Here is a 72,089-nt window from a genome sequence, read left to right on the forward strand (position 1 = left end):
ACTCCATCCCCACCTTCCATTCCTCCCACCCACCCATTTCCTACCATCTTGAATAACTTAGTGTCTTTCATTTGCTAGCAGATTAAAACTGCTTTCTCTTGGCTTATTTACCTTGCTCATCGAACAAAGAGAAAATATGCTAGTTAAAAAGCAGCAACAAGAAAAACGATAAATTGTTAAAGAGGTACTAATCATATTTCATAGTTCTCCTTTTACAAAATAATGCTCATGGAGATCAGAATCTAAATATAAAAAGTCTGCATGCAAGAAAAAATATTCAGAAGCTAGTGAACTCCAGTGTGCTTTAGAGATATAGAATGTAAAAACTGGAAGGGATATTGGAATACAAATTAGTTCAACCACCTCTCATCCATGTATTCATTCACTCGTACGTTCATCCACTGTTTACTGAGTACCTACTATGTGCCAGACACATACCAAGCTCTGGGATGGTGAAACTGAGCACATCACAAACTGAATCTCGAGGAATGCGCTCCCTAGAGCAGGCTTCTTCCACAAAGGACCCAAGAGGAGATGTGTTGCACTTCACAGCCCTCATGGTCTCTCTCACAGCTACTCAACTCTGTCACTGTGCACAGGTCGCCATAGCTTGGGCTTCCCGGATGGCTCAGCGATAAAGGATCAGCCTCCCAAGCAGGAGATGTGGGTTTGATCCCTGGATCAGGAAGATCCTCTGGAGGAGGAAATGGCAACCTACTCCAGTATTCTTGGCTGGACAGTCCCATGGGAATCCAGCGGGCTACAGTCCATGGGGTCGCAAGAGTCGGACACGGCTGAGCGACTAAACAAGAAGCCATTGCCTATGTGCAGACGGGTGTGACTGTGTTCTGAAACTTTGCAGACACTAAAAATTGTGAATTTCCTATATGTTACACATGTCAGAAATATTCTGCTTTTGATGATTTTCCATTACTTAAAAATGTGAAAATTGCAACTTCCCTGGCAGTCCAACTATGAAGACTCTTCCTTCTTAGTGCCGGGGTTGTGGGTTTGATCTCTGGTCAGCCTTGCAGCCAAAAAACCAAACCATAAAGCAGAAGCAATATTGCAACAAATTCAATAAAGACTTTAAAAATGGTCTACATGAAAAAAAGTAAAAATCAACACTACTCACATGTTGTTCAAAAACAGGCATCAGAAATGGTTGGCCCGCAGGTTCTACCCCTGGTTGAGAAGGGGAAAACAGAAGTGTGACCTTGCACGTTGGTGACCCAGTAAGGTAAAAAGACTGATTAGATGTCACTGCATGCCTGGAGCTTCTATTGGAAGTGAAGGAATAAAGGAAGCCAAAGGGGTAAAGGGAGCATGGGATGAATTAGGACATTGGGATTGACATATATACCCTATTAATACTATGTATAAAATAGACAACTAACGAGAGCCTACTGTATAGCACAGGGGACTCTACTCAATGCTCTGTGGTGACCTAAACAGGAAGGAAATCCAAAACGGGGAATGTGTGTATACAGAGAACCGATTCATGGGCTGCCAGGTGGCGCAGTGATAAGGAATCCACCTGCAATGAAGGAGACATGAGTTCAGTCCCTGGGTTGGGAAGATCCCTTGGAGAAGGAAATGGCAAACCACTCCAGTATTCTTGCCAGGGAAATCCCATGGACATAGAAGCCTGGCAGGCTGCAATCCATGGGGTTGCAAAGAGTCAGTCGTGACTTAGCAACTGAGCGTGCATGTGGTACTTCATTTCCAGCAGTGATAACAGCCCAGGGATTGGGAGCCACCTCAGATTGTTCAACCTTCCTGGAGTGAAGCACGGGTGGCCAGAAGATCCAGGAAAAACATGAAGGGACACGGAGAACAGGACAAGACAGCTGGACCAGAGGAGAGACCAAGACGGCCTCAAGCAAGAGACTGGCATGGTCAGCTCGGGTCTGCGTTAAACGGGTCAGCACTGGTCACAAGCGGGAGAGCGGGGTCAAACGAGAATCGCAGACATGACAACCTGCCTGTAACTCTTCAGATGCCACCACCAGGCTTTTACCTAGAAGCCAGGAGGAGATGATGCCCAAGAAGACTTCATCCCATGAATCAGGAGAGAAGGGGTTCTAGAAATTCAGCATGCCCTGAGCACTGGAGCTCAACAGATGCCCTCTGCAGGGATGTGGGGCACAGATGAGCTGCCTGGGCTTGAAAAGCCAGGGACACCAGAGGAGGAGGCACTTTCATCACCATTTTACAAAATGCGCCAGGTCACATGACTGTAACCACAGAGCACCCTTCCAGGGGACAGACCCCTCCCCACGTCCTCTGCTGTAGCTCCTCTCTGAAGCACCTAGATGTCAGTATCTGATGCAGCTTCCTGAGCTGCTTTAAGATGCGAAAACCCCCTCCAAATGGAAGGCTTTCACTACTTGAGGACCATAAGCGCAGTAGCCCCCAGGCCTCCGGGACCCTAAGGATTGATCATGCTGGCCCGTTAGACACAGCCCTCTCGCCTCGCCATCAGCCAGTCAGAGAACTGGCCACACACTCTGCTCTGCGCTTGCCTTGTGCGCACGTGCTCCGTCGCTCAGTCGTGTCTGACTCTGTGCGACCCCATTGTCTGCAGCTTGCCAGGCCCCTCTGTCCATGGGGTTCCCCAGGCAAGAATATCAGACTGGGTTGCCAAGCTCCCTGCTTCAGAGGATCTTCCTGACTCAGGGATTGAACCTATGTCTCCTGTGTCTCCTGCACTGGTAGGCGGATTCTTTACCACTAGTGCCATCACCTGGCCTTTAAAAAAATGCTTTCCTGCTACCCACTGGGAGTTGGAGGGCCCTGCGCACTGGGGGCCGCCCGGATGCCTGCTCAGCACCTGCAGGGACCACTGCGCTCCCCTGCACCACGATTTGGCCTCGGTTGATGGGCTTTGCTGGCAACAGGCAAGCAGACTGGAGTCTGGCTCAGCAACAGGCTCCTGGGTGACAGAAGGACGTTCCGCCCGGGGCTGCGTGGCTCCCAACTCCATACTGTCTTCAGTGGGTCACACTGAGCTTAGCTCAGCCAAGAGTGGCCACTAATTGTATAAGGAGCAAAATTGTGAATCACAAAGTATGCAGACTCTCAGAGTTAGTAGTATTTTTTTTTTAATTTTTGATGTGGACATTTAAAAAGTCTTTATTGAATTTGTTGCAATATTGCCCCCGTTTTATGATTGGGTTTTTGCCTCCTAGGCATGTGGGGTCTTAACTCCCCGACGAGGGATCGAATCACTGGACTGCCAGGGAAGTCCCTCTCTCATTTTGATTATTGCAGGTAATGGGCCTTAAAAGAATACCTGATCAGTTGGCCCAAGAAGCCGCAGGGACACGTCCACAACTTCCCACACTCTTCTCCATCTCAGTGCAGAGCAATAAAGGAATCCGCGAGAGGCGCCATCTGGTTGGCCCCCACAACACCCCGCAGAGAGGAGCCAGGCTTGAACTTGGCTTCCATTTGCTCCACAAATACCCAGTCCTTTCCTCAGACCCACTGGAGCCCGAGGGTTTCAAATGAGCCACAGGAAGAAGGCGCATTATTAAGAAAATGGGAAACAGTAAAAGTGGATTCTGACCAAAAGGCAACTCCTCCAAACGCACTGTGTTCCAAGACAGGACCAATCTGGAGTCAGAACCAGGGCGGGCAGACCCAGAGCTCATGGAAGAAGTCTCAACTTAAGAGAAGCTCCAGGCTATCAAGAATGTGGTCCCTGCCCGCGTGGGACTTACCCAGAGGTGCAGATAGGGGTGAGAGTCTAAGACTATTCTGCCTCCCGTCCAAACCTTTGTTCCTGCTAGAGTTTACCATGTCCTGGAGACTTGGGGGCGTGAACTAATCGACAAGGAATTACTCACGGTAATAGTTTCCAGAGCGATTACATTACTTTTGGATTCTAAACACAGGTTTTGTTTCTAAAAGAAAACTATATTGTTTGTTTCTAATACTTGCTTTTTTTTTTTTTCTTTTTTTAATGCTCGTCTGGAGTTTTCTTCATGGAAGGCGGCAGTAGCAATATTATTTTTCCCAAATAAAACGCATCCAAAAGGCCATTTAGCATCTTATTATGCATAAATGTAGCCACATTAAAGACTGAATAAATGCAGCCGGATGCATGAAAGCCAGAGTACGTTAGCTTATGTACGGTAGTGTAGTTTTCTTCAATTACCTTTCACACTAGCTATCTTCTAACATTAAAATAATATTCTGTGTGCAAGGCATTTAAAAGATGAAATATAATTACTCGAGTCATATATTAGCATATACATACATAATTGATTTCTATTTCTCCTTCCTGTTTCTTTCTCTAAATGATAGAGATTTATTGATATTGTCAACTTAAATAGTCACCACCTAAACATTGATAGTTATGTTTTCTTTGGTGGAAACTTTTCGGACTTCAAGCCTGGTAGACAGCATCTCAAGTGATCCTGAGAAAACTGCTCTGAGGTGGTGAGGGGAGGAGCCAGGATATATAGAAGTTTGCATAAGGGCTGGTAGTCTGAACATCAAAACATTATTGTTAATTAAAGGAAACCAGACAGCCCCTTAAGGAGTTCAGCACTTTTCTGTCAACAGGAAGATGCAAGTGTCTGGGTCACTGGACTCAGTCCTCTCACATGCATCTCAGCTCTCCTGGGCAGGTGCCCGGTGCTTCTCCACATCCTGAGCTCCTTGGGGCTCACTGGGGGGAGTGGCTGGTAGACGGTGGGGATTCTCCTGCCCGAGTGCCCTTCAGGCTCAGGACCTCACATGGAAGAGCTGGAATCACCGATGACTGTGACACTCTTGTTTACTGGCATGGCAGGAAATATTCCATTTCTCAATATGAAAATTGCTATGCCTATATTGACATTGATATATATAGATACATATACATACACACATACATATAGATCTTGTGTACCATTTTCACTTAAAATGTCATAGGCTTTATTGCTATTTCCATGACTAAAATCCATTGCGTAATCTCACGTAAATAAGCTATTTGAACATACATTGCTGTCCGCGTCTTTTATCCATTCTTTATTATAGGTTCTTAGATTGCGACTGTGGATGGGCTTGTAGTTGTATAACAGTTAAGGAAACAGTGCCTATTGTCAGAGAGCATGAATTCACACCCTCAAATCATGTTTGAAACAACAGTTCCTACAGCAGCCCTGTCAGCATGCCTGTCAGTCTGCCATGCGCTCAGTTCTGTCTGACCCTCTGCAACCCCGTGGACCATAGCCAGTCAGGCTCCTCTGTCCCTGGGATTCTCCAGGCAAGAGTACTGGAGTGGGTTGCCATTTCCTCCTCTAGGGGATCTTCTGAACACAGGGATCAAACCCGAGGCTCCTGCATTGGCAGGCAGATCCTTTACCATTGAGCCACCAAGGAAGCGTGGATCCCACATGCTGCAAATAAAAGAAGGAAAAAAATCCCACCTGTCACAAAGAAGATCCAAGATCCTTTGTGCCAGGATCTTGGCAGAAAGACCTGGCACAGCCAAATAAATAAATGGATTTTAAACAAAGATCTAGTTTGGACTGCCATATATAAATTTAAAGACTCTTCCCATGCCTGCCTAGTGTTTATTTGTTTCTAATAATTTATCAATATAATTAAGCTGCTGGAATGGAGAGTCTCTCCATCTTGGTTCACTAATAAAAATTCAAATTTTTATCTACTTCTCTGTGTGACTCCATTACATATTTTTCTGGTTTTATGCTTATATTACTGTGAGGTTAAAAAAAAAGTATCGTCATACAAATTTTACAGGTAAAACAAACAAAACAAACAAAAATCAAGACAAGCGACAGAGACAGGGGATTTTTCTGGACTTGAGCAGTGAATCAGACACCCTGCCTGCAAGCTCAACCTGACCTCACCACCAGACCATGAAATCTAGATCCTGACCCAGAATTATTTAATCCAGCTGTGAGACTTAGGAAGCCATTTCACATGCTGGCTTTCTAGTTAAAAATAACAGTTCGTTTCCTATTGCGTTTCAAACACTGCTGGTTTCACCAAGATTCCTCATTGTCCCCGCAAAGCGTAAGGAAACCATCAGCCCCCAAAGAGTGTCATAACCTGCAGAAGGCCGGCCACTGTCTACTTCCTCTCCCATGGGATCCCAGCCCACAGAAGAGGGATAAGAAAGCACACGTGCTAAGCATCCAGGCGCTAATTTCTTAAAAATACCCATTTAATCTTCACGCCGTCTTAGTTCTTGAAAATTTCCCTGTTTTTCTAGATGAAGCATTAAGGTTCAGGGCTTTAAATACTTTTCCTAAAATAACTAAGAGAATTATTAATAGAATCAAATTTGGAGGCTGGGATTGTTGAGGTCAAAACGGAGGCTTTTTTTTTTTTCTAATCTTCCCCTAGTAACAGATATGCTTACCCACCAGACAACCACGGGGGTTAGAGTCTAACAAAGTGGCCTCAGAGTCAGGGGGAGAGATAGTTAGGGAGTGTGGGATGGACGTGTACACACTACCTATTTAAAATGGACAACGAAGGTCCTGCCGTGCAGCCCGGGCAACTCTGCCCAGTGTTCTGTGCCAGCCTGGATGGCAGGGGAGTTTGGGGAGAATGGACACACGTGTATGTGTGGCTGAGTCCCTTTGCTGTCCACCCGAAACTATCACAGGCTTGTTAATCAGCTATGCTCCAATATAAAATTCAAAGATTTAAAGAAAAGTGAATAACCAACAAAGACCTACTGTATAACAAAGGGAATTCTGCTCAATTTATGTAACGATCTAAATGGGAAAAGAATTTGAAAAAGAACAGATTCATGTATATGTATAACTGAACCACTTTGCTGTATACTTGAAACTATTACAACATAGGCTTCCCTGCTGGCTCAGACAGTAAAGATTCTGCCAATCTGCCTGAAATGTGGGAGACCCAGGTTCAATCCCTGGGTTGGGAAGATCCCCTGAAGAAGGGAATGGCAACTCCAGGATTCTTGCCTGGGGAATTCCATGGACAGAAGAGCCTGGCGGGCTATAGTATACTGGGTCGCAAAGAGTCGGACACAACTGAGCGACAAACATTTTCACTTTTCATTACAGCATTGTTAATCAACTACACTCCAATATAAAATAAAGTGTTAATAAAGAGAAAAGAAAAGAAAAGCAAGTAGACACAAAGGCTACCTCTACCAGTGATTAAAAATGAGTTAAAGCAGGATAAGCATAATAGATGTTAATTTGAAAACTGCTCACAGATTGCTTCATTTTTGAGTCATCAAAGTATACTGCAAATTAAAACGAGATTTTCTGATTGATGGTTTGGTTCTGTAAGGAGACAGCCCTGCAGGATCTGTCGCCTACAGGATTGCACCGAGGCATCTGTGCTCATTTCACGTGGTGCTGGAGCATGACTGTGACTATGAGGGCCAGATTATTTCCATTTTGCCTCCTGACTTGCTCTTCATCCAGCCCTTTCCTAACATAGCGTGAACACAAAGGTCAATTTCCTGCAGTCAATTTGAAAAAGGCCAACTCTCAATTAACTTTGCAAAAGAGGTCAGAGGTGATGTGGCGAAATAAAATCCAGCAAGTAATGCAAAACACCCATTTCAGCTCCGAGCTGCAAGGGCCACTGCTTCCCCAGCGCTGCCTGGAGTGCTGGCCAGGAGTAACTCGGACACATTTGCAATCTGTTGCTCAAATCGCATTATTTCTGTGACCCTCTTCAGTGGGCAGATCAATAAGGGATAGTGTGGAAGACTAGTAACTGGAGAGAGTAGGAAAAAGCAGAAATAAAGGAACATAGGGGTAATAGGCAAGCTAAACATTATTTGTAGGGTTATCATTATTCAGAATTTGCTAGAGTCTTTCCTCCGACCTCAAATGAATGTGCACACTTCCCACTCATCTGTAACTGCCCTGCCACTCCTGCATATGAACTACCATTTCAAGGGCCAAGCGGAGGCCTCTGCGAACTGTTGGAAGCCCACCCTACACTCCCACGCTGCCAGGGACCCCCTACATCCAAATCCGTCAGGGCCCTCAGTGGAGAGGTTCACTGTGGTCCACCAAAATTAAAACCCCCAAATGCTCGCTGAGCCCCTAACTGTTGACATGGGGCAAACCCAGGGGCTTCTCAGTACGTCATGCCATCTTAAAAAATGGCTGGGTCAACCTTCTCGAGTAAAGACCATGGAGGAGGGGCGAGGAGTGGGCAAAGAGCCCCATCCCACCTTTGATACAAACCCCCATAATCAAAACCATCTTCAGCCGGCTCGGGCTTACCTCCAAACTCCCTGAGACGCTATAAACATTGGCAGACAATGCATGTAATTAAGGTGGAGTATGTTCTCATAAATGTTTGTCTCCATCTGCTAGTTGCTTTAGCAAAGGTGGGGACGTTTCTTGTGGTCAGTCTGGAGAATTAGAAGAGGGATTCCCAAATCTGCCCTGAGAAGCATCTCGGGAGAATGGCACAGCCACGGTGCCAGAGTGTGCAGACTTGGGAAGCCAAGAAAGATGGAGCTGAGTGTATTTTCCAGCCCTAATTGTCCAAGAGCCGGCTGGGTGCAAGAGCGACCTCACCAACTCCCCGCTCCCTTTTTTTTTTTTTTTGCTGTAAAGAAACATGGAGAGACTGGAGCATTGTTGTCTTTCAATACCAAGGTGGGGGAAGTGGGCAAAAGAAAGTCGGAGTGTTCTGGCACCAGAATAATTTCTCCATTACCTCAATTAGTTCCAATGATGTGGAAAAGTTCTGTCTGGAGAAATCAAACTAAACGTAAAATCGCCAAAGCTCTGGTGGTGGCGGCGTAGGTGTTGATACAGGCATTAGTCAGCAATACTGATTGCAGTGAAGTCACTTGAGAGCCCTGTCGCTGGACCCCGGGCAGAGAAATAAACTCATGAGATCAGCCCCCTTTATAGAAACACGTGGTTTCCATGGTGGCACCAATGCCACCTGGCCTCCACCACAAGATTTAGCTGTCTGCCCTTGGAAGGCACAATTTACTAAGGCGTCTGGGAAAGAACTCTGTCTCGGCACCATTATTATTTTCTACAGAAACATAAATAAGTCCTCTTTCTCAAGAGCCACATTTGCCATTTGTTACGGGATGTTGGATTTTCTTTAAGGAATTACTGGTTCTTTGTGGCAATGGAGCACAGAATTGAGGCTGGAAGGATGAAGCTGTGAGAGGGATGGTCTTCACACACAGGGCCTCTGTGATGCTTGACACTGACCACAAGCCTCCCATGGACCATGGGTATGAAGCTCCCCGTGGGGTGTTCAGTGATGGCTGCGTCACGCTTGCCCGGCGTAGAACAGGGAGGCCCCTGCATTCCATTCTTGCACTGAGTGATCTAAACATCAACTTAAGATTTCATTAGCAGAAGGAATTGAGACCAAGTATATGGTTTTCCTTTTCCACCATGTTGCCGCACGCATACTCCTTGGCTCTCTTCCGTATAGAGCCACAAAGTAAATTTCTAGACTCTGCAAAGATCTTCTCTCATGTATAGAGTTACTTGCTCAGTCGTGGGACTCTTTGCAACCCTTTAGACTGTAGCCCGCCAGGCTCCTCTGTCCATGGGATTTTTCTAGGCAAGAATAGTGGAGTGGGTTGCATCTCCTACTCCAGAGGATCTTTCCCACCCAGGGATCAAGGCGCATCTCGTGTCTCCTACATTAGCAGGCAGATTCTTTACCACTTGCACCACCTAAGAAGCCCATAAATAGAGCTGTGTTAACATGATACATATCCCTTAATGTTTGGAAGAATTGATAAAACTTGATCTGCTCTGCTCTGTGATGGGCTGAACAATTCTCTCGGTGGTATATTTATCTCCCAGTCTAAGCATAACCTTCTTTAGGCAGTTATTTTGATAAAAGGTTAATGATGAACACAACAGGCAGAAAGATGGATGGATAGACAGATGGATGGGTGGATGGATAGATAGACAGAATATATTGTCTACTTCCTTGGTGGTCATTGATTTATTATATCCCTAAAACACACTTAAGTATTATACCCAGGTTGTATAACTGAAGAAACTGTCCCAGAGAAGTTGAGTAACTTTTCCAAAATTACACAAGCTAGCAAGTGGCAGGGACAGAATTAAGCTTGGGAAGAAAGAGACCCCCAGCTTCACCCACCCTCTTATATGGCCTCTGCAAGCCCACATCAGGCCACGGTTTCACCGGCTCTAAATAACTTGGATGTTAAGCCCAATGTCAAGGCGGGATCGAGGCCCCTATTACTTTATACTCCACAGTGTAGAGATGGTAACTAATAAGTGGCTGATTGACAGGAGAGCTTCATATGTCTCCTCAAAACGATTTTTCCATTGTTTAAGGAGACGTGGTGCATACCAATCGAATGCACTGACCAAGTTGGAATTTCACACCCCCTAGGAAGCCCGAGCCAGTTGGCCTCAGCCCAGTCCCTGAAAACTAGAAGAGTAGTTAACAGTGTCATGAGCCCCCAGGGCACATGGTTAAGGAAGCCAAGTTCAGAATTATTCAAATTATTCCCTAGTATGTTGGAAGCTCCAGGTCTAGAAGCAACCTTTTCTCCCTTCAAGCCTAAAATTTTACTGGATAGATGAGAGTGATGAAAATATTACTCCTCCGCTTGGAGATTTCAATAACGTGGAGATGTTTTTGAAAACGCCATCGGAATTTTCCAGTTCCTAAAAAGAGACTTTTACAGCTTGATATAGACTAGGGCTTCTCTGGTAGTTCAGACCATAAAGAACCTGCCTGCCATGCAGGAGAACGGGGTTCAGTCCCTGAATCGGAAAGCTCCCCAGGAGAAGGGAATGGCTACCTACCCCAGTATTCTTGCCTGGGTAATCCCATGGACAGAGGAGCCTGGCAGGCTACAGGAAATAGGGTTACAGAGTCGGACATGATTCAGCAACTCACACACACACACAGACTAGGACTTCCTGCAGGAATCCAAATTAGAAAGAGTCCCTCATCTGTTTTTCTTCTTTTGATTCCAAACTTTATGTTAGTATTTGATGTTGCTGTTTAGTTGCTAAGTCATGTCTGAGTCTTTTGCAACCCCAAGAATTGTAACCTGCCAGGCTCCTCTGTCCATGAGATTTCCCAAGCAAGAATATTGGAGTGGGTTGCCATTTCCTTCCCCAGGGCATCTTCCCAACCCAGGGATCAAACTGGAGTCTCCCGTGCTGCCTGCATTGACAGGCGGATTCTTTACTGCTTGGCCACCCGGGAAGCCCTTAAGTTAGTATATAGGTTTGTTCATTCAACTAGCCTTAAGAACACTAACCACCTTTCACATTATAAACAAGTCCTTATGAGTGAGAACAATAATTAAGTAATCATGCTATTGTACATTACCACGTAAAAAATTCCATTGAGTCTATCAAGAAATGGCTATTTTAGTTGTGTTTAGACTAAAACCTTGATTCTCTACATCAGTGTTGGAAAGGAGATTGCAAAAGTAAACAACAGCTGCAGCTTAACTGGAAATGTCGCACAAGGCTTTAATTTCCATACACCCTCACAACATTCTCTCCCTGCAGTCATGTGGAGGACATCACAGTGATTTTCATTGTAGATGCTGAATATCTAATTTATGTCGGTCTCATCATCCCCAAACGTCATAAGCAAGACCACATCACTGTGAAGAACCACATGATGGTAAAGAGCCTGGATTTACTTTATGAAAGAAGAACCTAGGTTTGGACATTGAGTCTACTCTCTTCTGTGTGATCTTGGGCAAGCCACTTAGCCTCTCTGAGCATCTGCTGCTGCTGCTGCTAAGTCGCTTCAGTCGTGTCCGACTCTGTGAGACCCCATAGACAGCAGCCCACCAGGCTCCCTTGTCCCTGGATTCTCCAGGCAAGAACACTGGAGTAGGTTGCCACTTCCTTCTCCAATGCATAAAAGTGAGAAGTAAAAGTGAAGTTGCTCAGTTGTGTCCGACTCAACGATCCCATGGACTGAAGCCCACCAGGCTCCTCCATCTATGGGATTTTCCAGGCAAGAGTGCTGGAGTGGGGTTCCATTGCCTTCTCCACTCTGAGCATCTAAAAGAAGGATAAAAATATTGCATATCTCATCAGATTGGTGAGAGAAATAGATGAGTACTTATCAGAAAGTCCCCAAGGACTTCCCTGTTGGCCCAGTGGTTAAGAATCTGCCCACCAAAGCAGGGGCCATGGGTTTGATCCCTGGTCCAGGAAGATCCCACACGCCCCTGGGCAACAAACACAAGCACACCTTAACCAGTGAGCCTGTGCTCCTGAGCCTGGGAGCCACAAACATGGAGCCCATGGGTCACAAGTGCTGAAGCCCACGTGCCCTAGAGCCTGTGCTCCACAGCAGAGAAGCCACCACCACGAGAAGAACAGCCCCCGCTTTCAGAGAAAGCCCATGCAGCAACAAAGACGGGGTGTAGCCAAAATAAATAAATACATAAATAACTGGAAAAAAAAAAGCGCTCAGCACAGTGCCCGGCACAGAGTGAAGGTTTATAAGTGTGAGCTGTTTCTACGAGCATATCCTCTTCCACAAATAATTTTGTGCTGAACACTCAGGAGAAGCTCAATATAAATGTGATAATTTGTTACATGAGGGAGACGATAATCACAAATTGGACTACAATGCAGAGTAATTCTGGGAATTTAAAATGATTTTCTTTTTTAAAAAGTGCCTCCCTTGTTACCCGATTCTTCCCCAGTCTTTCTCGTTCCCCTATTTTATACTTTACTCAAGGCATCATTTCACGTTCCAAAATATTAGACTCTTATAGGTATTCAGAAGCCCCAGGAGAAATGGAATACATTTACAGACCCATAAACATCTAAATTAGTGCTATAAATGGGAAATAAAGTCTATAGTTGGAGGGTGCCCAATACATAATATGTTGTGGCAAAGAAGAGACTTCCTTTCTGGTGGCTGGAAAATCTATTTGCTCTAAGTATTCAATTTTCAAATGGATAATAAAAATAAATAATAGGCATGCTTCTGCTTAAATTGCACCTTTCATGGGAGATCTCAAAGAGTCTTTCAACTGTTAATTTATGACCTCTGGGGAAAAGTAGGTGGCAAGTAATACCTTTCTTCCTCAAATGGAGAAACAGACATAGAGAGGCCCGAGTGACTTGTCCAAGGGCACAAGGCAGTCCCCAGCTTCAAGCAAACCAGACCAGCTCATAAGAAGAAAATGCAGAGACATTCTCTGCAAGTGATTAAGGCCCACACTTGTTGTTGTTGTTCAATCACTAAGTCATGCCCTACTCTTCTTTTTCCACCCCATGGACTGTAGCCCACCAGGCTCCTCTCTCCATGCAATTTCCCAAGCAAGAATACTGCAGTGGTTGCCATTTCCTTCTCCAAGGGATCTTCCAGACATAGAGATCAAACCTGAGGCTCCTGCTTGGCAGGTGGATTCTTTACCACTGAGCCACTAGGGAAGCCCCAAATCCATATTATTTGACTATAAAGCCAGAGATGCATTCTGACATGGGGCATACAACTGTTAGACAACTAATACTAATTTTGTTGGTATACCAGTTGTCTGATTCCTCAAAAGCACCTACTCTCAAAGCTTTGTGGTTTATATCAGTAAATGTTGATTCTTTCTTATGCCTCTGCAGTGGGGCTGGGAGTGTCTAGGCCAAGCTCAAGGCTGAGTTCAGCCATGCAGCAGGCTAGTCTGTATCTTCTCCCCATGTCTCTCATTCCACATGGAGCAGGGGTCTAGCCAGGGCAAGACTGTCTCATGGCAATGGCAGAGGAACAAGAAAACGAATCCCAACCATACAAGTAAATCATGCTTTTTCTCCTAATCCTATGTGCTACAGCAAGTCAATGACTGAACTGTAACAGAAAGATGGAGAAATAGGCCCTCCCCAACGTGGAGCTGAAAAGCCACATGGCCATGCCTCAGATCAATTTCCTTGGAAGCACTCCACGCCCATGAAAGGAAGAGAAGGGAGTGAATGCTCCTGAAAAACCATCTGATTTACCGCCATCAGCTCTTTCTCATTAATATTTCAGACTCTTCATATGTGCTAGACTGGGGCCAATTCACATGCTTCTGTAATTTCTCCTGGACCAGTGGCTTGATCCCTGGCCTGGAAGGGTGCAGTTTACATAAGATAGCAAATACCTCTTGTCATTTATTAGTATCTCCTTGATACCAAATTTAAAATGCTAAGCAGAGATTTAAGAAGAAATCAGCTAATAAGGAAATAATGCCCATAAATTTGGATGAAATTGCATATAGTAGATCCATGTGAATAACTTCAGCATGTGGTATATTTACAGATGCTCTTTCATGCCTGGGATTTCCAAGGAGCCAGAAATGCTTGAGATCTATAAAAGGTGCCATGAAATGTTTTCAGCAAATGGATGCTTGCTGCAGAGGAGATCTCGTTCGCTACGGTTCTACCTCCCCAAAGCCTCAGAAAACTCAAGAAGTCCAGGATGCCATGGGGGATTCTCCCTTGTTCCTTGCGTCCTGTTATGAATCTGCATCCTCCAAAGTCATTCCCTGCTACCTCCACTCCCCGCCTCCAATCCTAGGTTGCTTCTCAGCCTAGACCAAAATTTCCAGCTTTAATACACATTGTTGTTGTTCAGTCGCTAAGTTATATCCGACTCTTTGTGATCCCAAGGACTGCAGCACGCCAGGCTCCTCTGTCCTCCACTCTCTCCTGGAGGTTGCTCAAATTCATGTCCATTGAGTTGGTGATGCCATCTAACCATCTCATCCTCTGTCACCCCCTTCTCCTCCTGCCCTTATCCTCCTGCCCTCAATCTTTCCCAGTTTCAGGTCTTTTTATCAAGTAGGCTCTTCACATCAGGTGGCCAAAGTATTGAAGCTTCAGCTTTAGCATCGGGATATTCAAGGTAGATTTCCTATAGGATCCACTGGTTTGATCTATGTTCACTGAGAATTAGACATTTTCTTTGTCTCTCTCCCTCTCCTTCTCCCTCTCCCTCCCTCCCTTCCTCTTTCTGTTTCTCTCTCTCTTTCTCCTCACACTATGCAAAGCCAAAAAAAAAAAGGACTTGGGCTCCAGTCTAGTCTGAATTTTCTAGACTGTGATGAAATTTAAAGAAGCTGCAGTCACTTTAGATGAGCGATGAGACTTCAGGACATGAAAGAAGATTTCCCCGGTCTGCAAGGCCCCTGCAGGGCCGGCCTAGCTATAATGGGCAAGAAATAAGACCGGCTGTCCCCCTCACGCTTGTGAGACCCAGCTTCCTCTCCGAGGTAGCAGCATCTCCTCCACATCACAGCCAACCCCTGCCTCCAGGCTCCATCTGAATCACTTTCCTTTCTGGTGAAATCTATAGGTTCCTGCCCAGAGAAGAGGGACTCCCACTGAGTCAGGACTCTTTCTCCAGGTTATATATGTCACAATTTTCCATGCTTTTAACAAGACTCAATTAAAAATTAATCGGCCCAGCGCGGCAATTTGAGAGGTAATTGTTTCTTTTTCTGACTCCATGGCCATAGGCTAAAAGCACACCCAGAACCTAAATTAATCATCTAATTGGGATTTTTCCATTCTCCAGCCACTCAGCCTTCCAGGGGTCCCACGACATGCTACCTGACCTCAATAATGAGATTGCCCTGGTGCCCACTCTGCGGCTTTCTGGCTCACTTTCCCTTCCAACACCCTTTAGTAAGATGGAAAATAGCCATGTAGGCTATTTGCCTGGGTCTTCTCCAATGACCAACAGCCTTTATTTTCAGAAGCTAAAGGGCCGTCATAAGGATATACTGAAAACAATGGGGCAGGTTACTACAGACAGCTTAGTCTGGAATAGCAAAAGTTGGTTTCGACATAATGGCAGTCCTGGATTGGTTACAGAAAGCATGGTCTATTCATTCACCATGCAGTCTGTACATACAGCAGGAGCGATACAAAGATACAAGAACTGTTATGTTTACAACTACAGAATGTTTTCACATCAAACCATGGACATCCTCATTTAACACCCAGAGCAACTCTGCAAATTATCATATTCTCTCTCATACAAATAAATCTATTGAGTAAAAGAAATTCGGTTAATAACAGAAGTATTTGTGTGTTGGCACAGAGTAGCTAACACACATACTACCTTTATACTGACTCTATAAGAAATATGTTTTGTTTACTCTTCTCAAATTCAAGATTAACAGCAATCTTTTGGTTTCTGTAATGAAAGACGGTGAAGGCTTATATTTTATTATTTCATTTGTTGAGCCTTGGCAGGAGTCTTGTGCTTTCCTAAAGAGACGGTATGAAAGAGTCTATGCATCTTATTTTTTCTTAAGTTGCTACCTTGGGAAAAACTAATCAAATGTTTTCACTATGTTCTTCACATATGTTCATCCATCATACACTAGAAATGGGAAAAAATGCTTTGAAGGATTTGGGGTGATATTTACCCAAATGGAAGATTATTCCTTATGTATAGAATCATTACTCAGAAGACAAAGCTTGAGTTCTCTTTCTTCCATAGAATGAAACAGTAAAGAATGCATCTTCATCATATGTTGTTCTCTCTGAATACACTCAAACTTTGAATTTAGAGCTTCTTGCAGACTTCTGCCATTCTTCAAAGTTTCTGTGATCCAAAAACATACCTGGCACCTTGTAGGTAATTAAGAAATTAACTGTAATTGAGTTGATCTAACCACACCCTTGCATCTCACACCAAGAGCTATTTTAAATGACACCAGTGATCTATATGTTTTCTCAATTCTAAAACAATATGCACACATTAGGTATAAATATTAATAATAATTAGAAACCTATGTCTGTATTTGAGATTAAGTTAATAGTATCCAAAGAGTTGTTCTTCTCTAGCCACTAGGATTTATTCTGCCAAGGCAACCAATCTCTTCACGGTAGTAAATGTAGCTTTGATGAAACCTATTCCTTGTAGTTGCATGGAATAATGAAGGCCATCACTTTAATTTACTGGAATTATTTATAGGTGTATAAAGAACAGTGCCAATTCTCTTTCAAAAATATTTATCAAAAAAGCAAATAAATAAGGTAGTGTACCAGTTTTATATGTTCCGATAATCTTTACATTTTATGTGTTCTTGAATCTTTACAATGGAGCTATTATATTACTCAAGGGTTTTCCCTGGTGGCTTAGACGGTAAAGAATCCGCCTGCAATTCGGAAGACCTGGGTTCAATCCCTGGGTTGGGAAGATCCCCTGGAGGAGGGCACGGCAACCCACTCCAGTATTCTTGCCTGGAGAATCCCATGGACAGAGGCGCGTGGCGGGCTACAGTGCACAGCGTTGCAGAGTCGGACATGACTGAGCAACTAAGCACAGCACGTTATATTACTCAAAGACCTTACTTGCCTTACAAAGGAGTCCTGGCTCAGGAAAAAAAAAAAGCTTACAGGCATGCCTCTTCATCTCACTAGACATATTTTCCAAACAAGTAATTCTGCTTTTACTAGATTCATCTCAATCTTGTATAAGACAATCAGTTATGCAGACAACCATGGGGATTTTGCACTTAGTCTAATCACGACAGTCAAACAGTGCTAAGAAGTTTCAACAGTATTTGCTTTACACATAAAGGAAGGTGAGGACAAATCCAATAATTTTTAACTGGAGTATAATTGTTTTACACTGTTGTGCTAGTCTCTGCTATACAACAGTGTGAATCAGCTATAAGTGGACATATGTCCCCTTCCTATTAAGCCTCTCTCCCCCATCCACCCCACTCCTCTAGGTCATCACCGGGCACTGAGCTAAGCTCCCTGTGCTTTAGAGCAGCTTCCCACTAGGTATTTCTACTTTACTTATGGTAAAATTGTGTGTGTGTGTGTGTGTCTGTGCATTCAGTCGCTTCAGTCATGTCCGACTCTGAGACTCTAATGAACTGCAGTCAGCTAGACTCCTCTGTCCCTGGGATTTCCCAGGCAAGAATACTAGAGTGGGTTGTCATGCCTTCCTCCAGGGGATCTTCCCAATCCAGGGATCAAACCTGTGTCTCCTGCATCTCCTGCATTGCACGCAGATTTTTTACGAATGAGCCACCAGGGAAGCCTCCAGTAGTGTGTCTATGTAAATTTTTATTTTACCTAATTTATCGTGTTCTGTACAATTCAGTGCTCACACTGTCAGCTCTCAAATCTTATCTGAACAAAATAAAATTATTTCTGCAGCTGCTAATGGCATATTAGAGATGGCATGGATATCATTCTCCCCACTACCTGTTAATCATAAGTCCCAGGATTTTATTAGCCATGTCCAGGCAAAGCATCTCCCTTGAAAGAAGAATTTGCATCCGGCAGGAAGCTCTAGCCTCTTCCTGTTCCTATCAGGAAAAACGCAAGGGGACTCCCAAAGACCTCTGACCCTTTGTCCAGGGTCGTGCTTGCCTTAGGGGCCTTTTGCTGTTGAGAAGGAGCCACCAGCCTCCTTTCCCTGGTCCTTCCCCCATCCCTGCCCAGGCTCACCTGTGATCACCAAGGGTAGGAAGAGACGAAAGCCCTCCCCAGGCTCTGATAACAGGGTTGCCTGACTGTAATTACAGGCTTTCGCTTCCCAGCTATCCAAATGACAGTCACACTCGAGACTGAAACTCCTTGGTCAGATGGAATCAATTACTGGGCAAAATTGGGAGGTTAATTTTCCCCAGAATGAGATATGCCTTTTAGCTTTGCCATCTCTTCCACTCCAGCTGGTGGCTTATTCGGTCGCATTGTTCTCTGGCCATAGGAACCAAGTTCCGTTAGGGAGGATTTCCAAAAGAGTTGATTTGAAAAGGAAACTCCATCAGCCCTCAAACTCAATACCCACTGAAGAGCAGGCTGTTGTTAACCAAGCAGCATGGGCGGATAATCACCCGGATTCACAGTGGATGGGCATGAGGTTAATCCAATAGGAAGAGAGACAATTTTCCAACACAGCATCATTTACTGGAAGGACTGATGCTGAAGCTGAAGCGCCAGTACTTTGGCCACCTGAGGCGAAGAGGTGACTCACTGGAAAAGACCCTGGTGCTGGGAAAGATACAGGGCAGGAGGGGAAGGGGGCGACAGAGGATGAGATAGTTGGATGGCATCACTGACTCAATGGACATGAGTTTGAACAAATTTCAGGAGATGGTGGAGGACAGAGGAGCCTGGTGTGCTGCAGTTCATGGGGTCACAAGGAGGCAACTTAGCAACTAAACAATAACTAGCATTCCCTTTCTGAAGTTCCCCTGGCTATAATGTAGCAAGACCCAGTATGGGCGGAGCCTTCCTTTTTGGAAACTACCATGAACATAAACCAATTCCTTCATTAGAATAACTTTCTAAGTATGATAAAGCATCTCTTTAAAAACAAATAAAACAACCAGTGTTCATCTCCTCCAAATGGATTTGTCTCTTCTGGATGGTTTAGTGTAAAAGTAAAAGTAGCTTCCATTTAATAGAACATAAACAATATAACAAGAATAATGATAACAACAGTGACCAAAATGTATTCAACCTATGCCATGTTTCAGGAAATGGTATGATTTTTTTTATTTTCCTGAACTCAATTCTCTCAAAACTGTCCTAAGCAGAGCCACTGAGAAGTTGGGAAACTCGCTCAGGTTCACCTGACTGGTAAGCAAGGGGCCAGAAGATGAACCCCGGTGACCTGACTCCAGAGTCTGTGATTTAAAATCTCACCACCTTGTAAACTGAATCACTCCATACGCTCATAAATTCCAAAATGAGAGATTCTCTCAACACTTTCTAGGTGGGGGGTTTGAAGCACAGAGATATTCATTCACTTATTCTATAAGTGAATGAAGCTGCTATTCCACACCACGTCCATCAGACTCAAAAGCCTGAGCTTATCCATTAAAAACTCTACAGAGCCTCTGCAAAGAGCCACTTTTGTAAGATCTTGAATGATAGCTACATCATTGGGGTGTGTGTGCACTATCATGTCCAACTCTTTGCAACCCCCTGGACTATAGCCTGCCAGGCTCCTCTGTCCATGGGATTTTCCAAGCAAGAATACTGGAGTGGGTTGCCATTTCCTATTCCAGGAGATCTTCCCTACTCAGGGATCGAACCCACGTCTCCTAAATTAGCTGGCAGATTCTTTACCACTGTGCCACCTGGGAAGCCCAAAGCCTTGGTAGCAATTATCAAATCTAATATATTTTATGTTCTTCCATTAACCCTCTTTAAGGCTACGGCTAGCTCAAGTTTAGGGATTTATATAACTCCTATGATAATATTATATTCTTACCTTTTATCCTATATAGACGATTCTTTCACCCCTCTTTCTTAAGAAGACACTCCCATAAATAAGTACACACCTCAACAGGAAGTAGACATCGAGAGTTCAAATAGCTTGTAATACAGTCTTTGGAATTAAAAATTGATGTCATATCTGCTACTGAAACTCCATATCCTTATAATATCTGATAAGTTTAAAGGCAGGTATTTCTTATTGCCCTTCAGTCTCTGGGTCAGAAAAAAACCAGCCTCGGGTATCTGCTAATTGTACACCATTCATTAGAAGTAGGGGCTTTCCAGGTGGCTCAGTGGTGAAAAATCCACCTGCCAAAGCAGGAGAAGTGGGTTCAATCGCTAGGTTGGGAAGATCCCCTGGAGAAGAGAATGGCAACCCACTCCAGTATTCTTGCCTGGAGAATCCCATAGACAGAGGAGCCTCTGGCAGGCTATGGGGTCACAAAGAGTCAGACACGACTGAGAAACTACACAACAACAACAACATGAGAAGTAGAACTCGGTGGGTTCATGACACCCTTAGGCAACATTTCTTGAGTTTCTATTGCATACTAGCATGGTTTGCTGGTTTAGTCACTCAGTCATGTCTGCCTCTCTGCAACCCCATGAACTGCAGCCCACCAGGCTCCTCTGTCCATGGGATTCTCCAGGCAAGAATACTGGAGTGGGCTACCAGCCCCTCCTCTAGGGGATCTTCCTGGGGATCTTCTCAACCCAGGGATTGAACCTAGGTCTCCCGCATTGCAGGTGGATTGTTTACCATCTGAGCCACCAGGGAAGCCCTTTCTTCCCCTAAGGAGTATATGATTCTAATAAAGGCATTTATGAGATAAGAATGTGACCAAGAGGAAAACAATCAGTTCTGTTCAGTTCAGTTGTCACTCAGTCGTGTCCGACTGTTTGTGACCCCATGGACTACAGCATGTCAGGCCTCCCTGTCCATCACCAATTCCCGGAGTTTACTCAAATTCATGTCCATTGAGTCGGTGATGCCATCCAACCATCTCATCCTCTGTCGGCCCCTTCTCCTCCCGCCTTCAATCTTTCCCAGCATCAAGTTCTTTTCAAATGAGTCAGTTCTTCTCATTAGGTGGCCAAAGTATTGGCTTCAGCATCAGTCCTTCCAATGCATACTCAAGACTGATTTCCTTTAGGATGGACTGGTTGGATCTCCTCGAAGTCCAGGGGACTCTCAAGAGTCTTCTCCAACACCACAGTTAAAAAGCATCAATTCTTCAGTGCTCAGCTTTCTTTATAGTCCAACTCTCACATCCATACATGACCACTGGAAAAACCACAGCCTTGACTAGACGGACCTTTGTTGGCAAAGCAATGTCTCTGCTTTTTAATGTGCTGTCTAGGTTGGTCATAGCTTTTCTTTCAAGGAGCAAGCGTCTTTTAATTTCATGGATGCCGTCACCATCTGATTGTTTGAAAACAATCAAAACCGAAATAGATAAAACAGATCAGTTTTCTTTCATTTTGGGGAGTGGGGGTGGTGTTTATATTAGAGCAGGACTCTTTAGAGTTCATATATAAATTATAGAATTCATTGTGAGAATTTATTCTCCAGCATAATATTCTGGATCCCAGATGTCACAAAGTGAAGCTCACCTGAACTGAAATGGTGTCTGGGACTTCCCTGGGGGTCCAGTGGTTAAGAATCCATCTGCCAGTGCAAGGGACATGGTTGATTCCTGGCTGGGGAAGACTCCACGTGCCTCAGGGCAACTAAGCCCACGCACCACGACTCCTGCAGTGAGCCACCGCCACAGAGAGAAGCCCGAGCGCGGTGAGGAACAGCCCCCATTTGCTGCAGCTAGAGAGAGCCGGGGAGCAACAACCAAGACCCGGTATACCCCAAAATAAAAGAAATTAAATAAAAGAATTTTTAAATGAAATGACGTTTGAGACGATACTATACAGAATCAGCTAAGAGGACATTCTATTCTTGGTAGACACCATCTTATGTCCCATCACTCTTTAGACCAGCATAACATGACTTCTGGATTCAGAAAGGATACAGTAGCATATGGCTCCAGATCTCCATTCCTTTTCTTCCCCTTACTCTCAACCCTGACTGTTCTTCTCACGGGCTCTGTTTTCTTCTTTGCAAAAGGTAGTTCCCAATAAGAGCAGGAACACAGGTGCAGCTTGAGCACTGACTTTCCCCAGTTACAGCGTCTTTAGTGTGTGGGTGTAGAAGCAGCCCTGGTAAAAGGGGCTTTCTCATTATTATTATTTTGTGGTCAAAAGGTTGCATACACTAATTTTTTTTTTCTCCTGCTAAAGCTTAGAAAGGGTGGAAAGCAAAATATTTTGATAATTATTCAGGCCATCAGGTTACATAAGAGGTACTGCAGCTTTCTGCATCAGACTTGAACAGTTGAAACCACAAATTCTGTTTTTGCAGCCATAAAACATTCGTGGCAAAAAAAGAGAGAGAGAGAGAGAAAGAGAAAAAATAATAAAATCCATTTTCCATTCGCTTGAAACTTATAAAATTTAATGTGGTGAAAAATGACAGTTTATTCCCCGTAGGAAACGGCTCAGAGCTGTGTTTCACGGGCAGAGTGTGGAGACAGCCGTGCACATTTGCAGTCCTGGAACACTGCAAGAAACCTGCGTGCTGCAAGAGGGTGTCGCAAGGCAAAACATCTAAGTGAAAAAGTAGTAAGGCCTTGATCTAAAAGGAAAAGCTGTGCTTTCTGCTGAAATAACTAAGCGGCAGTAAACAGCACAGAATCGCACGTCAGTGTGAGAGATAGACGCAGACAGACACACACCTGTGTGTAGACGCCCAGGCAGGACTGATGACGTTTTGCTCTTTTTTTTTCAGACTGGCAAACACTGAACTATTTTTTTTTTTAGATGGCATTACCTGTGATCTCTGTAAAATACAATATTCATATAATATTTGTCTCTTTCTGATGCCTATCTAAAAGCAAAATTAGGGCATCTGATGTTGAGCAGCAAGAATACAAGCTCTGGGCCTGTAAGGAACTGGAGGAAGAGCTATTGGTTTGTCCTTTAACTCATCCAGCCTGGATTATTTTTCTGTAAAGTTAATGGTTGGACTAAGCGACTTCTAAGGTCAAGTTTAAAACTGGGATATAGTTGCTTTACAGTGTTGTGTTAGTTTCTGCTGTAGAATGAAGCCAATCAGCTGCATGTAAACATCAATCCCCTTCTTCTTGGCCCTCCCTCCCACCCTGCTCCCTGTGCTACCGCTCATGGTCAGCACAGAGCACTGAGCTCCCTGTGCTCCACAGCAGCCTCCCACTAGTTATCTATTGACACACGGTAGTGTATGTATCAGAGAAGGAAACGGCACCCCACTCCAGTATTCCTACCTGCAAACTCCCATTGACAGAGGAGCCTGGCAGGTGACAGTCCCTGGAGCCACAGAGTCGGACACGACAGCTCGAGGCGCCTGCTGACTGCCGCATCTGTTCACGTGTCAGCGCTGCTCTTCCAGCTGATGCCACCCTCTCCTTTCCCCTCTGTGTCCACATTTCCATTCCTATGTCTGCATGGCTATTCCTGCTCTGCAAATAGGTACATCTGTACCATTTTCCGAGATTCTACATACATGCATTAATATATGATATTTAACAAGGAGAAGGGGGAAGCAGAGGATAAGATGGTTAGACAGCATCACCCACTCAACGGACATGAATCTGAGCCAACTCTGGGAGACAGTGAAAGACAGGGAAGCCTAGCGTGCAGTACGGAGTCCATGGGGTTGCAAAGACTTGGACATAGTGACTCAACAACAACAATTAAAATTCTATGGGAATTTTAAAAAAGGATAATTATCAAGTCAATGGAGCTTTGAACCAAGTAACAAATAGCCAAGTAACTGAAAACAATGACTTTGACTAAACCTGAGTGAAAATGAACATGACCTGTGTGGAATGTCTGAGTCCCATGATTGCTGTAGTCATATATTTAATGTTTGACTACGTATATCTCTTAGCTATTGCCATAATGATGCTAAGAGGTCACTCCAAAACTCAGTGGCCTAAAGCGGTGCACATCTATTACTGCTCCAGGGTCTATGGGTCAGCTGGGCAGTTCTTTTGATCTGGTGCAGGCACAGGTGCCCTCCACTGGGTTTGGGGTTTGCTTATAATTACCTGTTCATGAGATTCACTGGTGGACCAGCTAGGGGATCCTTGCAACAGGACAGCCTCACTTACGTGTCTTGTGATTCACTGCCTGGCGACTGGAGTGACAGAGGTCATACAGCCAAGTGTTTCTCATCATCAAGGAAAGTAGCACAAGTTTGTGCTCATGGAGCATGGGATGTGTCCTGGGCGAGAGAAGACAAACAAGGCCACTTAAAGCACGTGCTCAGAACCGGCACCCTGTCATACTCACCATGTGTGACTGGTAAAGGCAAGTTGCAAGGCAGTCCAGGTTCTAGGGATGGGGAGATAGAGACTGTATCTTCAGGAGAGCCGCTGGGAAGTCACATTGTAATATGTGTCGATTTGGGAGGTGTGGCAATAGACTATACCTAGACACTGGTATCGGAGAAAGAAATGACACCAGACTCCAGTACTTTTGCCTGGAGAATCTCACAGACGGAGGAGCCTGGTGGGCTGCAGTTCATGGGGTCGCTAGAGTCCGACACGACTGAGCAACTTCACTTTCACTTTTCACTTTCCTGCACTGGAGAAGGAAATGGCAACCCACTCCAGTGTTCTTGCCTGGAGAATCCCAGGGACGGGAAGCCTGGTTGGCTGCCGTCTATGGGGTCGCACAGAGTCAGACACGACTGAAGCGACACAGCAGCAGCAGCAGCAAAAGCAGACACTGGTATGGCTGAAAGTGTGATCTTTTTTATTTTCTAATGATAAAAAATAGGTCCCTACCAGGGGGAAGGATAGGGGTAAGGGGCAGTTAGAGAGTTGGGGATGGACATGTACACACTGACATATTTAAAATGGATAACCAACAAGGTCCTGCCAGTGGTACAGGGAACTCTGCTCAACATTATGGGGCCTCCTGGATGGGAAGGGAGTCTGGTGGAGAATGGATACATGTTTACATAAGGTTGAATTGTTCTGTGTGCATTTGAAACTATCACAACATTGTTAGTTGACTATATAGAATATAAAAAAAAAATTTAAAGGGTCTCTCTACTTATTAGCTTCAGTTCAGTTTGGTCGCTCAGTCATGGACGACTCTTTGTGACTCATAAATTGCAGCACGCCAGGCCTCCCTGTCCATCACCAACTCCCGGAGTTCACTCAGACTCACCTCCATTGAGTCGGTGAAGCCATCCAGCCATCTCATCCTCTGTAGTCCCCTTCTCCTCCTGCCCCCAATCCCTCCCAGCATCAGGGTCTTTTCCACTGAGTCAACTCTTTGCATGAGGTGGCCAAAGTACTGCAGTTTCAGCTTTAGCGTCATTCCTTCCAAAGAAATCCCAGGGCTGATCTCCTTCAGAATGGACTGGTTGGATCTCCTTGCAGTCCACAGGACTCTCAAGAGTCTTCTCCAACACCACAGTTCAAAAGCATCAATTCTTCAGCGCTCAGCTTTGTTTATAGTCCAACTCTCACATCCATACATGACCACTGGAAAAACCATAGCCTTGACTAGACGGACCTTTCTTGGCAAAGTAATGTCTCTCTGCTTTTGAATATGCTTTCTAGGTTGGTCATAACTTTTTTTCCAAGGAGCAAGCGTCTTTTAATTTCATGGTTGCAGTCATGATCTGCAGTGATTTTGGAGCCCAGAAAAATTAAGTCTGACACTGTTTCCACTGTTTCCCATCTATTTCCCATGAAGTGATGGGACCAGATGCCATGATCTTCGTTTTCTGAATGTTGAGCTTTAAGCCAACTTTTTCACTCTCCTCTTTCACTTTCATCAAGAGGCTTTTGAGTTCCTCTTCACTTTCTGCCATAAGGGTGGTATCATCTGCATATCTGAGGTTATTGATATTTCTCTCGGCAATCTTGATTTCAGCTTGTGCTTCTCCCAGCCCAGCGTTTCTCATGATGTACTCTGCATATAAGTTAAATAAGCAGGGTGACAATATACAGCCTTGACGAACTCCTTTTCCTATTTGGAACCAGTCTGTTGTTCCATGTCCAGTTCTAACTGGTGCTTCCTGACCTGCATATAAGTTTCTCAAGAGGCAGGTCAGGTGGTCTGGTATTCCCATCTCTTTCAGAATTTTCCCCAGTTTATTGTGATCCACACAGTCAAAGGCTTTGGCGTAGTCAAAAAAGCAGAAATAGATGTTTCTCTGGAACTCTCTTGCTTTTTCCATGATCCAGCGGATGTTGGCAATTTGATCTCTGGTTCCTCTGCCTTTTCTAAAACCAGCTTGAACATCAGGAAGTTCACGGTTCACATATTGCTGAAGCCTGGCTTGGAGAATTTTGGCATTACTTTACTAGTGTGTGAGATGAGTGCAATTGTGCGGTAGTTTGAGCATTCTTTGGCATTGCCTTTCTTTGGGATTGGAATGAAAACTGACCTTTTCCAGTCCCATGGCCACTGCTGAGTTTTCAAATTTGCTGGCATATTGAGTGCAGCACTTTCACAGCATCATCTTTCAGGATTTGGAATAGCTCCACTGGAATTCCATCACCTCCACCAGCTTTGTTCGTAGTGATGCTTTCTAAGGCCCACTTGACTTCACATTCCAGGATGTCTGGCTCTAGGTCAGTGATCACACCATTGTGATTATCTGAGTCGTGAAGATCTTTTTTGTACAGTTCTTCTGTGTATTCTTGCCACCTCTTCTTAATATCTTCTGCTTCTGTTAGGTCCATACCATTTCTGTCCTTTATCGAGCCCATCTTTGCATGAAATGTTCCCTTGGTATCTTTAATTTTCTTTTCTTTTTTTTTAATTTTATTTTTAAACTTTATAATATTGTATTGGTTTTGCCAAATATTGAAATGAATCCGCCACAGGTATACATGTGTTTCCCATCCTGAACCCTCCTCTTTCCTCCCTCCCCATACCATCCCTTTGGGTCGTCCCAGTGCACCAGCCCCAAGCATCCAGTATCATGCATCAAACCTGGACTGGCAACTCGTTTCATACATGATAGTATACATGTTTCAATGCCATTCTCACAAATCTTCCCACCCTCTCCCTCTCCCACAGAGTCGTGAAGTAAGCCAGAAAGAAAAACACCAATACAGTATACTAACACATATATATGGAATTTAGAAAGATGGTAACAATAACCCTGTATACGAGACAGCAAAAGAGACTCTGATGTATAGAACAGTCTTATGGTATCTTTAATTTTCTTGAAGAGATCTCTAGTATTTCCCATTCTGTTGTTTTCCTCTATCTCTTTGCATTGATCACTGAGGAAGGCTTTCTTATCTCTTCTTGCTATTCTTTGGAACTCTGCATTCAGATGCTTATATCTTTCCTTTTCTCCTTTGCTTTTCGCTTCTCTTCTTCTCACAGCTATTTGTAAGGCCTCCCCAGACAGCCATTTTGCTTTTTTGTATTTCTTTTCTATGGGGATGGTCTTGATCCCTGTCTCCCGTACAATGTCAAGAACCTCAGTCCATAATTCATCAGGCACTCTATCTATCAGATCTAGGCCCTTAAATCTATTCCTCACTTCCACTGTATAAACATAAGGGATTTGATTTAGGTCATACCTGAGTGGTCTAGTGGTTTTCCCTACTTTCTTCAATTTACATCTGAATTTGGCAATAAGGAGCTCATGATCTGAGCCACAGTCAGCTCCTGGTCTTGTTTTTGCTGACTGTATAGAGCTTCTCCATTTTTGGCTGCAAAGAATATAATCAATCTGATTTCTGTGTTGACCATCTGGTGATGTCTATGTGTAGAGTCTTCTCTTGTGTTGTTGGAAGAGGGTGTTTGCTATGATCAGTGCGTTCTCTTGGCAAAACTCTATTAGCTTTTGCCCTGCTTCATTCTGTATTCAAAGGCCAAATTTGACTGTTACTCCAGGTGTTTCTTGACTTCCTACTTTTGCATTCCAGTACCCTATAATGAAAAGGACATCTTTTTTGGGTGTTAATTCTAAAAGGTCTTGTAGTTCTTCATAGAACCGTTCAAGTTCAGCTTCTTCAGCGTTACTGGTTGGGGCATAGACTTGGATTACTGTGATATTGAATGGTTTGCCTTGGAAACGAACAGAGATCATTCTGTCGTTTTTGAGATTGCATCCAAGTACTGCATTTTGGACTCTTTTGTTGACCATGATGGCTACTCCATTTCTTCTAAGGGATTCCTGCCTGTATTAGTAGATATAATGGTCATCTGAGTTAAATTCACCCATTCCAGTCCATTTTAGTTAGCTGATCCTAGAATGTCGACATTCACTCTTGCCATCTCATGTTTCACCACTTCCAATTTGCCTTGATTCATGGACCTAACATTCCAGGTTCCTACGCAATATTGCTCTTTACAGCATCAGACTTTGCTTCTATCACCAGTCACATCCACAGCTGGGTATTGTTTTTGCTTTGGCTCCATCCCTTCATTCTTTCTGGAGTTATTTCTCCACTGATCTCCAATAGCATATTGGGCACCTACTGACCTGGGGAGTTCCTCTTTCAGTATCCTATCATTTTGCCTTTTCATACTGTTCATGGGGTTCTCAAGGCAAGAATACTGAAATGGTTTGCCATTCCCTTCTCCGGTGGACCACATTCTGTCAGATCTCTCCACCATGACCCGCCCGTCTTGGGTGGCCCCACAGGCATGGCTCAGTTTCATTGAGTTAGACAAGGCTGTGGTCCTAGTGTGATTAGATTGACTAGTTTTCTGTGGTTATGGTTTCAGTGTGTCTGCCCTCTGATGCCCTCTTGCAACATCTACCACTTTACTTGGGTTTCTCTTACCTTGGACTTATTGTCTTCCAGTGATTTTTTTTTCTGTGTAATCCACTGTGACACTTTTTTCTGTGTCATTTAGTTGCTAAGTCATATCTGACTATTTTGCAGCCCCATGGGCTGTAGCCCACCAGGCTCCACACCAGGCTCCTCTGTCCATGGGATTCTCCAGGCAAGAATACTGGAGTGGGTTGCCATTTCCCTCTCCAGGGGATCTTTCCGACCCAGGGATCTAAGCCACGTCCTCTGCTTGGCAGGCGGACTCTTTACCACAGAGCCATCTGGGCAGCCCATAATCCATTCTACTTACCACCATTCAACATCATATCTGGTCAAACCATAATTTGGAGCTAATTAATCCTGAATGAATTATTATACCATTGACTATCTATCTACTTCTGGGTTAATGGTGAGGAAAGTTTCATCACAATTAAAAATATATAAACATGAATCTGAAATTGGTCCTAATCTAGGTATTATACAGAAAAGGATAGACATAATTCTTGTGCAGCCTGGAATCTAAAATATTAGTCACAATTAAAATCTAGAGATATGGAAGATGTGAGATCATATACTATCTTTCTGCTATTCTTGGTTGATGATTTAATCTTTTGAGTCTCAATTAGCTTTTCTTCAGGAAAAATCCCCCAAATGTACTTATTCAACGTGTCTTCTAATGCTGTGTTCTATCACTGTAAGTGGACTCAGTTTATCAACACTCCTAACTGGTCCTGCAGCACCTAGAACTTACTGAAGTCATAGAACATATATATATATATTTTTTAATATTTTGAGTACTCATAGTATCTAAATAAGTAAAAGTACTCAAATTATATGGTATAGATTGATGTCAGTAAATGGCTTTGAAGAAACTTAGCCAGGGACAAATCTTGAGCTGCAGCAGATAAAGACTAATTTCATTCTACTGGGGCTTCCCCGGTGGCTCAGCGGTAAAGAACCTGCCTACCAATGCAGGAAATGCTGGTTTGATCCCTGCGTCAGAAAGAGCCTCTGGAAAAGAGAATGGCAACCCACTCCAGTATTCTTGCCTGGAAAATCCCATGGACAGAGGAGCCTGGTGGGCTATAGTGCATAGGGTCACAAAGAGTCAGATGCGATTTAGTGACTAAATGACACCAGTAACAAACAATTTCATTCTGGTAAACTTTATCAGTACTTTTCTTGCAATATGCCTGTGGAAAACATTAAAAATGCTCTTTCATACAAATGTTTTCTAATACTGTAACTGCTCTCCACCAGTCATGTTCAAATCTTGCCTTATTATAACAGCCACTTTACATCCTGGTAGATTAATATGACTGAAAGGAGAGAAATATTTGAGACCAAACATGGTAGTGAAACTTGTTACTTCTTGTCTCATTTTCTGTGTTATACCAAAAATAGCTGGTAAATTTTAAAAAATAACAAAATAATTATTATAGTTCATAAACACTGTGCCATAGAAAAATATAATGGACATATAGATGTAGACCACTACTTTCCTTTTTAGAATGAGTTCTAGTGATATTTGTGAGAATGAGACTTACTTTTACGCTCAACATGTCCTTAAACCTTTTAAAAACTTCAAACCATTTAAAGACACAAGGTGAAGAAAACACATTAGAAATTTCCCAATAATGAACTATAAAAATATAATATTACCAACTTAAAACCAACATTATTCCCCTCCTTGTTAGAATTTGGCACTTTTCAGCATTAGATACAATTTAAAATATCTTTGAAGAATATAACTGAGTCTTTTCAATTTGAGAAGAAAAATGTACTGCTTGAAATACTAGCTAATGTGCAAATATAAAAACTGAAAAGTAGCTAAATATAAGACAGAGACACCCGAAGAAGTGATTTCTTTAGCGTTTTAAAAGCTGGTCTGTACCAAAGCCACAGTTCTTCTGTGGATGCAGATGTGTTCCTAAGAGTCTTTCCAGTTGGCACAGCACTGACAAGGTGCATATGCCTTTTCATACTTTTTGTTGTTTATACAAAGCTATTTTGGTTGACTCCACACAAATATAGGGAAATAGAAGCTTGAGGTCACCATTGGAATTATTCAAAAAACACAAAGAAAACCCATGTGTTTCATTCATACAGCAATTGGGGTGAATGTGGTTTTGGCCAACATTTTCTAGAAAACCACCTAGACCCACAAATTTCTTCTGAGACTGGAGACACAGGCAGAATCCCAGCTGATGGGTCTCACTGAGTCTGGAGATGCAGACTTGTCCAGGTTGTACACTCCACATTTTCCTGATCTCTTGGAAGATCAGAGGAGGTTTACAGATAATATGGAACTAGGAAGCACTCAGGGGGCTTCCCAAGTGGCTCATGGGTAAAGAATCTGCCTGCCAATGAAGGAGGCACAGGAGACGTGGGCTCAGTCCCAGGGTCACGAAGATCCCCTGGAGGAGGAAATGGAAACCCCCTCCAGTATCCTTGCTTGGAGAATCCCATGGACAGAGGAGCCTGGTGGATTATGGTCCATCAGGTCGCAAAGAGTCAGACACAACTGAGCACGCACACACCACCCAGGAAGCACAGGATGCCTTTCAAATCCCAGTGGAGTAAGAAATCGAGGTGGGCTGCCTCCCACCGCCCACGACCAAGAGGGCCTCTGTGGCTGCGTCCCGTGGTCCTTGCTCACACAAGCAGCCCGTGGTGCTCCCCAGGCTCACATCCGGACTTCACTACTCACGCCTGCTAAGGATCCCGGATAAGCCACATAATCATGCCTTACCTCAGTTTCCTCACGTAGAACATGAGGATAATAGCATATAACTCACTGCATTCTTGTTAGCAGGAAATATGACTGTACATACAAATCTGCTTACCATAGTGCCTGGAACGCTTCAAACACTGCTGGGTTTGAAATGTTAGCTGCTGAATTGTTCTTTCTTATGTCATCATCATCATTAGTCATTTGCAACCAAACACATACAAAGAAGTCTGACTGTCGTAAATCTGACATCGACCTTACATATCATGTAAAACGCTTATTGCTAAGAAAGGAATTCTTAGAGAATCCCTAATTGGAGGATTCCTCCTATGGAGAACCACCATTAATACTCTGGGCTCTGATGCTCAGCCGCGGCAAATCATTAAAGGGAACCGAGCACCCTGTCAGTCAGGCCCGTCCTGGCCTCTGAAAGCACTGTTAATCCCTGGACTCCCCGGATCAGCATTTATGAAGCGCCACCCTGGGCAGCGGTGGGACTAAAGAAGGAGGAAAATCGCCTCGCACCCGACAGACGCATGGGGCAGAGAGGAGACAGCCATATTCTCAAATAAATACCGTGCACTGGCACTGGAAACCAGCAGGGTGGCCAAGGGGGGCGTGCTTACACTACGCCTAAGGGGCTGCGGAAGGCTGGACACAAGAAGGGACACGCCGGCCACGTTTTGGAAGATGAGAGGAAGTCAACAAACAGGAAAATGGGGGGGAAAGGACTCTACATATAGAATAGCAGATACCAAGGGTAGACACAGACATCAACCAAGAAACTTTCAAGCAGGAATTATGGGAACAGAGCTCTTCCCTCCCCAACTATGCAGAAAGCGAAAATGACTTAAAACATAGACCACAGATGCCTACGCAAACCTCAAGCCTAAAAAAAAAAAAGAGAGAGACCCAAACATAGCACAAAAAAGAGAGAAAAATGATACTTGCTTAGATAACGGGACATTTTACTTTCTTTTGGAGAAAAAAAAAAAAAAATCTCTCCTTGAATGCCTTCTCTCCACAATCAGAATCTTTCTCTTTTTAATGGACCAGAGGAAACGAAGTAATATTTATTGTGTCTCTTGCGTTTGCTCCTTACAAAAACAGCATTAGCCTCATATGGAAACACTTTGACAGGCCCCTGAAAATAATTCCTTAACCACAAACATGTCTTCTACTTGTCTGATCTCAAATTGTTCCAAGGGAGTATCACAATTTCAGGTCAACTTTAAGGGTATGACAGGCGCTATCAGTCCATTAAACATGAATGATATATGAGGGAGAGGCTGCAGGCGTTGGCATGGCAAGAGAGTCTGCAGCTGGGAGCCCGGCCCGGGTTCCGGAGGGCGTCTGCCTCGCCGGGATCGTTCCTGTCCCACCTGAAGACACTTGCTGGCAGCTCCTCCACACAGATGAGGGAGGAACAATGGACCTTCTCTCTGTGTTCATCACCCAGATACCATCTCGGAACCTCAGTGCACCACGATTATTGGGAGCAAAATAACCCAGATAGGATTTCACATCCGAGCTCTGGATACGGCAGGAACAGAGATGCCAGCACAGAAACAAGCCCTCTCCCCGTGCTCCACCCCTCCTCGCCCCCCACATGCACCTCCGTGCTGCTCTTTTGCTTCTAACTGGCAGACACTTGATCTGCACAAGCGCTTTGTTCTCAGAGTGCACAGGCCGCTGGAGACCGACTGATACATGTGGGAAAGGGGTGCCATATCACCGCACCTGTCGCGGAGGACGCCCATCCGCCCTCCCTTCCCGCGGCCCCATTGTTCACCGACTGGTTCTGTTTCGGGAGCGGCAGAAGCCCAAAGTCGCCAGCATTCAACATGAACAGGTACAAAGAGGGGGCCAGAAAGTGTCCCTGCAGCTCGGTGTCTCCCGAAGCCTGCCCAGCGGCCTATTTCAATAGTAAGTATAACAATCCTATCTCTTTTCAGAGCTGCGGCTTGTAAGAACCAGCAAAAGGTAACAACCCAGGCATTTATTTGGGCCGTCCATTGAACAAGATGAGTCCCCTACACACACACACACACACACACACACACACACACTCACACACACACACACACACACACACACACACACACACACTCACTATTCACATTTGGTACCCTAATTCAACATTGTTCCTATTTGGCATCCTCAAGTCAATCCTATCTGTTGCTTTAGTGAAAGTGAACAGACGTGAGATCAAAGGCAACAGGGAGTTTTAACTTCCAAGAGAGCGGGCTGCAGGATCCATACCATTTCCCAGCCACCTCCTTGGAATGTCGGCCGAAACCAAGTGACTCGACATACAGGTCTTAACAACAGAGAACACACTCAAATCCAAAGGAGCTAAAAAGAAGCCATGCAGCCACAGCCTGAGTAACCGCGCAGCAAGGAAGCAAGGCCGACTGAGAAGCTGGATGGCCCAGCTGTTTAGCCGGTGTCTGTTACCATGTGGACACTAAAAGTCAGATTCTAACCGCTCAATGGTGGTAATAACACGTCATAAGACCTGGAAATGGAAAAGGCCATTAAATCATCAAGGAATGCCTCTGCCAGCACTGAATGCACTTCCCAGAGAATATTCCTTAAAACGCCCCCTGAGATGTACTCCAAAGACCAAGTCATTTTATCCACCTCCTGAAGAGCGCAATCCATCTATCTTCAGTATCCGATTGCTGTTATGAAATTAAACTTTGGCCTCAGAAGCACTGTCCCATACCCAATGAGTCCATGGTACCAGGTTTTCATTAAGGACCAGTCATAACCCTTGGAGGAGGCAGGAAAGGTCATTTTATCCATTCCCCTACCTCCGGGCAGGTCTCGTGTGAAATGACACCAGCCTGGCTCTTATTACAAAAATTCCCAGAGCAGGAAGTTCTGTAACCCCTGTTGTAATAGTGCTTTCCCATGACACATAACCCTCGTGTAGAAAGCACTTTCTACAGTCTAGACAAAATCCCTCCAACCATAGTTTAAAAACGTGTTCCCGCAGTAGCCAAGGACTATTTATCACCCCCAATGCATCGCATGTACCTGCAGAGAGTGATAATTTAATAGTGCTGCCTCTGTATTATAGCTTTTGTAGCCTAATCTTGATTTGAGCTAGGATTCTCCTACCCACGTTTATCAAAACGAAAGGTGATGTAGGCTTTTAGAATGCAAGGGTTGTTTTCCTTGTTGCTACTTATGGGCATTGCTTTTTATTTTGATTAGCTATGAAAATAACATTGAAATTAGAATAGCACTCTCCTGACTGAGACAGTTAATTCAGATGTTAAGTGTGATGCAAATCCATTTAATGTTTTAATCATTTTCCTTTTATTGAAAGAATCAAAAAGAGATGTACTAAACCAATTAAGTGTGTAAAATCTGGAATCTAAAAACCTACAAGTATTTTTTAAATCTTACTGAAGTATAGTTGGTTCATAATGTTGTGTTAATTTCTGTCGTACAGCAAAGTGATTCAGTTTTACGTACATATATACGTATGTTGGGGCTTCCCTGGTGGTTCAGAATGTAAAGAATCTGCCTGCGTTGCAGGAGAGCAAGATTTGATCCTTGGATCGGGAAGATCCCCGGAGAAGGGCATGGCTACCCACTCCAGTATTCTTGCCTGGAGAATCCCATGGACAGAGGAGCCTAGTGAGCTACAGCCCATGGGGCTGCAAAGAGTCGGACACGACGGAGCAACTAACACACTTTATACATATTTTTACATTCTTTTCCATCGCAGTTCATCACAGGATGTTGACTCTGTCCCCCTGGGCTGCACAGGAGGGCCTTGTTGCTTGTCCACCCTGTGTAACAGTTGGCATCTGCCACTCCCGAACCCCCGCTCCATCCTCCCCCGGCACCTTCCCCCCGGCAACTACAGGTCTGTCCTGTTTCTGTGAGTCTGTAAAAATCTTCAAATATTGAAATGTTCACCATGCAGCATGCTAACTGTGCATCACTTCCATTACTTAAAATAGATAAGAGGAGAGAACCTTACTGACAATCTGAGTTACCAGAAGTAATTGAAAGTAATGAAATAGCATCTCTGCATATTACATCTTTAACTGCTCTTTTCAAAATTATAATGAAGCCTCGGTCGTCTTTTAGTAAGGAACCTGGAAATGTAGAACCTGAGTTTATGCTTTTGACAACTTTATTATCTGCCTTTCAACCAACGGGTGAAAATAGGCTTATCAACACGATCCTTTGAGGAAAGAAATCAGAATTGATTACTTTCATGATATTGTTATTTTCTCCAATCTGAAAAACAGGAATAAGTTTATGCTAAAATGTATGTTTTCATATTAACATTTGGAAAAGTTTCTAAAAGGTATCACATTGATAAAAATGAAACAACATAAAATAAGTTTTGTGATGGAGTCATTTGTACTTCATGTTTATTTCAGATTGGAAACAAAATTTGAAAGCATTAAATTCTATGTGCTCAGTCATCTCTGACTCTTTTCCAACCACCATGGCCCACCAGGCTCCTCTGTCCATGGGATTTCCCAGGCAAGAATACTGGAGTGGGTTGCCATTTCCTCCTCCAGGAAATTTTCCCAAGCCAGGGATCGAACGCGTGTCTCATACCTCATGCATCAGGCAGGCAGATTCTTTACCACTGCGCCACCCCAGAAGCATTACGTTCTAAAGGGTGAAAATGTGAGCTAGGCCTTTTACAACACAGGTATCATCGTCACCCTTATTCTGCATTGTGTTGGGGGGGGGGTTTTCTTCAAGTTCGCAAGGATAGGAGTTTTCCAATGAACATTCCAATGTTAATTTTCTAATACAGTTGTCAAGCCAGACTTTCTTCACATATCATGATAAGAAAGTTTAGCCTTCTGAAAATTTTTAAGATAGAGATGACTTCACTCGAAGTAGGTCTGAAATCTTCCAAGCATTTTATGTTACGTCCTTGACACAAGGCTCCTATAAGCCTACAGTCCTGTGTATGAGACCACTATTAGGATGCTGCTTGAGCCTCACATAACATTTTGGGAGAACTTCATTTTCAAGTCTCTGCCCCCAAAGAAAGACAGACGTCTGTGGATTTCTGATCTCAGCCAGAGCTGTTGTGCAAACACTGACTTACCTGCACCATCACCACCAGTTCACGCTTTATTGAGTGCTTGCCATGTGCTAAACATGCCACAGGCATCATGTGATTTGATTTTCATAATCAGCCTGTGAAGCAGGCACTGTCGTGATTTCCACTCTGCAGGTGAGGTTCACCAGGGTTAAGTACGCTGCCCAGGGTCGCACAGCTGGGAAGTGGTGCGGCCAGGATTGAACCCCAGGCTGCGCCCGGCACCAGGCTCTGCGCGGGAGTCTCTGCGAGACTGCTTTCACTGCCACTTGGCGGCCCTGTGCCCTGTGTCCAGCCAAAGCAGCAGCTTGGAATCATCAGACACGTGAAGTACCCAGAAAGGCAAATCAGATCTGAAATAAAGACGGTGTTTTTAAACACCTCTCTCAGTCTCACGATCCATGAGAGGGACATTAACCTGCTTGGTTAGATTTGTTTTTCTTTGTTTAAAAACTGGAAGGCACTCAAATTGCCTTACTACTTCTGATCTAATCATCATCCCGAGGATCTGTAGGTCACACAGAAGAGGAAAGAATGACACCAGCCACCTACCCTTCTACCAGAAACAGGCACAGGAGCAGCAGCAGTTAAGCATGCCAGAGCCACCTCTGGGGACATTTCTAAACCGCCGCCCCCCACCCCCACCTCCAAAAAGAGTGAATTGAGGTACAGGAAGAAATAGGACAATCAGAAAACCATTACAGGCCTGCCATTTTCAATAAAAACAATTTCTCATTTCAACTAAAGATACTGCCCCTTTGTGTTCAGCCATCCATCATTTCATGTAAACTGTAAACAGGAAGGACTCCATCATAACCAATTGTTCCTTTTGGAGGGTTGGGGGAATATTGAAAAGTAGAGCTGCAGCATTTAGGTTAGATTAAAAAAAAAAAAAAAAAGCACATAAGGGCTATTAGATGTAATTAGCTCCTCTGTGACACAGGAAGTCATTATTTGACACAACTGGCAGTTTTAGATGATTTTAGAAAGTTTGTCTCTGTGGTGAGGGTGCTCATTGCTAACAGCAAACCATGAGCTTCAAAGCGCATTGGTTTGGATCATTGGAAACAGATAATCAACAGATGATGGAGAGAAAAGTGCCCCCACCGCACCCCCTTCCTCATTTTTTTTTTTTCCTTCTAGATCTCCTTGTCAAAGGATGATTGATACATGGGGAGCAGCCCTTGAGATGCCAGCCACTGCCTGAGGCACTTCCTATAATCAAAGCACACGCCCACCCAGAGCTAATTAGACCTTAGATTAGTGTCAACTGATTGATTTAAAGCAGCCTTCCTCCCATCTCCCTGCACCAGGAGGATAGGGTTGGTCTCCAACCGCGCTCTCTCAAGAGACAGGCAAATTATTCATGGGAACTCCAGGGAGGAAACTTAGAGATAATGCAGCTAAAACAGAACCAGAAGAACCTTTACATAAGGAAAGCAAGAGGGAGGAGAGAGAGAAAGAGGGACCGACTGAGAGTAAAAAGAGAATGAGTCCTGTTTCCGATCGCAATGAGACCTCTCGGTCCAATGTGTTGAGTTAAGTTAGGGAGAGTGTTTGTGATGTTTGAAAGAAAATTATTTGCAATTTAACCTAGGAGGGTTCTGAGTACATTTGGCTACAATTTAGATACCATTATTCAAAGTCTTTTCCCTTCATTTTTTCCTCCCTCTCCTTTATAAATATATGAGCCGGGAACATTCAAAGTTGTCTTAATGGATTAAGCAGAGACAAGGCTGCAAAGAGCAAATTAAAAATGAAATAGTTACAGCTGTTGGAACTGGCATCGGGCAGAGAGAAGTAAAAAAGATTTCTCTGCTCCCAGGATAAAGGCGATTTCACAAAACACCAGGCCCTTGTAGAGTTCAGACACAGGTGTGCTTACAAAATGTTGAGAGGGATCCCCTGACTTATTCACGATGACACAGCTAAAGGACGGCAGGCTCTGCAGAGGAGCACAAAGAGTTGCATTTCAGCTAAAAAGGGAGCCAATTCCTGTGACTCAGAGGGCAAAGAATCCGCCTGCAGTGCAGGGGACGCAGGTTCAATCCCTGGGTCAGAAAGATCCCCTGGAGCAGGGAATGGCAACCCACCCCAGTATTCTTGCCTGGGAAATCCCACGGACAGAGAAGCCTGGCAAGCTATAGTCCATTGAGTGACAAAGAGTGGAATATGATAGAGCAACTAACATACTTCCCAGAAGAGACCACCAGAAGAGGGGGAAGTCAGGGCCCAGTTTTAGTCTTATTTTAGATTAAAGACTGTATCCACTTGTTAAGTCCTGCTGCCACTTCTTTACTCAGAGAAACAGAATTATTTCTGTAATTCTGAGTACAAGAAGCACTGCAATGGCTACAGAAACATATAAGAAAGATGGCACCTTCGTCCCTTGGGGTGGGCAGGGATTGCTTCTGGGACCACCTTGCCACCTCCCAGCTGCAGATAGCAAAGTCCAGGGATGCTCAAGTCCATCACATAACATGGTCAGTGCCCCCATCACAGGTCCTGAATCTGCAGATACAGATACCTGACTGTTCCAGCTAATGGAACTCTAATAGCCTTCATGGAAGGACACCATCTTGCCTTCTGGATTGAGAGAGGGTTGGAGAAAAGGAAAAGGGGATGATAGAGTGATGGGGGGAGGCACATAGAAACTCAAAAGAGCAGCAACGGCCAATTAATTGAACTGACATTCCAATTAGGCATTATTCCGGATATTTTTTTAAGTCGTTACAGCTTCCATGGCTATGTGTAGCACCTCACTCATTTCCCACAAAACCCCTGGAAGATAAAGTATGTGTCATCCATAAACACAGTGGATATTTCTCCCATCACAGATGAAATGATTAAAACAAGTACTGTATTTCCCTTCCTGCCCACCACACCCCTGCTTCAGATGGAAGGAAAACTCAATGGACCAGTACCAGATTTGAAAACTTCCGGTTTCTCTTTACTAGTCTTACCAATATGCCACACTACCTTTCAGCCTTCTCTCTTAATGGCATTTCACATACACATTTATTTTCATTGGGTCTGTTCTGTGCATACTCAGTCATGTCTGACTCTTTGCAACCCTATAGATTATAGCCAGCCAGGCTCCTCTGTCCATGGGATTCTCCAGGCGAGGATACTGGAGTGGGCTGCCATTTCCTCCTCCAGGGGCTCTTCCCAGTCCAGGGACTGAACCCACATCTCTTGCATCTCCTGCACCAGCAGGTGGATTCTTTACCACTGCACCACCTAGGAAGCATTATTTTCATTATTATTATTTTTAATTGAGATGGTCTATCTGCCAGCCTCCAGGTTTGTTTGTTGTTTTGGCCATGCCACACAGCTCGCAGGATCTTATTTCCCCAATCAGGGATCAAATGCACACCCCATGCATTGGAAGGCGAAGTCTTAACCGCTGGACCACCAGGGGAATCTCGAAAGGTAAGTCAACAGCAAGTGTTTTAAGATTTGAAGAGTTATCCTTCCTAGCTCAATGAGCTTCCCTGATGGCTCAGTTGGTAAAGAATCCACCTGTAATGCAAGAGACCTGGGTTTGATCCCAGGGTTGGGAAGATTCCCTGGAGGAGGGAATGGCAACCCACTCCAGTATTCTTGCCTGAAGAATCCCATGGATAGAAGAGCCTGGCAGGCTACAGTCGATGGGGTCGCAGAGTTGGACATGACTGAGCGACTAAGCAAAGCACACATAGCTCAATAAATGAAACAGACCATAAGCGAGAAATCTAGGAAGCCCCTAGAGATGATCTAGGGACTCCATATGAGGAAGTGTTGTACATTGGGTTAAATATCGGAGGGATAACATAGGTATTTATTGTATGGGAAAAGCTCTAAGGCCACTTCCAAATGATGCCCACCAAGGCTGCACAGATGCAGGGGCGCCGGCACTGAAACCTGAACACTGAACCGAAAAACGTGTCCTGAAAACTGACAGAAGTTTCTGGAGTCCAAAATGCAATCGGGCCCCAGATCACTGGTGCGGATTGAAGTTATGTGCAGAGCAGAATGAAGCTACTGTTTTATTTTTCTTGCATGTGGGTCCCAGCATCGTAATAACGGCTTTCAGGGGCTACTTAGCTTGAAATATGAAGCCACAAAGGCCAAGAGTAGGTAAAATCTGGACAATTCCATCCACGTCACTGTTTCCCCCTGGCTTCCTCATCTCCCTGTGGAGACGGGAATTTGGAGAACGGACCTCGAGAGCCAAGAGGGCTGAGGCTCACAGGAGAGTCTTCCAAATGCCGATTCGGCGAATTTTAACTTCTTCGGCTGTAAACCTTTCAATACCTCAAAATAAATCCTTCAATTTTATATGCGATTTCGGCCTCTGCAGCTGTAGATTTACGCGGCGTGCCGAGGCTGAGCCAAGAGAAGTGCATGTAAACGACGTGACAGCCAGGCCAGGATGTCACCCAGCCTCGCGCGGCAGAGGGGCACTCTCAGAACTGTCCAAATGCCATGCTCAGCCCCCTCGTTAACTAGCTGCTAAAGCAGCCAGTCTTCTGCCGCGGATGTGTGTCTCCAGCTGCTGGCCCACGGCTGGAGAGAGGCAGGAAGCTGTCCACTTCCTCACCCCTGGCCCGAATCTGAGACTCGCCGCAGGCCTGCCCGCCCAAGTGCCAAGCTATGTGTCTCGGGTGCTACCAGACAGCGGAGCTCTGCAGTATACTGCGCTTCAGGAGCCAGCTAAAATCACCGAGAAATTGTAAGACATGTCAGCCAGCCAGACAGACAGTAGGTTTTGACAAGACCAGGAAAAAGACAATAATAGACCTATCACTAGAATTACTTGGAGAACTAGAGAATGAATTAATTAGGGGCTTCCCTGGCAGTCCGGCAGTTGAGACGCCACCTTCCAATGCAGGGGGCGCAGGTTTGATCCTTGGTTGGGGAACTAAGATTCCCCAGGCCTCGCTGGACAAAAAACCGAAATGTGAGACAGAAGCAATACTGTAACAAATTCAATAAAGTCTTTAAAAGTGGTCTACATTATGAAAAAAAGTCTTTTTAAAAACAAGAATAAGTGAACTAGTATTTCTGAGCGTTACTGTGAGTCAGGCTCTTTGCTTTTAGTAGTCTTCTTATAAACATTTTAGTTAATCCTCACAATGTGAGAACAAATACACAGCATCAGTTTTTATAGAAGAGGCTACAGATCCGAGGTGTGAAATCCCTTACCGTAAAGCACCCCAGGTACTGTATCCACTTGAGGAATACACCTGTCTCCTACATCCTCAACATTATATGAGCCGCTCAAAGTAGAATGACAAGTCACTCAGAAATAGCAGCCTGTAAACAGCAAAGAGGAGACTGTTCTTTAGCTAAAACGATTGGGAGAGACCCAAGTTGTTACTCTTGAAAACTGTGCCGGCTCTGTCGTCATAACTTCAGCCGTACAGGATAAGATTAGAGTTTGTTAACGGTGGCTGAGGTCATGACTTTTTAATGAAGTTTTCATTTTTATCACAGCTGTACATGTGTGAGTTCTACCTCTGGCCAAGATGGAAGTAAAAGGAACCCTATTGATCCTCTCACCAGAAACGGATTTGTTTTTTAATTGGGACAAAGATCCCAGAGAGGGTGGTTCTGGAGACACTGGACGTCAGCCAATGAGGGACAAGGAACCCTGAGAGGAAAGAATTGACAAGCTGAGTCCTACCGCTTACCTCACTGACTGTTCGGAGGGAATTTAGGGAAACCAGGTGGAGCTCAGACATCCCCTTGAATGGCTGCTGCTGCTGCTGCTGCTGCTGCTAAGTCGCTTCAGTCGTGTGCAACTCTGTGCAACCCCATAGACGGCAGCCCATCAGGCTCCACCATCCCTGGGATTCTCCAGGCAAGAACACTGGAGTGGGTTGCCATTTCCTCCTCCAATGCAGGAAAGTGAAAAGTGAAAGTGAAGTCACTCAGTCGTGTCTGACTCTTCGAGACCCCATGGACTGCAGCCTACCAGGCTCCTCCGTCCATGGGATTTTCCAGGCAAGAGTACTGGAGTGGGGTGCCATCCCCTTGAATGGAGGAGATAGAAATGGTTGTCTGAAAAGGCCAAGGCAACTGGAGCTTGCAGGACAGAGTCTTAGCAGGAACAGAGATGCACAGAGCTGAGAGCTGCAGAGATGGAACGTGTGCAGTGCATACGTTTGAGAACACTACCTGAGGCTGAGGGAAAAAACACCTGCAAGGGAACACTGTCTAGAGCTCACCCAGGTCCCACCAGCCAGAAGGAAAACCTCATAGTTCTCAAGTCATCAGGTTGAGTAGAAAGGGTGAAGTCGACCCTGAGCTAAATGCTACTCTGGTCTTGCCTAAGCATGATCCCAGAGGATCAAACTGTCTCCAAAAGCCTGCGTCTGAGAATGTTTTTCTTGTATTATCTCTTGGGTGATTTCTTTTTCTTATAATGTTACATTAGTTTCTGCTGTACAGCAAAGTGAGTCAGTTATACGTAAATATGCCTTCCTTTACCTCTTCCTTTCCATATGGTCATCACAGGATATACTTCCCTGTGCCGCACAGTAGGGCCTTGTTGTTTATCCATCCCATACGACAGGCTGTGTCTGCTAACCCCAAGCCCTCATTCCACCCCTCCCTACCCCAGCCAGCCTGGCCACCACCAGTGTGCTCCCTACGTCAGGAGTCTGCTTCTGCTTCATAGACGGGTTCATCTGTACCATGTTTAGATTCCAGATGTAAGTGATACCATATGTATTGGATAACTTCTTTTCCTCAGAATATCTCCGGATCACAACAGTTTTCTGAGACTGAATCTACTGCCTGGATGTACCTGCTAAGAATCAGTCACCACAACAGAGGCCCAGCAACTCCTTACCCCACGTTCCCATGCAGAGCGTAACCACTACCCTTGGCACCCAGTTCTGTTTGGTCTTCTCCAGAAAGTAACCCCCTGCTTCCAATTAGGGGAGAGGTAGGAATAAGGTGATAGAAGGTCGGGAGCAAATTTTTACTTTTCACACCTTAGCCTTCGCTCCCGTGCTCCCTGCTGCCTTCCTTAGGGCTGAGTACCTGAAACTTACTATGTTTCATTAGTATAAATGAACTTATTATTTTTTTTAATTATTTCCTCGGCTGAGTTGGGTCATAGTCCATAGTTGCAGCGTGTGGGATCTTTGAGCTTTTAGTTTCAGCTGGCAGGATCCAGTTCCCTGACCAAGGGATGGAACCAAGGACCCCCACACTGGGAGCCCACAGTCTTAGCCAAGGGACCATCAAGGAAGTCTTTAAATTCACTTAGTTTTAATTAATATCTTCATCCACAGGGATGTGACTTTCAAATCCCTACCAACTCAAGTCATTCACCAAACTAGCATTCAAGTCTCATTATCTAACCTCTAACAATCCCTAATTATTTCCAGTACATTGTGTTCTCTAGGAGAAGGCAATGGCACCCCACTCCAGTACTGTTGCCTGGAAAATCCCATGGATGGAGGAGCCTGGTGGGCTGCTGTCCATGGGGTCGCGAAGAGTCGGACACGACTGAGCAACTTCACTTTCACTTTTCACTTGCATGCATTGGAGAAGGAAATGGCAACCCACTCCAGTGCTCTTGCCTGGAGAATCCCAGGGACGGGGGAGCCTGGTGGGCTGCCGTCTATGGGGTCGCACAGAGTCGGACACGACTGAAGTGACTTAGCGTAGCATAGCATTGTGTTCTCTTTCCTACCTTTTTAACCTCAAACGTTCATTGAAATTATTTTACTGCCACATGAGGTATTTTAAAAGAAGTACATCTATGCTGTATTACACTATTCAAACCACGTTCAAACAGTGTTTAGCCAGAAGTTCAAGTGAATTCTTCCTAAACTGCACACTAACTGCATTCTGAAATCTGCTGGCCTAGGTTCACACCACTGTTTATCTGTTTATTATCTCATTCTACTGATCTGGAGGCTAAGACTTAAAATGATTAAATAAGTTTTTCAAGGTCACAAGATTATACTTACATCTCAGTGGTTTTATGAGTATTAAATAAGATAAATCACTTATCATAGTTATTATCTTATGATCAACTAACAAAAAAAGTTTTCTCATGATGAAACACCTGGTTCTTATTGATTCTGCAACTTCTGCATTCAGTAGAGGCAAGCCTGCAGGGAAAGTGAAAAAGACGAAAAGACACTTGAAGGAAGGAGACGCACCATGCGCAACCAGGGAATCATGACATTTGTCTGATTCCTGTGTTGTTGTTGTTAATATTTGTAAGTAGCCATGAAACTAAAATACATTGGGAGATCAATGATGAACCAGTCATTCTTTCAGTAGGATAGGAATAATTTCTTCTAATGTGAGAAAAATAAGTATAAAACTTTCAGTCATTCTTTGGCCAAATATCTTCAGAATATCTTTAGAGTATCATAATGCTACATTCGGAGAAGGCAGTGGCACCCCACTCCAGTACTCTTGCCTGGAAAATCCCATGGATGGAGGAGCCTGGTGGGCTGCAGTCCATGGGGTCGCTAAGAGTCGGGAACGACTGAGCGACTTCACTTTCACTTTTCACTTTCCTGCATTGGAGAAGGAAATGGCAACCCACTCCAGTGTTCCTGCCTGGAGAATCCCGGGGACGGGGGAGCCTGTTGGGCTGCAGTGCATGGGGTTGCACAGAGTCGGACACGACTGAAGCGACTTGGCAGCAGCAGCAGCAGCAATGCTACATTTGGGCTACAGGTGGCCCAGGTGGTAAAGAATCTGTCTGCCAAACAGGAGACACAAGTTCAATCCCTGGGTTGGGAAAATCCCCTGGAGAAGGAAATGGCAACCCACTCCAGTATTCCTGCCTGGAGAATCCCATGAACAGGGGAGCCTGGTGTCCTGCAGTCCGCGGGCTCTTAAAGAATCAGACATGACTTAGTGACTAAACAACAACACAATAACAATGTGTATTTTACTATATTTTTAAAAATCCCTTAATCTTTTATTTTTCTATCTTTTTTTGGTGGTGGTGGTCTTGTTTATTTCCAAGTAACTGGTAAAGTTTCTGCCTGAGGTCATCAAGGGAGGATTCACTAGTACCAGACTAGACTTCTACAATAAACAACTAGAAAACTGGGCAAAATGTGTGAAATGATGGTCTTCAGACACTGGGAAACACATGTTACAGAACTTCATCCCTACAGGAAGAGAAACAAATGAGGTGAGACTTGGCTCACTCTGGCTTTCTGCCTACACGCAGTTTCTGATTATGGTTTGGGGAGGGGGAAACACAGGAACACAGTGGCCTCCGTGATCTGAAAAGACAGAGATCAGGATTCAGAGACCATTTTCTTGGGCTCCAAAATCACTATGGATGGTGACTGCAGCCATGAAATTAGAACATGCTTGCTCCTTGGAAGAAAAGCAATGACAAACCTAGACAGTGTATTAAAAATGAGAGACGTCACTTTGACGACAAAGGTCCATATAATCAAAGCTATGGCTTTCCAGTAGTCGTGTACGGACGTGAGAGATGGATCATAAAGAAGGCTGACTGCTGAAGAATTGTCCCTTTTGAGCTCTGGTTCTGGAGAAGACTCTCGAGAGTCCCTTGGAGTCCCTTGGAGCAAGGAGATCAAACCAGTCAATCCTAAAGGAAATCAACTTTGAATATTCATTGGAAGGACTGATGCTGAAGGCTCCAATACTTTGGCCATCTGATGCGAAGACCCAACTCACTGGAAAAGATCCTGATGATAGGAAAGATTGAGAGTAGGAGGAGAAGTGGGTAACAGAGGATGAGATGGTTGGATGGCATCACTGACTCATTGGACATGAGTTTGAGCAAACTCCAGGAGATAGTGAAGGACAGGGAAGCCTGGCGTGCTTCAGTTTATGGGGTCGCAAAGAATTGGACACGACTTAGCTACTGAATAACAAAGCACAAACATGGTCATGCTAAAGAATCTTAACCACCAGCACAGAATGCCAAAGGCCTCTGATTACTCTATTTATTGGCATCTTCTTTTCTAAAAGACTCTGATTGCAAGTTACTGCTGTTTGCTGAAACCATTTGTTTCTACTCAAAGTTGACTCTCTTTTGATTGCAGATAGAGAAAATATCCCAGAATCTCTCTCTCTGCTGCAAGATCACTTAAGGACGGAGAGCAAAAATCATTGTCATTATAACAGTAGGAGTCTGCAGCAAGTTTGGTATCAAATTACTTGAGACATCTGTTATAGGAAATGATGTGCTATTTTTGAAAATGGTATGTGAAGCTGCAGCCTGAGTGCTAATAAGTCTAAACATTTTCTTTAGCTATGAATTCCATTTAAAGGAAAGGTTTTTTTCTTAAGGCCATGGATCATTAACATTTCAATACACGAAGCCTAGATCTGGCAACTTCAAGAAATTTTTCAGAAGGCAGGCACACAACCCAAGGGACTATCTTAATTAGCTGCATCAGCCCAATTAATTTGTGGTGTATTTCAAGCTGAAACAAAGGCCCAGGAATGAGTCTTGCTGTCCCAACCTCATCATAAAACTTCTACGAAGCCTCTCCCTCAAGCATTGCAGGGAAGAAAGACAATGGATGGAGCTGAGCCTCCAGGGTCTTGGCAGCCAAGAAAGAAGCAGAGGGGAGACTCTGCCAGAGCTCATATCAGTGTGGAAAATCACACCACAGCTAGCTGCAGCGAGGAATTCTTGAGAATGGAAGGAGCAGACAGCAAAACATCTGATAAAAGCAAAAATTTTAAATTGTCCTGAGGATGCGTTTTATCGTCTGAATCAACAGGTCTCTGAAACGCAGAACCTCCTCGGAGACCTTCACTGGCTTCCCAACTGTCCGCAGCTCCTTTTCCCTGAGCAAGTCCTGAGCACTGAAGGCGCCGCTGGATCCTGGGAGGGCCCTCCGGGAGCACTTCCCCAACTGCCCAGGACCCAAATTGCTTCTGTCCCACTTCCTCCAGCCGATTAGATCCCCTGACTGTGGCCACCAGTTCGAATCAGGCCTGCACTTGCTCTACCCAATACTCTAATCTGAATTGTTTCTACTGTGTTATAAAATCAATGTAACGGAGAATAGATGAAAAAAAAAAAATAGATGGCGTTTTTAGAAGGATGCTGAGAACAACTTCAGCCTCAACACCCATAAAAATCCCCACAAGTCTATTTCTGATTCAGAAATTCCATCAGTGCAGGTTTACTTCTATGGGTCAAAGCAGAATATACTGCCATGCAAAGAGTATGTCGACAGATAATTAAATCATCATTAGTCATCAACCACTTATAGTGAACTTTCCCGTTCTAAATGTTTCCAAGGCAACAGAGGTCCTAAGGCTTTATACATGAGAAGGTGAAAATATAAACCAATGCACCAACCAAGTGGAAGGAAGACAAGCAGGAATAAGGAAACGGGGAGGTCAGGCTCTGAAGACCTTGGGAAGAGATGCTCATAAAGAAAACTAAATGGGGAACAAGCAGTTGTCCAAGGCCTGGTTTGGGCTTCCCAGGTGGCACTAGAGGGGTGCGAGAGACAGAGACTGGAGTTCTTTCTCTGGGTCAGGAAGACGCCCTGGAGGAGGGCACGGCACCCACTCCAGTGTTCTTGCCTGGAGAATCCGATGGACAGAGGAGCCTGGCAGGCTGCAGCCCATAGAGTCGCAAAGAGTCAGACCTGACTGAAAGGACTGAGCATCCACACACCACAAGGCCTAGCTTACCTATCCTACAGTGATGCAAATTACCCTGCCGCACGGGATGGTCCCATCGCCTGTCCTTCTAGAGCAGCAGTCCCCAAACTTTTTGGCACCAGGGGCCAGTTTCGTGGAAGATAATTTTTCCACAGACTGAGTGGCGGGAGGTTTCAGAATGATCAAGCACACTACACTCACTGTAGTTTATTTCTATTATTATCATATCAACTACAGCTCAGATCCTCAGGCATTAGATCCGGGGGGGGGGGGTTGAGGATCCCTGTTCTAGAGGAACAAAAGCCCAAAATGACCCTTCCCTTAACCATTGATATTTTCAGGAAATGACTGAGTAAAGTCAGTAAATAGTCATAGTCCCCGAAGAACAGGAAAACACATGGCTTTAGCCCATGGTGTCAGGCAGATACTGGATGATTACCAGCCCAGTGGTTAGAGAAAGTGTTCCCATCCAGGAAGTCTGGATTGGGCTCGACAGATCTCCCTGGTTTCATCTAGGAGTCTATGATAAACAATGCATGATCTATGGCAGAAGAGCCTCAGGGTGGAAAAAGCGATGTGTCATTTCCAAACCAATAAATGAGACAGCTCTACACCTGAACTGGGATGACTACAGATGCTTGGTTTTACTCTCAATGAATTCCCAGTCTGGCAAGAATAACGTGGAAGAAGTGATTCAGAAATGCTCATGAAGAAGGATCAGCGCTGATGAACTGATGCTTTCAAACTGGTGTTGGAGAAGACTCTTGAGAGTCCCTTGGACTGCAAGGAGATCCAACCAGTCCATCCTAAAGGAGATCAGTCCTGGGTGTTCATTGGAAGGACTGATGTTGAAGCTGAAACTCGAGTACTTTGGCCACCTGATGTGAAGAGCTGACTCATTTGAAAAGATCCTGATGCTGGGAAAGATTGAGGGTGGGAGGAGAAGGGGATGACATAGGATGAGATGGTTGGATGGCATCACCAACTCAATGGACATGAGTTAGATCAAGCTTTGGAAGATAGTGCACAGGGAGGCCTGGTGTGCTGCAGTCCATGGGGTCGCAAAGAGTCAGAAACAACTTACCAACTGAATAAGAACCAAGATAGAATGCTAGATGAATCTGGAAGAGGGTCCCACACCTACTCCAGGGAAGGCTTCCCAGGGCAGGTTACATCTGAGCGAAGGCTTGGAAGAGGAGGGGTTGGGTAGGTCCAGGGGAGAGGGGATTCTCTGCAGAGGGGGCAAGAGTAAAGTGCAGGCAAGGCGTGGGTAGCTGAGCAGAGCCTGGAGTGCGTAGAGGGTGAGACGGGCAGGGACGAAGGCCAGAGAGGCAGCGGCCAGGCCCCAGGGTCCTCCTTACACGCCACACTAAGGAATTCACGGAAACAGACATCCATGCTGATGTGCGTGCCTGCTAAGTCGCTTCAGTTGTGTCGGACTTCTTGCGACCCCATGGACTGTAGCCCCACAGGCTCCTCTGTCCATGGCATTCTCCAGACAAGAAGACTGGAGTGGGTTGCCATTTCCACCCCAGGGGGACCTTCCTGACCCAGGCACTGAACTCGGGTCTCCTTCATTGCAGGCAGGTTTTTTACCACTGAGCCACCTGGGAAGTATTTGTATGTATATCCCCCACCTTATTCCAGAAAGGGTTTAAAGAGGCTGTTGCTCAAAACTTTGGGTTATATTATCAACGCAATTGAGTGTAATTGAAGGATTTTAAGCAGGGAATGACATGCTTAGGCATGCATTTAAGAAACATTACTCAGGCAACACAGAAAACAAATTGAAAGGGGTAACAGGAAAAGGGGTAGGACTTCAGGCAGTTAAGGAACAATAGAGGCAATTATAATAATCCCGGAGTGGGGGGTGGGGGTGAATAACTAAGGTCTCAAGAAACACAGTGGCCCCAGAATGGCGAGGACTGAGTATTTCTGAGATGCACTCAAGTCTGGGCAGGATAATTTCTAAGCTCGTGGGCCTGATGATGCTTAACACTCTGGGACCAAACTGGGCAGAGAGAAATTGCTCAGGAAATATGTCTTGATAAAGAATTTGAATCAGGGAAACAAGTTATCAAGACAATTTGTCTGATATGAGAAAGCATTAATGGTGTAGAAACAGACAGTTCCAAGTACTTCGAGTTTACTTTGAATTTCCATTGGAACCATCTGCCCAGTTTCTTTTAAGCAGAGCCTTATTTCTTTCAAAAGACAGACGTCTGGTATTGCCCAAATCTCCTAACTGCGCCTGAAACGAGTTTTTTGGTGCATTTTTCAAAGTTGCTGCTGTTGCTAGCAACCCCTGAAGGAAGAAAATTATCTCACTGTCATGTCTAGTTCCCACAGGCAGAAACTGGGGGAGGTGTTTGGTTTTTTTTTGTTTGTTTTTTATATAAGAAAAAAGTTCTGCCCAGTTAAAGCAAACACCTCACACAAAAAGTTAACAACCCAATAACTTAAATTATACGTTGTGAGTGAAAATGTCCAGCATAGAACCTGGAATATGGTTCTCAGTCAGTATTCATTGGAACTGAAATCACTTTTTAAGAAGAATCTTAAAAATGATCAATTTAAAGAACTGATGAATACCAAATCTCCTAAAGTTCTCTATAACCTTGGGCTGGCTAAAAAGTTCATTTGAGTTTTCCCATAATATGTTATGGAAAAACCCGAAGGAACTTTTTTAACTAACTCAGTAGAATCTGGCCTATAAGGAAATAAATTAGGGTGAAGGACAGGTGAGAATGTATTAGTTAAAAAGAAAGAAAAGTATGTGTTTTTTTTTCTGGATAACATGATAATTAACATGATGATCTACATAAAAATGACTCACAATCAAAAAAAGAAAAAATAAACAACAGGTTCAAAGAAAATAGAGTTTTAAATAAATACACAGGGTTAATAATTGTTCTAGATACACTGACAGTAACAACTGGGAGAAAGGTGACATCACTGGTAATCTGTCTTTTCGTCACCTAGTTTTCTCTCTTCTGAATCAATATATGAAAGACACATCCTGTTGAGTTTAGAAGTCATTCACTTATTTAATTCTGGACTCATTCATATGACAAATATTACTGAGTGTGACTACTGCTTGGCTTCTGGGGTCAGCACTGGGTCCCTGCCACCATGTCATGTCTCTCCTCCAGTTTCCAACGACATGTTCCTCATTTGAATTTCAGATTTCACCAGAACGGCCTTTTGTAAATTATATTTATTTATTTGCTGTGCTGCATCGTAGTTATGCACGTGGGATCTTCGATCTTGGCTGAACCCTGCAGGATCCAGTTCCCTGCCCCGCAACCGGATCTGCACTGGGAGCGCAGAGTCTGAGCCACCGGACCACCAAGGGAGTCTGCAGAGTAGCCGTCACAGTGTCCTCGCCTCTGCCCTCTCCTTGTTCGTCGTAATGTATTCCAAGACGGCAGAGGCTGCCTCTGTGCCTCTCCTCTTTTCTCCCTGAGTTCTCACCAGAATGGTCTGTAACAGGCTTAGTCAAGTCATACTGCCACCGAATGAAATGCCCCATGAACGTCATTATTTCAAGAATTAGGAGCAGCTTAAATTATAAACATGTACACAAAGTAACTAAGACTTCATGACTTATTTGCATGTCACCGGCTCAGACAAAACTTTACGTCATACTGGTTCAGACAGAACTGCTGTCTGCGCTCTTAGTAAGTATAATACCTCACACTTATCTACTTTGGGTCCAATTCACTCTGGATTCAATTCCAGGATGTCTCACGTAAAGGGATCACAGTTGGTGGACAGCTGGTTTTTCTCTACCTGTAAGGAGAGGGATGACTACATTGATAAAAGCATTTTCATTTTTTAAAAAAGTATGAGAACCTATTGGATAGCACAGGGAGCTCAACTCTCAAGGCTCTGTGTTGACCTAAATGGGAAGAAAAGCTGAAAAAGAAGGCATATAGGCATACATACGGCTGATTCACGTCTTTCTGCAGCAGAAAATAACACGACATGGTAAAGCAGCTGTGTGTGTGTGTGTGTACGTGTGTGCTCAGTCACTCAGTCATGTCCACCTGATTGCAATCCCACAGACTGTAGCCCACCAGGCTACTCTGTCCATGGAATTTTCCAGGCAAGAATACTGGAGCAGGTTGCCATTTCCTTCTCGAGCAGATTCCTCTGACTCAGGGATCGAACACACGTCTCTTGCATCTCCTGCACTGGCAAGTGAATTCCTTATGACTGAGCCACCTGGGAAGCCCCAAACAATTGTACTCCAATAAAAATTCTTTTTAAAAGTATTAATAAGGTTTGAGTTGTCTTCATAGAAGAAGAATCTTCTGAAGCAGAAAATATACTAAAAAATAAGACCCATGCCCAAATCATGGGGAAAAGCTAAGTGAAAGGAGAACGGGGCTGAGTCCCTGGGAATAATTCAGAGAACATGTGTGATGAACAAGACACCTGGCATCCAGTCCCACTCTCTCCACCAGTTAACTGCTCAGCTTAAGCAAGTCCCTTAACCTCCCAAGTTTCTATTCCCTCCTCTATTTAAAAAAAAAAAAACACACACACACAAGGATTAGATTAGATAGCTTTTAAAGATTTTTTTCCTAGTTCTAAAATTCTACAGTTCTTAATACCTGCAGACTTTCTTTCACATACTCTGACTCCTAGAAACCCCACCTTCTTTTAATAAATTCTATTTACTTGCAGGTGGTTGGACTATTAAGAAAAGCAAATTGTTTAAATAATGTCTGACTTTTTGACTGGCTTGACTCTCCTAACGGGCCATATATATAATTTTTTTTTTTCCGGGTAGTGATTTTTCAGGTACATCAATCAAGTAGCCAGTATTTATTGCGTGGAGCTAATTAACTTTCAAAATGACATTTTCATTTGTAACACGGGGTTGAGATTTGAACTCAGATCTCATCAATGGAAAGCAGCTGCACTAATAACCCAAGCCCCCTAATTCTGCCAGCTTACCCTCACCATAAATGTGTGATTAATCGCAGGTTTAAGGGAGTTCTCAGTTACTGTGAAAACAAATCATTACCAGAAACTGGCATTCCCAATTTATTTTATTTATTTTATTTTTATTTTTATGACTTAGACCCCATTCTCCATATTTTCCATATGTTTGGGGTCCTTTTCATCCATTCAGCACCTCGCAGAGAGCTCAGCTCACCCCTATCTCCTATTGGGTCATGACGAACAAGAGAATTTTGCTGTTTTCACTTTTCAGTTTCAAAGGTGGTAGAAACATGAGTACTCTCGAAGAAGAGGTGAGCGAACCGTGTGGGACAGAGTGAAGGCAAAGACGCTCAAGTGGGGTCCATGAAGTGAATGCAGCATTTCCCTCCCCTGTGAGATACAGGGACGTGCCCACTGAGGAACCGGAGAGCTGGCAGAGGGCTCTGAGAGTGGCTTAAGTGTGTGCTCAGTCACTTCAGTCACGTCCGACTCTGCGATCCCATGGACTGCAGCCCTCCAGGCTCCTCTGTCCATGGGATGGGTTGCCATGCCCTCCACCAGGGGATCTTCCTGACCCAGATATCGAACCCACGTCTCTTGTGTCTCCTGCATTGGCAGGTGGATTCTTTACTACTACGTAACCTGGGAAGCCCCTGAGAGTGGCTTATCTGTACCTTTTCCCCTATAATAGGAGAAAGTTATATAAGGAAATCTAAACAATTTAACCTCTTGGCTCTTGTTTGTTGACAGGAATAAGAGTAACTTGACCAGGTTTGGAGAGCATTTGAGGGATATTGTGATTAAATTTACTTTGGGGACACCCAGCTGCAAGTCAAGACATGGAGTCCAAAGCAGTGACAACTGCCACAAGAATCAAATGGAAAGAGACACACCCTCCAAAGATGCCAGGGACGAAGAAAACATTCTGTACAGATAAATACAAGCCTGAATCTGCAGTCACTGGGGGCAGCCTCTGTTAGTGGCCCCTAATGTTCTACTGAGCTGCCTGTCAAATCTGCGACCTCAGGTAGAACAGCATTTCTGTTGAGTACTAGCGGGAATTAACTTATTTGACAAGAGTTAACAAGACTCTCCCGGCCGCTGCCCCTGACCTCGGACGCGGGGTAACTCCTCTCGGCCGTGCCCCCTGACCTCGGACGCGGGGTAGCTCCTCTTGGCCGTTCCTGTGCTGTCGCAGTCTGGTACTCTCGGCTGCCGCCCCTGACCTCGGACGTGGGGTAACTCCTCTTGGCCGCCACCCTTCGGGCATGGGGTCCTCCCGGCTTCTGCCCCTGACCTCGGACGTGGGGTGGCTCCTCTCGGCTGTGCTTTGGGGCGCCCGCCGCAGCTGCGGCCAGGGGCAGCGGGCGGGAGGAGCTACCCCACGCCCCTAAGCCTGAGGCCAGGAGCGGCAGCCAGGAGGAGCAACCCCACGCCCGAGGCCAGGGGCGGTGGCCGGGAGGACCAACCCCACATCCAAGGAGCCATGGCTGCGCAGGCGCAGGAGGGCCTAGAGGAGCTATCCCACATTGAATGTCAGAAGGGCGGCGGTGAGGAGATACCCCTCGTCCACGGTAAGGGGCAATGGCTGCGCTTTGCTGGAGCAGCGGTGAAGAGATACCCCACGCCCAAGGTAAGAGAAACCCAAGTAAGACGGTAGGTGTTGCAAGAGGGCATCAGAGGGCAAACACACTGAAACCATACTCATAGAAAACTAGTCAATCTAATCATACTAGGACCACAGCCTTGTCTAACTCAATGAAACTAAGCCATGCCTGGGGGGCAACCCAAGACGGGTGGATCATGGTGGAGAGATCTGACAGAATGTGGTCCACTGGAAAGGGAATGGCAAACCATTTCCGTATTCTTGCCTTGAGAACCCCATGAACAGTATGAAAAGGCAAAATGATAGGATACTGTAAGAGAAACTCCCCAGGTCAGTAGGTGCCCAATATGCTACTAGAGATCAATGGAGAAATAACTCCAGAAAGAATGAAGGGATGGAGCCAAAGCAAAAACAATACCCAGCTGTGGATGTGACTGGTGATAGAAGCAAGGTCCAATATTGTAAAGAGCAATATTGCATAGGAACCTGGAATGTCAGGTCTGTGAATCAAGGCAAATTGGAAGTGGTCAAATATGAGATGGCAAGAGTGAATGTCGACATTCTAGGAATCACCAAACTAAAATGGACTGGAATGGGTGCATTTAACTCAGATGACCATTATATCTACTACTGCGGACAGGAATCCCTCAGAAAAAATGGAGTGGCCATCATGGTCAACAAAAGAGTCCGAAATGCAGTACACGGATGCAATCTCAAAAACGACAGAATGATCTCTATTCGTTTCCAAGGCAAACCATTCAATATCACAGTAATCCAAGTCTATGCCCCAACCAGTAATGCTGAAGAAGCTGAAGTTGAACGGTTCTATGAAGATCTACAAGATCTTTTAGAACTGACACCCAAAAAAGATGTCCTTTTCATTATAGGGGACTGGAATGCAAAAGTAGGAAGTCAAGAAACACCTGGAGTAACAGGCAAATCTGGCCTTGGAATACGAAATGAAGCAGGGCAAAGACTGATGGAGTTTTGCCAAGAAAATGCACTGGTCATAACAAACACCCTCTTCCAACAACACAAAAGAAGGCTCTATACATGGACATCACCAGATGGTCAACACAGAAATCAGATTGATTATATTCTTTGCAGCCAAAAATGGAGAAGCTCTATACAGTCAGCAAAAACAAGACCAGGAGCTGACTGTGGCTCAGACCATGAGCTCCTTATTGCCAAATTCAGACTTAAATTGAAGAAAGTAGGAAAAACCACTAGACCACTCAGGTATGACCTAAATCAAATCCCTTATGATTATACAGTGGAAGTGAGAAATAGATTTAAGGGCCTAGATCTGATAGATAGAGTGCCTGATGAACTATGGAATGAGGTTCGTGACATTGTACAGGAGACAGGGATCAAGACCATCCCCAGGGAAAAGAAATGCAAAAAAGCAAAATGGCTGTCTGGGGAGGCCTTACAAATAGCTGTGAAAAGAAGAGAAGTGAAAAGCAAAGGAGAAAAGGAAAGATATAAGCATCTGAATGCAGAGTTCCAAAGAATAGCAAGAAGAGATAAGAAAGCCTTCTTCAGCAATCAATGCAAAGAAATAGAGGAAAACAACAGAATGGGAAAGACTAGGATCTCTTCAAGAAAATCAGAATCAGAACATTTCATGCAAAGATGAGCTCGATAAAGGACAGAAATGGTATGGACCTAACAGAAGCAGAAGATATTAAGAAGAGATGGCAAGAATACACAGAAGAACTGTACAAAAAAGATCTTCACGACCCAGATAATCACGATGGTGTGATCACTCACCTAGAGCCAGACATCCTGGAATGTGAAGTCAAGTGGGCCTTAGAAAGCATCACTACGAACAAAGCTAGTGGAGGTGATGGAATTCCAGTTGAGCTATTCCAAATCCTGAAAGATGATGCTGTGAAAGTGCTGCACTCAATATGCCAGCAAATTTGAAAACTCAGCAGTGGCCACAGGACTGGAAAAGGTCAATTTTCATTCCAATCCCAAACAAAGGCAATGCCAAAGAATGCTCAAACAATTGCACCCATCTCACACGCTAGTAAAGTAATGCCAAAATTCTCCAAGCCAGGCTTCAGCAATATGTGAACCGTGAACTTCCAGATGTTCAAGCTGGTTTTAGAAAAGGCAGAGGAACCAGAGATCAAATTGCCAACATCCGCTGGATCATGGAAAAAGCAAGAGAGTTCCAGAAAAACATCTATTTCTGCTTTATTGACTATGCCAAAGCCTTTGACTGTGTGGATCACAATAAACTGTGGAAAATTCTTCAAGAGATGGGAATACCAGAACACCTGACCTGCCTCTTGAGAAACTTATATGCAGGTCAGGAAGCAACAGTTAGAACTGGACATGGAACAACAGACTGGTTCCAAATAGGAAAAGGAGTTCGTCAAGGCTGTATATTGTCACCCTGCTTATTTAACTTATATGCAGAGTACATCATGAGAAACGCTGGGCTGGAAGAAATACAAGCTGGAATCAAGATTGCTGGGAGAAATATCAATAACCTCAGATATGCAGATGACACTACCCTTATGGCAGAAAGTGAAGAGGAACTCAAAAGCCTCTTGATGAAAGTCAAAGTGGAGAGTGAAAAAGTGGGCTTAAAGCTCAACATTCAGAAAACGAAGATCATGGCATCTGGTCCCATCACTTCATGGGAAATAGACGGGTAAACAGTGGAAACAGTGTCAGACTTTTTTTGGGCTCCAAAATCAGTGCAGATGGTGACTGCAGCCATGAAATTAAAAGACACTTACTCCTTGGAAGAAAAGTTATGACCAACCTAGATAGCATATTCAGAAGCAGAGACATTACTTTGCCAAGAAAGGTCCGTCTAGTCAAGGCTATGGTTTTTCCTATGGTCATGTATGGATGTGAGAGTTGGACTGTGAAGAAGGCTGAGCACCAAAGAATTGATGCTTTTGAACTGTGGTGTTGGAGAAGACTCTGAGAGTCCCTTGGACTGCAAGGAGATCCAACCAGTCCATTCTGAAGGAGATCAGCCCTGGGATTTCTTTGGAAGGAATGATACTAAAGCTGAAACTCCAGTACTTTGGCCACCTCATGCAAAGAGTTGACTCATTGGAAAAGACTCTGATGCTGGGAGGGATTGGGGGCAGGGGGAGAAGGGGACGACAGAGGATGAGATGGCTGGATGGCATCACTGACTCGATGGACGTGAGTCTCAGGGAACTCCGGGAGTTGGTGATGGACAGGGAGGCCTGGTGTGCTGCAATTCATGGGGTCACAAAGAGTCAGACACGACTGAGTGACTGATCTGATCTGATCTGAACAAGACTCTCCAGCAAGATCATGTAGACTGGCTAGTGAGAATGTTTGTGTGTGTGTGTGTGTGTGTGTGTGTGTAACGCCTTACACTCCAAGATCTTCAAGATCATTCAACTTCATGAGGACATTTCGGTGAGTATACAAATTGCCTCCATTCCGTAACTTGTGGACCTCTCTCCTAAGATCGGTGGTGTTGTAAAGGAATGGATGTTCTAAAGAAGTTCCTGCTCTTGCTCAAGTATTTACGTCTCACGTGAGGGTTTTCTCCTCCCACTTGCCTCGCCTTTCTCCAGACAGTGTCATCCAAAGTCGGTTCTATACAATCAGTAAGATGGATTGATTGCAAAAGGAAGTTTGAGGTTAAACAGGCTGGAGGTTAAAGAATGAAACAAGATAGTTTCATTACCAGATATCATAGTGGCCAATGGAGCATGTGCTTGCATGAACATTCCACTGGCTGACGTCACCTCAGGACGCCTCTCACTGGCTGACGCCGCCTCAGGACGCCTCTCTCTGGCTGACGCCGCCTCAGGACGCCTCTCACTGGCTGACGCCGCCTCAGGACGCCTCTCACTGGCTGACGCCGCCTCAGGACGCCTCTCACTGGCTGACGCCGCCTCAGGACGCCTCTCACTGGCTGACGCCGCCTCAGGACGCCTCTCACTGGCTGACGCCGCCTCAGGACGCCTCTCACTGGCTGTCTCTGTTTTGTGCTGCAGCCACTCCCCTGTTTCTCACTTCCTCCTCCTCTGGGTCTAGCCTCAATTTCCTCCTCCTCCTGTGAATATGTTTCTTATGCTAAATGATGCAGCCGTCCAACCCCCAGCCCTGCTTCAGAGGCTCTGGTCCACCTTAGCCTGGCCCCAAACTCATCTAGGATGTTCTAGGAAATAAAATTGGTTTTTGCTCATTTACAGATGTGACAGTTGGACCATAAAGAAGGCTGAGCACCAAAAAATTAATGTTTTCAAATTGTGGTGCTGGAGAAGACTCTTCAGAGTCCCTTGGACTGCAAGGAGATCAAACCAGTCCATCCTAAAGGGAATCAACTCTGAATATTCACTGGAATGACTGATGCTGAAACTCCCATACTTTGGTTACCTGATGGGAAGAGCTGACTCATTGGAAAAGACCCTGATGCTGCAAAAGATTGAAGGCAGGAGAAGGGGATGACAGAGGATGAGACAGTTGGATGACATCACTAACTCGGGAGATAGTGAAGGACAGGGAAGCGTGGAGTGCTGCAGTCCATGGGGTTAGCAGAGAGTCAGACAAGACTGAGTGACTGAACAACAAGAACTAACTCTTAAGACATATCATGCTTCCCCACCAATCTCTGCAAGTAAAGAAGACAGGGAATGTCATTTCCCCATACGAATTCTATAAGCATCTTCAAGAAGCAGAATTATCCCCAGCTAGGGTATTTTGTTCTAATTTCTTTTTTTTAATTTACTCCATTTTACTTATAATTGCATTTCAACTTAATACTCTTGGGTCACTACATTCATTCATCGTATCAAAAATAGTATTCCAAATCTGGTTAACAAAGCATGCTTTTAAGACTTTCAGAATACAACTTTCAGGATGATTAAATTTGTGTACGTTTATTCTTTTTTAATATTTACTTAATATTGGCGTGTATTTGATTTATAGTGTTGTGTTAGTTTCAGGTGTACAGTAAAGCGATTCAGTTACACCTATACATATATTCGTTATTTTTCAGATTCTTTTCCCATGTAGGTTATTACAGAATATTGAGTAGAATTTCCTGTGCTATATATGTTTATTTCCAATAGTATATTTTGTTTACCACCTACCAAAACTCTCATGAGTTCTCACACTTTGATGTTCTCTCTCTCACACACACCCACACACACCACTCTCCACATATTCTCCTTTAACTCCACACAGCAGTAAACACAGAAACAAATGAACTGGTCAGTTAATCTTGACTCTTCCCTGAGACATGGAAAAAAACATGAAAGAGGAAAAAGAGGAAAAGTCAAAGAAAGCAAGACACAGGAGGTCAAAAAGCGGAAGCAGTGAGGAGGAGAAGGAAAAGGAAAAGTGGTGTAGGTAGTGCGCCATTGGCGTGTGAGCACAGAGGCTCAAGGAAGTGGAGGGTGTATGAATCAAAGGGAGGAGGAGTCCTGTCCTGTGAGCTGTCTCCTGCCTTTCAGTGATCATGGGGATAAAATACTGAGACACACACACAGTGAACCTGTATGCTTAGAGACATCACACAGACACACAGGTGGGTTTTCCTTTGGGTGGGAAAGTATGAAAGTGTTAGTTGCGCAGAGTCGTGTCCAACTCTTTGTGACCCCACGGACTGCAGCCCACCAGGCTCCTCTGTCCATGGGGCTCTCCAGGCAAGAATACTGGAGTGGGTTGCCCTTCCCTTCTCCAAGAGATCTTCCTGACCCAGGGAGTGAATCCCAGTCTCCCGCACTGCAGACAGATTCTTTACCGTCTGATCCACCAGGGAAGCCCCCATCAGATGGGAGCTGCCTCCTCCACTTTCCTCCTGCAAAAGATGGCAGCCGGAGGGGAGTAAGCTTATTAGGATTTTTAAAAAAAAAAAAAAAGTGGGACTTTCCTGGTGGCCCAGTGGTGAAAAATCCACCTTCCAATGCAGGGGCCAAGGTTCAGTCTCTGGTACAACACGATCCCTCCTGCCCGAACTAAGACTTGATGCTGCCAAACACAAATATTTAAAAAACACTCATCCCACCAACAACTGATCTTTCTTCTAGACATGAGTTTCCCGTGTATGAAGGCTTTGTAAGAGGTGAGGTGGACTCTATGCACTAATACAGAGGAGCTTCACTCTTGTGCTCTTCCTCCCCTGGTGCCATGAGGACTGCACAGAGGGCCTGCTCAGAGGAGATTCCGAGCACAAAGATCAAGGTCTGCTGGACCAGGCCACTCCCCAGCAGGTCTTTCCCTGTAACGTTTCCAGCCTCCAAGCCACCCTTCTGAGGTTTAGCAAAGTAGCCAAAGCTGAGGGTGTTAATACAAACCCAACCTCAGGCCCTCCTGCTGACTGCAGAGCTCTCACGTGGTCCTTCCACCCTGAGTCACCTCCACCCATGAGACCACGGCTTTGGAGGGGGTCATGCCCACAGACACGTCCTTCTCTGTGTGTGACTGATCTCTGCCAACCTTGTGGTGAGACCTTGGATGCCAAATGTAAGCAATTACAGGAGTCCCCATCCTGTGGCTAAAGGCATCTGCTTGTGGAGTGTATTCCCTGGATGCTGTTGGAGATGGGGATAAAGACCACTGGACTCCCCAGGACATCTGGAACAGCGTCCTAGAGCTGGCACTCACCCTGGGGAGGGGCACCCTCCCCTCCTGCCAGTATCTACAACTGCTCTTTCACATGAAGGTCACTGAAACCATTAGTCACCACGAAGAGGCTTCTGGGCCACCCACTATCCATCATTTCTTTAACTGACTGGATACCAGGGCTTCCAGGGAAACAGGGACAAAAAAAAAAAAAATGACTGAGTAAAAAAAAAAAAAAAAAAACTTGACAAATAGCTTGAAAAATGCTCCCAAATTACACAGTGACCTTTTTCAAGTTCATCCTGAAAATTCTGAAGTATCTATCATGTCCATTTTCTCTTTTCCAATTCCATAGTCCTTCCTTTCATCATCTCCCACTTGGATTCCTGTAAAACATTTGCCAGTGTTTTACTTTCCCCTAATATCTTTGTCTTCCAAATTATCCAGCAATATTTTTTAAAAATTTATTTTATATTGGAGTAAAGATGATTAACAATTCTGTATTAGATTCAGGTATATAGCAAAGTGATTCAGTTAAACATACAGATGTATCTATTCTTTTTCAAACTCTTTGGGATTTAGGTTGTTACACGGTATTGAGCAGAATTCCCTGCACTCTACAATAGGTCCTTATGGTTGACCAGCTGTCTTTGTGAAAGGAACCATCTAATGATGCTTCTGGTCTTCAATGGCACTCTCCTCTATAGCATAACATGCAAAATATTTACATTTTCCCACCCATACCGTGTACGTCCGTGATGATAATCCACTGTATGTTCCATTACTCCTTCTGGAATGTTATTCCATTTCTTGTATTGGCTAATCCTTCAAAGGCCGACCCATTTGCTCAGCTGCTCTGTAGAGCCTTCCAAAGCACCTCAGATGGAGCCACTTCTCCCTCTATTCTGGTTTTACCTTTCTTTACACTTACCTCTTTTTTAACATGTGTCCTGTTGTATGCTATTGATATCTTAAGTCAATAGTGTGGCTCCTGTGATATAAAATACTCTCCAGGAGAAGCACAGACAACATTTTTAGGTCTTAGTATAAGACATGACACATAGAAGATGTTCAACAAATATTTGATAAACATCTGATAAATGAATAAATAAATGAACAAATGACTCGTTCAGCATCACTAATGGAGAGTGCATGTCACACAGATAATGTAAAACAGTGGCTAATCTGCACACAGTTCTGTGCATGTATATACATATGTAGCATGACACAATCCATATAAATACAAATAAAATCCAATACTGTGAGTATACACATGTCACATGCATTTTTTTTCTTTAACTGAAAACTATGTCCTAAAGACTTTATTGAGTCAGGTTTTCCTGTATTTACTTGCCCATTTTTGCTTTCTTTTTGCTTTTCTAATTACTACCTTAAATTGCATAGATTAGATATATCCCATATTTTTTAGCCGTCTTCCCCGGCTGAAAGATGTTTTGTTGTTGTTCTTGTTGTTTAGTGGCTCAGTTGTGTCCATGGCAACCCCATGGACTGTAGCCCACCAGGCTCCTTTGTCCACAGGATTTTGCAGGGAAAAATACTGGAATGGGTTGCCATTTCCTTCTCCAGGGGATCTTCCCAACCCAGGGATTGAACCCACATCTCCTGCCCTGGCAGGCAGATTCTTCACCACTGAGCCACCAGGGAAGCCCTAAAATACTGCACTGGAACTCTCAATCTTTTAAACTTCAAAAGAGGTTAATTAACGTTCTTCTTTCTCAAGGTGATGAACCTAAACCATCCCAATGATACTACTTCTTATTAGAACTATTTCATTAAAATGACTTCTAGAAATGTAATACCTTCTAACTCCCTTCCTCACGTCCCTTTTCCCTGCGACTGCATTTCTTTTGAAAGGACAACATCAAAAATCAGAACACATAAGTGAAGGAATGTTGTTAAACGCTCCTTTTAGTCTGAGAGCTGTGGTCGTGTGTAGGTCAGTAAATTCTGTATGAGATGCTGTACATATTCCAATGTTTTCCAAAAGGATACTTAAAACATTCACAAAGGGAATTCTAGAAAACCAAAAAGATGTCTCCCTCCAAAAGTGGTGGGAGCCCCTCTGAATTAAAGCTTCCGACCTCTGAGTACCAGGCTGCCCTTGATTAAAAACAAATGGAACATGAGCTATGGAGCGTAAGCCTACCTGATTTATGGCTTGGAAAATTAAGTTACTATTACTTATGGGGCTTGGAAGCCAAGGCCCAATGCAAGAGCTAATTGAGAGTGGAGAAGGGGTATATGCCGAAATTGGGAAAATATATTTTAGAGAATGGCTGAGTGAAGACATCAGGGTATGTAATTAAATGGCCTTAAAAAAAAAGTCACACTCCCAACAAGCTCTTATATCAAACAATTGGAATGTGTTGGTTTTATTAACTGGTCTTCTGACATTAGCTCCATCAGACTGGGTACTCCTGAGTGAACTTCACCGTTGACTGACTCTAGTAAACATATTAAAGCCTTCATTACCAGGTGTCTTAAAATAATGCAGTATTCGTTTAGGAGAGAATTTTGTGATAGTTCTCCAACAATTAAATACTGTTTAAAATACACGCAATTACTAGGTTTTGGTTAGCTTGTACAGATTTCTACTTCCATGTTTTCTGTAGCCATAAAAGTGTATCTTGTTGGGTTTTCTGACTCATCAAGTGAATTCCCAATAAATCCTAGGAAGGAATTTTATTTTCATAAGAGTTAGGGACCAGGAAGTCCTTGTTGTGAAAGGTCAAATGCTGGAAGGCGTGGGAGGGAATAAAACTATGCACAGTGTTCTTGCCACCAGCTCTCCTTCCATTTTAAGTCCACCTTCCAAGTGGCTCAGAACGTTGCAAGATGAAGAACTAAAAAATTATTTCTTTCTTAGAGTAGGGCTGTGACTACATGAGTGATAAAATTGATGACATATGTAGAGACTTTTTATTTTTGTTGGCCAATCAAACATTCCAGACTGATTGCTGTAATTTGTTAGAACAGCTACTCAAAATCTTTGAAATTGAAAGGTGATGCTGTCAAATCACAGTAAAGATCACTTTCATTCTCATGAAAGTTGGCTATTGAGGTAATATGTATACAAACTTATTTAAATTCAGTGAAGAGCTATTCTGTTCATTGACAGTTGTTTTTCTAATTGAGACCATATAAGAATATTTCCCACCTAATTTTTTTTTTTTTTAACTCATACACTTTATCCTATAGTTGTGGTTCTCACCAAGGGGTGGTTTTGCCCCGAAGGGAACATTTTGCAGTGTTTGGAGACATTTTTGATTGTCATATCTGGGGCAGGAGGTTGCTACTAGCATTTAGGTGATTGAGGGCTGGGATGCTATTAAACATTCTAGAATGCAAAGTACCGTCCCCCAGCCAAGAATTAGTCAGTCCAAAGTATCAGCAGTGCCAGTGATAACCCTGCTCAAGGGACAGCTTCACCTACTCAGTGTGTAGACCACTGGGCTTCCCAGGTGTCCCGTGGTAAAGAACCCACTGCCGATGCAAGCAGCAAGAGACAGGAGTTCGATCCCTGGGGTCGGGAAGAGCCCCTGGAGGAGAGCAACCCATTCCAGTATTCTTGCCTGGAGAATCCCATGGACAGAGGCGCCCGGCGGGCTACAGTCCAGGGGATCACAAAGAATGGGACACGACTGAGTATCTGAGTACCCAAGCATGCATATGTGTATGTATAGCTAATTCACTGTGCTATACACTTGAAATTAATACAACACTGTAAATCAACTTTACTCCAATAAAAAAATTTTTTAAACAAAAATAAAATATTGAAGGAGGTTTTTAAGAATTTATGGAACTCCTTTTTAATAAAGGTTTAAAATGCCCAACAGGAGAAAAATTCTTTCCTAAAGAAACAAAATTCTCACCTTTCCCTAATTTAAAGATTTTTTTTTTTAATTATTTCAGACTTCATTGAAATAGTAGACCATTTGGGGGCATTTTTAGTCTCAGCTCTGGCTCCGTGTTGGTGAGATGCGCTGACGACTTCCGGCTACAGAAATACGCACACGCGCTTCTGTACGAGGGACACGCTACTGCAGTTAGCTCCTCTTCCAGGCTGTGCTGCTCCTCGGGATCCATTTAACTTCAGCTCACTAGCCCGAGGTAGCAAAGAGGTTTCACACTCGCTAATTAGGGGCTGGCAGGTAACCCAGCTAACCCCTGGGATGGGAAACACATGGTTAATAAATTGTTCGGTCACACTGCCTGCCTCTCAGAGATGCTCACAATCAACCGTCCATCCACAACCTCTAACCTTTTGAGTTTTCTGCTCGGGAATTTGGAGGAAGGCAGGGAAGCCAGAAAAACACAGACAGCAAGAAAGAGCTCCTGAGAGACCCAGAATCAGAGGGCCCACGTGTAGAGACAGTTTGACTTTCACCGAAGTGCTTCTCTCACTCATAAACACGAAGAGTGAAATGTTGCTAAACAAAGAATATGAAGGAATCTTTCAAGACGTATACAAGTATATGTAGAAACCATCTTTCACAATTTCTTGGTCATTTGTTTAAATTACTGATTCTAGACTACCATAACTACTTTCTATTATTAGAAAGAATTTTTACAGATTATTAATAAATAAGAGAAAAATTAAACATTGGGTTGGCCAAAAAGTTTGCTCAGGTTTCACCATAAGATGGTACAGAAAAACCCGAATGAACTTTTTGGCTAACTAGATATGAAGATGATAAGGTTGCAAACAGAACTTAAAGATGTGTAACAAAGCAAAATTCCTCTCTCTCCCTTCTTCTCCACCTTCTCCCTTCCCCTCTCTCCATGTACACATATGTGTGGGTGAGTGTGTGTATTCTTTATGAGACAGAAAAACATTTTGCTAGCATTTCTTCCCATGGTCGCTGATATTAGTCATATTTTATTTCTGGCAGCCCAATCTGTGCCTGGAAATAAGTTAATAAGTGCATGATGAAAGTTAAGTATAATTTAAAGATGAAAAATAACTGTATTGAGAAAAATGCATCATGACAACTTGAGAATTTTTCAAAAGTGGTTTCAGAAACAAACCTGAACCTAATTTCACTTGTGAGCCATGGTCTGGAGCATGGAAAAGGTTCAGTGGGTGCTTATTTATTAAAATGAAGAAATCAAATTGATGCTGGGACCTGTTAAGGAAAAAAAAAACAGAAATCCAACCTAATATCTGCATGTTTAATAAATTCAACCCCATGAAATTGCTGAGTTTATAGGTCAACAATAAATGTTAACAGTTTTACATGGCTTAGTTTAATAGCATCATATGCACACACACAAAACTACTTAATGGAACAACTTAAATCTTTCCCCTTACCTCCCAAATTATATGTGAAAGAGAAGCATGAAAGTTATATCCTGTCTTCCCCTTTCACTGGTGTGGGATGACGTCTTAGAAATATTTTCTCCCTCCCTGTGAAGTGAGTGAAAGTTCCTCAGTCATGTCTGACAATTTTGCAACCCCATGGACTACATAGTCCATGGAATTCTCCAGGCCAGAATACTGGAGTGGGTAGACTTTCCCTTCTCCAGGGGATGTTCCCAACCTAGAGATCAAACCCAGGTCTCCTTCATTGCAGGCAGATTCTTCACCAGCTGAGCCACCAGGGAAGCCCAAGAACACTGGCATGGGTAGCCTACCCCTTCTCCAGGGGATCTTCCCAACCCAGGAATTGAACTGGGGTCTCCTGCATTGCAGGTGGATTCTTTACCAACTGAGCCACCAGGGAAGTACTCCATAGGCATCTAGAATAACTTTCACTTCAAGAAAGAAGTAGTCATTTCTGGATATGTTGGGATTACATGGGAAGTAGGGCTGGGATGGGGCTTCCCAGGTTGTTCAGAGGTGAAGAATCCGCCAGTCAATGCAGGAGATGCAGGAGACGTCGGTTTGATCCCTGGGTCAGGAAGATCCCTTGAGGAGGAAATGGTTTACCCACGCCAGTATTCTTGCCTGGGAAATCCCATGGACAGAGGAGCCTGGCAGTTACAGTCCACGGAGGCACCAAGAGTCAGACACGATTGAGCGTGCGCATGCGCACACACACACACACAGAGGCTGGGACTCTCCAGCTGTAACCAGACAAAAGTGTGGGATCAGAAGAAAGGGAACCACAGCAAGGAAGACTCAGAGTTGGCTCCACATTCATTGTCTCAGAAGCAGCCATCGAGGCAGCCCCCTTGGACAGCAAGGAGATCCAACAAGTCCATCCTAAAGGAAATCAGTCCTGAATATTCATTGGAAGGACTGATGCTGAAGCTGAAACTCCAACAGGGCCACCTGAATCGAAGAACTGACTCTGAAAAGACCCTAATGCTGGGAAAGATTGAAGGCCGGAGGAGAAGGGAATGACGGAGGATGAGATGGTTGGATAGCATCACCGACTCAATGGACATGAGTTTGAGTAAACTCTGGGAGTTGGCGATGGACAGGGAAGCCTGGCGTGCTGCAGTCTAGGGGGTCGCAAAAGGTCGTATCAGTCGGATACGACTGAGCAACTGAACTGAACAGATGTGATAACAAAGGCACAGTCTAGTTCAGTAACCCTGCTCAGGTCACACGTTTGTGGAAGCTGAGACAGGATCCCTTTTGTCATGTAACCCCAGCATCATACTCCTCCCCAAACATCATTCTGTCCTTCCTTGAGACCCTCCTTACTCTGATGCATGTTTCCTTATGGCATCAATCATGAGCAAATTTGCACAGGCTCATGTACTTTTGTGTGTGTGTCTTCCCTCTAAATGCAAGACTGATGACTGTATCAACTGCGTCTGCTTCATCTGCTGAGGCTTAGGAGATACTAAATAAATAGTTTTGAGCTTCCCCGTGGCTCAGTGGTTACGAATCTGCTTGCCAAAGCAGGAGACACAGGTTTGATCCCTGGTCCAGGAATTTCCCGAATGCCAAGGAGCAACTAAGGCTGTGCGCCATGACTTCTGAGCCTCTGCTCTAGGGCCTGGGAACTGCAACAAAGACCGGCATAGGAAAAAATAAAAATTAAATCAATCAGTAATTTCTTTTAAGTAACTGTTGTGACAAATTACTGTTTGAATGAATGAATGACTGATGTACCTTACCCTATATTAAGGGGCAAGGAAAGTCAAAGCAGCAAGTCATTAAATTAAGAGTAAATTCCTAGGCATTTCCTTGGCAGTCAGGTAGTTAAGACTTCAAACTTCCAACTCAGGGTACGTGAGTTCAAACCCTCGTCAGGGAACTAAGATCTCATATACTGCATGGTACAATGAACAAAAAAGAAGAAAGAAACAGTAAGTTCCTAATCAAAGGTAGACACAGCATAAGGGATGGGGGCCAAGCCTGAGGACACCCCCAGGCGGGCCTTGGGCGGGACCCTGACGATCACACCTCTTCTGACCTGCTTGGTGGGGAACACATGGCACAAAGCCCGCTGGGTCAAGAAAGTGGCCCATTCCTTCCTGTGGGCCTGGTCCCTGGTTTCCGGCAGACCTGATGCACTGACTCCTGTACAGTCTCCCTCTGATGCAAGTCCAAGAAGACTGAGCAGGATTCAGGTTTTGCTTTGTGGCTCCCCATGAAGTCCAAAAGGCCCAAACAAGGACTGAGCCCATGCCTTGGCCCTAATGAGCACCAAAAGCCACCACTGTGCAGAGGGAAGGAGAAACCAACCGGGGTGAGAGATCGCACAACCGCCTGTGACCTGTTTCCACCAATTTAAATGAGGATGTTTTAAACACATTAACACGTTTATGGATAATGATTCCAACCACTTACAACAGTTTCAGAAGAAGAAAACAAAATCAGCATTAGACAAAACAGGGTGAAGAGCATTTTCTTTTGACAGGGGCCCTAGGGAGGAGCCTCAGCAGCAGCAGTTAATGAAAAGAGGGATGAAGTTTTTGAGACATTTTCATTGAAAGCCAGAGCTCGTACAGGCTGGATTTACTCTCACCTCCAGGTACATGCATGAAGGAGAGGGAGCCAAACTTTGCACGATCGTAATCATCCTCTCATACTCCTTTATCCACAAGAGGAGGAAATATTACAATCAGAGAATTTCTCAGTCCTTATTCAGGGTAAGGAAGGCTCTGTGTGAGTCTGCAAACAAGCATACATGGAGGTTGGGATATTAAGTGTGGAGACTACCTTTGGTTCCTTGATTCCATCCCCAATCTCAGAGTTGGGGTGCTCATGGGAATAACAGCAGAAGGAAAGGTGGAGTTCATTCCATGATCTACACATCCAGCCATCAACCATTCAGCAAACACCCATGAGCCCCCATTAGATACAGCCAAGTACAGCCCACAGGGCTTCCCAGATGGCTCAGCGGTCAAGAATCCACATGCCAATTCAGGAAACATGAGTCTGATCCCTGGGTGGGGAAGATCCCCTGGAGAAGGAAATGGCAACCCACTCCAGTACTCTTGCCTGGGAAAACCCATAGACAGAGGAGCCTGGTGGGTACAGTCCAGGGGGTCGCTAAGAGTCGGACACGACTGAGCAACTAAACGGCAACAACACCCCACGCTCCTAAGGTGCAAACCCTTAGGCAGGGCTTTGCACTCAGCACTTGACAGTGAAATGTCACAGCCCAGGTCGGAATTCTGATCATGTGGTTAGGGGCTGAGATAAAAGCAAACATGGGGGTGTAGGGGCACAAAGCAAAAGGCAATGAGCCTAGGTGGAGACTGAGACGCTTAGAACCGGAGGTCCAGCTGGAACACTCTAAGAATAGAGGTCTTTGAATTTGAACGAACATACTTAGGGCTTCCCAGACGGAACCCACCTGCCAGTGCAGAAGACACAGAGACTCGGGATCGGTCCCTGGGTCCAGAAGATCCCCTGGAGGAGGACATGGCAACCCACTCCAGTATTCTTGCCTGGAGAATCCCCTGGACAGAGGAGCCTGGTGGGCTACAGTCCACGGGGTCGCAAAGAGTCAGACACGACCGAGGCACCTAGGGACACAGAGCATGAATATGCAGTTTGCCACACTCCCCACCCTACGCAATCAGCAGCATCTGAGTCATCACTGCTGGTGACAGTGACCTCTGAGGCAACTGGCTGAGTTCACAAGGCACCTGAGAAGTGGCTCTCAGGCTGGTTGAACCCTGATGGTACGTTAGCCATGCAGACCGGGGAAGGGACCTCAGGAGAGCAAACTGTCCCTGAAATAGAGTAGAGGCATGAAAATGAGCCCCGCCCGAAGGGGCCGCAGGTCAGCACTGCTGCAGAGGCCAAGGGCAGGCCCTGCACAGAACGGCGAGAGATTCGGGCGACTTTCAAAAGTAACCCCATCCACATGTAGTTAACTAGTTATATAATACACGAAAATTAATAATTTGTGTATTTCATAAATATAAACATATATATAATTACATTGTATAATATATACAATTCTATAATAGATCATGTGTAACTTATATATATTTCATCAGTATATTTTATATTTGATTAGTACATCTGCATATTATTTCTGTTTAAAGTTATATTTTATATATTATGCACATTAATATACTTATATATTACATTATATATCATTTATAACTGTTTATATTATATATTATTTATATTTACATAAACTATGTACTATATAGCATATTATTTATACACAATATATACAGTCCACATATATTTTATAAGCATAAACCCATACACTATATATATCATATATATATATTATATACTTTTATAAATACAAATATATATTTATGTACAAATATATAATAAATTATAATATAATTTATATAATCATATATAAATTATATATTATATATAATAAATTATACTATATAAATTAATAATATACCATGTCCATTGGTAATAGATCACAAACAAGGAATTTTTTTTTAGTACAAGGTCTGGATCAAGAATGCCAGATAAAACACAAGATGCCCAGTTAAATTTCAAATTATTTAAAATATGAGTTTGTCCCACATGCTACATGGAACATATCCTAGGAAAAATATATACATACACGTCCCCCCAAATCACACGGGACACACTTACACTGAAAAGATTCATTGTTGGTGGTGCTCATCTGAAGCTCAGAGCTTCCTGGAGCCCCTCGTTTTCTCTCGCTCCGTCTGGCAGCCCCGGCCTGCACAGCTGGGGGCTCCCGGAGCGCCCCCGACCCCGCGGCGTGCACCCAGATGCTCAGGGCTCTTGGGGAGCCTGGAGGGCATGCTGAGCTCACGGGACTTCCTGTCCCACGTGCCACTTCCTGTCCCATCTGTGGCCCGTGTGCACCCTGATGTCTCACCTTATTTGCACCCCGCTGGCTCTCCTTGGGGCTCCCTCCCAGACACCCTGGGAGCAGGCTGAGGAGGACGGAGGACGGTGGGTGGGTGCACAGGGAGCCCTGGGAATCTGGAGGCTGAGTGGGAGAGAGCAGGTGGGGAGGCTGTCAACCAAGTTGGCAGCCTGCTGGCAACACCCAACAAGACC

This window comes from Bos mutus, chromosome 19 (genome assembly GCF_027580195.1).
Source record: "Bos mutus isolate GX-2022 chromosome 19, NWIPB_WYAK_1.1, whole genome shotgun sequence".
NCBI classification, from domain to species: Eukaryota; Metazoa; Chordata; class Mammalia; order Artiodactyla; family Bovidae; genus Bos; species Bos mutus.